This window comes from Camellia sinensis, chromosome 3 (assembly GCF_055761805.1).
Source record: "Camellia sinensis isolate YWXY chromosome 3, ASM5576180v1, whole genome shotgun sequence".
Lineage (NCBI taxonomy): Eukaryota > Viridiplantae > Streptophyta > Magnoliopsida > Ericales > Theaceae > Camellia > Camellia sinensis.
The window spans coordinates 196418096-196490184 of record NC_138963.1 but is presented as its reverse complement, the minus strand read 5'-3'; the positions used below and the strand labels follow the sequence as shown (position 1 = coordinate 196490184).

At 32.9% G+C, this 72089-nt stretch overlaps 2 protein-coding genes, 1 long non-coding RNA gene and 1 other non-coding gene across 5 annotated transcripts; all 4 read left to right on the top strand.

Moving 5' to 3' along the window:
• Nucleotides 1–27308: 27308 nt before the first annotated feature.
• On the top strand, nt 27309–28672 carry LOC145822144 (uncharacterized). Its single transcript, XM_082918742.1, has 4 exons — nt 27309–27892; nt 27982–28081; nt 28158–28618; nt 28663–28672. Exons 1-4 carry the CDS (start codon nt 27336–27338, stop codon nt 28670–28672), a joined length of 1128 nt encoding a protein of 375 aa, XP_082774868.1. The 5' UTR covers nt 27309–27335.
• A 677-nt stretch (nt 28673–29349) lies between these two features.
• LOC145821240 (uncharacterized) lies at nt 29350–30024 on the top strand. Its single transcript, XR_014363267.1, has 3 exons — nt 29350–29601; nt 29682–29888; nt 29968–30024. It is a non-coding gene; the product is annotated as an uncharacterized LOC145821240 (long non-coding RNA).
• Nucleotides 30025–34793: 4769 nt separating this feature from the next.
• LOC114309784 (alpha/beta-Hydrolases superfamily protein) lies at nt 34794–41311 on the top strand. 2 transcript variants are annotated; one of them, XM_028255591.2, is made up of 10 exons: nt 34794–35374; nt 36144–36211; nt 37617–37687; nt 37828–38082; nt 39090–39250; nt 39358–39413; nt 39602–39654; nt 39731–39860; nt 40613–40710; nt 41060–41311. In XM_028255591.2, exons 1-10 carry the CDS (start codon nt 35073–35075, stop codon nt 41129–41131), a joined length of 1266 nt encoding a protein of 421 aa, XP_028111392.2. In that variant the 5' UTR covers nt 34794–35072; the 3' UTR covers nt 41132–41311. The 2 variants fall into 2 exon arrangements, 1 of the variants encoding a protein (XP_028111392.2); XR_014365065.1 differs by having other exon boundaries at nt 34819–35374; nt 39748–39860.
• Nucleotides 41312–49994: 8683 nt separating this feature from the next.
• On the top strand, nt 49995–52165 carry LOC114309762 (uncharacterized). The gene is made up of 3 exons (XR_014363266.1): nt 49995–50538; nt 50653–50708; nt 52085–52165. It is a non-coding gene; the product is annotated as an uncharacterized LOC114309762 (transcript).
• Nucleotides 52166–72089: the final 19924 nt, after the last annotated feature.

Here is a 72089-nt window from a genome sequence, read left to right as displayed (position 1 = left end):
TTTAGCTTGGTTGGAAAAGCTAAAGGGTTTTAGCTCGGCTGGAAAAACTAAAGGATTTAAGCTCGGCTGGAAAGGCTTAAAAACCTTAGCTCGGCTGATAAAACAGGTAATCCCTATCACGCAACACAGATGGAATTAAGGGGCAATTGAGAGGGTAATTTATATGAAAATTGGGCCGAGCTGGGTAATGGGCCGTCATGGGCCGCAATACAAAGGACTGAGTAAAAAGGCTTTAAAGTTAGTCCGGTACAAGAGCCCCGAAGCTAGTCCGGCCCAGAGGAGACTTGAAGTTAGTCCGGTCTAAAGACACTTGGAAGTTAGTCCGGTTTCAGAGTTAGCCCAGTCATGGCGTATTGTGGCTAGAACGGTCAAAACCTACTATTCGGTAGCTCGGTCTGATCACACCATGGTTTGTACATGAGGGAACCGCGATAAGGTGTAGCGAAAGGAAGAACCAAACTAAGGATAGTTCGGCCTACTCTGCGGCTCAGCATAACCATGATTACTTCGGTCATATTGGAGTTCGGCCGTGGTAATAACCATCTCACTTGGTTTAAACAGTGAAGGAGGTGTTGAAGGATAAGCATTATCTTTCAGGAGTATGAATCCTATGAGGACTCTGCATGGAGGAGTAGAAGTCCTACTAGGATTGTGCCACACGAAACCTATAAAAGCTCATAAACATCACCTTTGGAGAGGTAACACACAACTTTGCTTTCTGAATACATAGAGCTTTTGTCTATTTGTCAAGCTTACTGACTTAGGCATCGGAGAGGTTTCCGGCACACACTCGCCGGCCAGCTCACGTTTGTGTTTTCAGGTGATAAAGCGACGACGTACAGAGGAGCGCAGACTTGATCAACAGGATTATACGAGAAGGTTTATTTCTTTCCCGTACAATTGGCGCCGTCTGTGGGAAGAACAGACAGGACAAAACCTCTTGATCAAGCTTTACCTCTTTAGGAACAATGGCACATATTGAAGAATTACCACAGTCTGCCATCGATGGGCAAACACCAGATGGGGGGGCAAGGCGTGAAGGATTACCTTCTATCCCTCCCATGGCGGACTTGGAGCCCCAACGACACAACGCCAGGAGAGATACTAGGGGGAGGCGGACTCACAGCCCCCGTCACTCTCATTTACTATTTAGATACATCTAAGTAAGATACATCTAAAAAATTTTAAAATTTTACTTAAAATTTTAAAAATATTCACTAAAAATAAAAATATATATATAAAATAAAAAACTCAATTTTTAAAAAACTGAATTCAAAAAACTGAAACCAAATACATTGAATATTATTATATTTATATTCTCTATCTCAAGTAAATTATAGTACTCTTCTATTTTAAATGGAATCTCACTTTCATTTTTTAGCTTTATTTAATTCTTTTTTTTTTTTTTTGGTCAATCAATAAAGAATAAATTACAACTTACTAGACTAACATGAGTTTTATTTGGGAAGTGGTTTGACTTTTTAGTTTTTTAATTATTTTTTCTCTGAGGCTAAAATGTTCTTTAGGGTTAGTTTTTTTGACTTTTGTGAGAGAAAAACTGAAATAATTATGATTTAGATATGACATTTTATCTTATTGATTTTTTAACCTATTTTATCTTTTTATGACCAAAAAATTTATAGCTTCTCAAAAAGTCACTTGCCAATAACTCTTGCATTTTACTAAGAACTTAATAATTTGATCTCTCTCACTTGCACATGAGTCTTATTCTTCATTTAATAAAGATAATTATATCAATTAAATCAACTAAGAGATAAAGTAAATCCCAAGTGTGCTTCTTCTAGATCTTAAGTTCAACTCTTATTAGGTGTTATCAATTCATTGGGGCGACGCTTGCGGGGTCTACTTGAGATTTGTTCGATTCATGTGGAGGGGCACTTTGCATAGTCTTGGAATTAGTCGAGATGAGTGTAAACTGACTCAGACACTCAATCATAAATAATAATAATAATAATAATAATAATAATAATAATAATAATAATAATAAGCTATGAAATAAAATACAACTTACAGAGATAAGGTACAATTAACCTCGTACGGAGGTGCATGGAAATTTTTTTATTTTTTGAAATAAAGTGGGTTAAATATAAAAAGTTACTCAAAATTTTGATGAAGTGAGTTCAAACCAATACTCATGGTGGTCTTCTTTTTATTTTTAAAAAAAAGTTTGAGAGGTCACCAAGTAGTGCATATGATCAATTTTTTTTTTTAGAAGTGAAAATTACCATTCAAAATATATATTATCAATATTTTTTTTCAAGGTATTGAAATCCTTACTGGTGCTGCCCTAACCTGGTTGGAAGTAAATAGTCACGTAGCAACCATGTACAGTAATTGTGTAATTACTTTCTATCAATTTTTGAAACAATATTGTAACTTGACAAAAAATAAATAAATTAGGAGTTAATTCTAGTCATCATTTGGCCCAAAAACCCGTCACTTAACCCAAGCTCGCTCAGTCTTTTGGGATTTACCAAGCCCAAGTCCGTACCCGACCCAAATGAGGTTGAGATGGGCCTATCGTTTGAAGCCTAGTTGGCTCGTAAGCCATGTACAAAATAGGGCAAATTACATATACCCCCCTTGAAGTTTAGCAAAATTACAGATATCTCCTGAAGTTTGAGAAATTACAGATACCTCCCTAAAGGTACTATTTGCATAACAAATTATAGGACAAATTGTTATGAAAATATAAACTTCAGAGGGTAATTTGTTATGAAAATATAAACCTCAAGGGGATATCTGTAATTTCTGAAATTTCAGGAGGGTATCTGTAATTTAGTTAAATCTCGAAGGAGGTATATGTAATTTGTCCTAGAAAATATGAAAAATATATATATATATATATATATGTATAGTGGTTAATTTCAGCTGTTAGGTTGTTTCTACCTATTGGTTTGTGATAGGCAGCCCGATGGGTAAGATTTGGGCCAAAAGCTTGACAAAAAAAAAACCACTAGGCTTAGCTTGCAGGCATATAATACTTGTTAGTTAAAATGCCTAGTGTGATTCACTTTTTTCAATTCCAATGCACTAGGCATATAATTAGGCATTTTGGCTCAATTCATATTCACTAGCTACATGTAGCTAGCCTTCAACGCTAGGCAAAATGTGTAACGCCCTCAAAATAACAACATTAAACCCATCAATAAAGATATGCATTGATATGTAAAAGTTCCACATTCTTCCATTTATCAGAGTTCCATTACAAAAGTATTACATGTTAACAACAAAAGCAAATGCCCTATGGGCTTACAGCTTTCCAAGTTAACACTTGGTTACAACAAAAGAGTACTAACTCATTTACACATTAAGCCCTTGGCTTGAATTTACATGTAATACATCAAAAAGTAAAACGACAAAAGTATGTCCGCCTCAAGCCTCCCAAGCTATGTCCTTGGAGGTGGCATGCTACCTGTACCTGAAAATGATATTTCCATATAGGGTGAGCCACAGCCCAGTAGAAATACACTAAACCAACCATGAACAATGACTAAAAGATTAGCAATTGATAGATGGCCAACACTGATACATTCACATAAATCACATATTTATGTCATACGACTTATGAGTCCAAGTTACTTTTCATTTTCCCTTTTTCAACAGATAGGCATATAAGCTCTATCCACATTCTCAATAGATATGTATAAAAACTATATCCCACATTCACAGACAAGCATATAAGCTGTATCCACATTTCACAAAGATAAGCATATGAGCTCTATCTTCACTTCTCTAAACAAGCATATGAGCTGTATCTACGGAGTTCATCCCCTATCTTCTCCCAACACTATCCGGTTTAGAGGTACATCCCCCATCTTCCCCTAAACCGCGGAGTACATCCCCCATCTCCTCCTCTACACATAACGTATACAAACACATTGGTTCTATATACAATCACTCAATACATACAGTTAATGTATGCTATCAACCGTCAAATTCCATGACACATTCCATTGATTAGTTTCCGTTTGCCTAATCATCATGCATTGTCTACAACAATCACGACTATCCTCCACCGATAGCCCAAAGCAGTTATCTCTAAATAGAAAATAAATGCACAATGGATATTCAATCAACATTTCATTTCCTCATTTCTCACAATTAATTATCCCAATTAATCAAACAATGTAATTAGGTCATTATCCATAATTGACATTTCAACCCTTAGGTCCCATTTTCACCAATGATTCAACATTTATTCCATTTCTCTATGCCAAACATGCATCTAGGTTTATTATGAATAAAACCCCAACTTTTGTAAAATAACACAAAAGCCCCAAACTTTCACCAAATTACCAAACCAACCCCAACATCTCAAAATACTAAAATTTAAAGACAAAATCCATAGAGAGGTGTATGATATCCCTACCTCGAAGTTTGAGCCAAAAAGGAGATGAAGACTCGAAGATCAACGTGCTCCAAATCTAAACTTTTTCAGATTAAGTCGAAGCTCTCAACGCCCTCTATCTTTTTAACAAAGGCCCTAGGCTAGATTCACACTCTAGGGAGATCAAATCTTAGAGAGAGTGTAGGTTTAGAGAGAGAGAGTCTCGGATCTAGGGTTTGAAAGAAAAAGAAAGTGAAAAACTGATGTTCAAAAACGCTACTGACCGCTGATATAAAACACGCTCGCTCGAGCGAAGCCTTTGTCGCTCGCTCGAGCGAAGCCTTTGTCGCTCGAGCGACCAGACACAGAAAACTCTCGCTCGAGCCAAGAAGTTCTCGCTCGAGCCGAAAACTCAGAAGTGCGCTCGAGCGAAAGAATGCTCGCTCGAGCTAACAACTCAAACCCTCAGGTCTGCAACCAGAAGCATGCTCGAGCGACAGACTTCTCGCTCGAGCGAAGAACAAACCAGACCGCTCGAGCGAAGAAAACTCGCTCGAGCCAAGAAGTGCAGCTCTCAGGTCCAGAACCAGACGCAATCGCTCGCTCGAGCGAAGCCACTCTGGCTCGATCCACCAGGCACGAACTCAACTCTCGCTCGAGCGACCAACTCCTCGCTCGAGCGAAGGTCCAAAAATCTGGGCAGCAGCACTAGGCTCCCAAACACAACCAACCTGTAACAAACCTGCCCAACACATCCTATAACTCAATATACAAAGTAAAGAGGATGCAAACAAGATAATAAACAACTACCAACATCCACGGACACATGTCCGGATCACTGTACAATAAGGGTAAACCCGGAATCGCTATAAAATGTATTCAATCATTAGGATCATTTCCCTCCATCTTTATTGTTGACGTGGCATTCTAGAAAATTACTAGTATTTAGATAAATAGCTAAAATAAAGAGCATGGTTGGAGTAAAAACATAAAACAGTTGATAAGCAAAATAAAATATATACTTTATAGTAATATTTGGATAGGTAAAATACCTACTACCGTTGAAGATGCTCTTAGTCACTATTTTCAAGATCCGACTAAATACTAATCCTTAATGCTAAGAACTGAAGTGAAATTTCATATAAATATAAAAGTGTTAATTATAATTACCTTAAATTATATGTCGACAAAATGTGCACATGCTTAAAATGCCTAACAGAAAAAAACTTCAACTTGACACAAACAAATGATTATTAAAAATTTGTCATTGTAAGACGTTTTTAAAAATAGTCTAAAAAAATAAAAATAAAAATAAAAATCAATAATAGAAGAAGAGGTTTAACCATCTCCATCTTTTTCTGGGATGATGAAATGATTAAATAAAGTTATGAAGTTTGAATACAGGGCCTGTTTAGTAACGTTTACGTTTTTAGTTTATATTTATAAAAAATTTTATAAATTGGTTTTTGTTTATTTTTAAAAAAACATAAACTACAAACGCGTTTGGTTTAGACAAAATGTTTAAAAAAAATTTAAAATATAAAAAAGAGTGAGAAATGGCAAGTGGTGGTGGGTGGTGGTTGGTGATGAGTGGTGGCGGGGGAAGACGGTGATGGAAAATGATGGCGGGTGGTGGTGGCGGAAGACGGTGGTGGACAATAGTGGCAAATGGTGGGTGATGGTGGCAGAAGACAGTGGTGGAAAGTGGTGACAAGTGACTGGTGGGTGGGTGGGTGATGGTGGTGGCGGAAGATGGTGGTGGAAAGTGATGGCAAGTGGCGGGTGGTAGCGGCGGAAGACGGTGGTGGAAAGCGGTGACAGGTGGGTGGATGGTGGTAGCAGGTGGGTGGTGGTGGCTGGTAGGTGGCGAGTGGTGGGTGGTAGTGAGTGGGTGGTGGTGGTGGTCACGAGTGGTTGGTGGTGGTGGCGGGTGGGTGGTGGGTGACGGGTAGGTAGTGGGTGGTGGCGGCGGGTGGGTGATGGTGATGGTGGTGGTGGTGGCGGCGAGTGGTGGGTGGTGGGTGATGGTGATGGTGGTGGTGGTGGTGGTGGTGGTGGTGGCGGCGGGTGGTGGGTGGGTGGTGGTGGCGGGTGGGTGGTAAGTGAGTGGTGAGTGGTGGGTGGTGGTGGTGAAGGCGGGAAGTGGGTGGTGGTGGTGGCGGGTGGGTGGCAGGTGGGTGGTGGCGGCAAGTGGGTGGCAGGTGAGTAGTGGGTGGTGGTGGCGGGTAGTGGTGACAGGTGGTGGTGGGTGGTGGGTGGTGGGTGGTGGGAGCGGAAGACGGTGGTGGAAAATGGTTGCGAGTGGTACCTAGTGTTGGGTGGTAAAAAAAAAAACTCAAAACTCAAAACAGAAATACATTTTTTGAGTTTATATTTTTTGGCTAAATTTATAAACTGAGACCACTGATTTATAAATTAAAAATTTACCAAACAAGTTTTTATTTGAATTTTTAAAATTTTTATAAATATAAATTGAAAATTGAAAATGTAAGCGTTACCAAACGGCACCTTAAAAATTGTAATAAATAAATCATGTTTAATAAAGTCGTGAAGTTTGAATACTTTAAGCCTCCGTTTGAGAAGTGGGTTAGCTTTTTAGTTTTTTGGCTATTTTAACCTAGGACTAAAAAGTCTGGTTTGGGAAGAACTTTTTGATTTTTTTGACTTTTTTTGTGAGAGAAGAATGTAATGATTATGAATTAGATTTAATATTTTATTTTTTTAACTAAAATAACTTATTTTATTTTTTATAATTATTTTAACCCTTAAGCCACCAAAACAAACTTTCCAATCGTTTATCGGTATGCAATAGTGACGATGAGAATGAGAGCGACTCTACACCCACTAGACACAACACAAGGACAATTAAATTCCTAAAAGTCCAATCTTTAAAAGCATTTTTCAAAATTCTGGAAGGTGATGATGATGATGTGTTATTATGAAAAGTGTTAAATATTTAATTTTCTATGGATTGAATTTCAAAGTCGGGCTGCGCCGGCTCTACGCTACGAAAGGTACGTAGTAGAGACCAAGGACCACTCACTGTTTGGTAGATTTTGAGAACACAATTTCACGATTCCCATGTGATAATTTCACAACACATATATGATTTTATTTATTTATTTATTTTTGGGTCCATAGGGTGGAGAAAGTTTGGATCTATGCTATTAGCGTTTACCATAAGCATACTTGTTGTGGGGGGGGGGGGGGGGGGGGGGGTTCATTCTGTTGGCATTATTTGGTTTGGCTTTTGAGTAAAAGATTTTGAAATTTTTTTTTAGAAATTTTGTTTGATTTGTAATTTATTTCAAAAATTTTTTAAAATTATTTTCTCTCTCCTACACATTAATCAATTATTTTTTCTCTCTCCTCTCTCTTTTTCAATTACTGTTTCTCTCACATATATCTACTGAATTACGACAAAATATCAAATTATCTTAAACTCCAAAACTATTTTTAAAATATACAACCAAACAAACTATAAAAATTTATAAACTCTCTCCCAAAAATATTTTTTGAAAATTTATCTTCCAAAGTCAAACTAAACAAATGTTTGATTTGGTTGCTGGATTTTTTTTTATGTATAATTTTCGAAAAAATTAAAATTAATATAATGAAATTATTAATATATAAAAAATAATTATCATTTTCATATAAATTTACATTTTTTAAGTTGAAAATAATTTTAAAAATATCTGTTTAATATTTATTTTTTATTGAACTAATTTATATTTATAAAAAAATCAAAAAACTAATTCTGAAATTGAAACCAAACAAATAATTTCCGTTTAATTATTTTGTACACAAAATCCTTTGATATAGCATGAGAGTCACACATTTAGTAGGGTTCAACCTCATATAAGAGAAATGTATCCGGTTTTATGATCAAATTATATGCACTTAATATATATATTTATATTTTTTGTCAAGTATTCGTCTAACATCATATCATTAAAATTATATTAAATTAGACATTCAACTAAATATAAAACATGCATTTAACAATTCTAATAACTATAAAATCACCTCTTTTTTTATATTTTTATTTATTTTTTATTTTTTTTTTATTTAGGAGTTAAAGTCTAAACCTCAACTATAACATATAAGAGCATCTCTGATGTTTACTTTATATATATATATATATATATTAAATTTGAGTAAAAGCTTGATCTAATATCGAGTATTTCAACAGAGGACTTTGAATTTTCATCAAATCATCTGCCGACCAGCCAATATAAATTTTTACTGTAAGTTGCAAGGAAGTGGACGTCCGGAGGGACAATTGGCTGGTGGTTCGATGCTATTGCTTACTCTGCATCTTCAATGGCTATCTATAATAATTTGATAAAGATCTCTAACCATCCCAATTTGATAAAAAGCTTAACATATCCTCAATTTAATACTAATTTGATGACAGCGTTGGAGCACTAAAATTGGAGTCATTTCACCAAATTTAAATTTGATAAAAGAAAAGATACAAGGTGTGTTTGGTTTAGTTTTGAAAGATAAATTTTCAAAAAGAAATTGGAGATTGAGTTTAGAAATTTTTTTAGTTTGTTTGGTTGTATATTTTGGAAATAGTTTTGGAATAATTTGATATTTTGTTTTAATTTAGTAGATGTATGTGAAAGAAAAAATGATTGATTGATGTGTAGGAGAGAGAATTTCCAAAATCACTAAACTAAACAAAATTTTGAAAAATTTTCTTCAAAATTACTCTCTCAAAAGCAAACCAAACAAGGCCACAGCATTTGAGACATTCTAAGCCTCCGTTTGGGAAGTGGGTTGGCTTTTTGGCTATTTTAGCCTAGGCTAAAAAGTTTGGTTTGGGAAGGGCTTTTTGGCTTTTTTGACTATTTTAGCCTGGGCTAAAAAGTTTGGTTTGGGAAGGGTTTTTTGACTTTTTTGACTTTTTTTGTGAGAGAAGAATGTAATGATTATGGGTTGGATGTGATATTTTATTTTTTGGGGCTAAAATAGCCTATTTTGTCTTTTGTGGCTAAAATAGCCAAAAAAGTCCTGTTTAGCTCTTGCCAAACGGAGGCTAAGATGTCTTTCAACTATCCTAAATCGATAGTTTCTAAAGTTTGATGATTTTGTTTCTTTTTATTTTGATCAATTTGAAACCCTCATATCTATTTCATATTTGCTCTCAATTTATCATTAGATTCTACACACCAATTAAGTGCTTGAAATATTGATTATGAGAATCAAAACGAGACATAAATATTTGTACTTGTACATACAAATTAGTAAACAACATAAAAGCTTGTAGGGACGAGATGGACCAGGTAGCTATGGCCGTGGGGAAGAGGAAATACGATGACTTGGCAAAAGTCCGCTTTGAGGACTTTGAAAATTAAATGAGAACAAATTAACAATTAATTAAGAGTCATACAAAGGATTAAAAAAAATTAAGATGCCTTCTAGAAGGACCTTGACTAGTAATTGATTAGCTCCACAAGTACAAGTTAGACCATACATCTATCATTAAAGACTTGGAAGAAATGATAAGTTTTAGGAGAAATTACAAGGAAAAACATTAGGTTTGACTTTATTGAACAAATTAAATTCAAATCAAACTTTGACAACTTGCTAACTTTTATTTGCCGTTTATTGGTCAAATTGAATATAATGTATCTTTTATCTATCTTTAAATTCAATTCATAATTGAAGAATTACGCAAATACAAGAAAGACATGCATGCTACCATGTGTTCATATTGCTTTTGAAATAAGTTTTGGAATGCCTCCCATCCTTGTAGGATGATGACAATAGTGAAGGGTAAATTACACTTTTCACTTTTCACTTTTTACCTTTATACTTTAATTTGAATTTTTATTATTTTAATTTAAACAAATTAATTCTCACACTTTTATTTCAGTTTCAATTTAGCTTTTCTGTCAAAATTTTTGCTAATTTTTTTGCATGTCCACATTAAAGAGATTAACAAATATCTTGAATCATTAATTTGAACTTCTGACTTGAATAGAATGACTGAATTAAAACTAAATTTAAAATATATATACTAAATTGTTTAATTTAAAAAAATAAGAATCAAATTAAAATTTAGATCAAATTACAGAAAAGTGCAACATGAGTTGCTAAATTATACTGCGAGTTTTCTTTTCTTTTATTTGGCTTTTCGAGCAGACAAAAAGTAATTCAAAAGATCACATTTTGGCAATTATTTCACCAAATTGAGCAATAACGTTTATAGCCGAAATAATTTATCGCAGATAAAAGAAAGCTAATGAAAAGAGATGTACATTCACGAGAGGTTCAGTTATTATTGGGAAATTCTAGACTTTTTATCAAGGGAAATTGGTCAAGAATAATTTACAAATATTACGAAAATTTTATTAGAATAGACATTTAACTATTAAAACAAACGACAAATAATAATAAATATATCAAATCATCAACTGACACAATTTTTGATCTCTTAGCGAATTGTAGGGAGTTTCGACCTCTTATTAAAATAGATTTCATTTGGCAATTTTTTTTTGTTTATTCAATTGTGACATTTTTTTTTCCCTCTTCATCTATACACATTTCTTTTAGATAAAATTTTAAAAATTTATTTACTTTTTATGGAATTCTAGCTTCATTAAAAAATATATAACTTTTATTTTTAAATGTTTCCAAACTGGACGTAGGGTTAAGACTCTTCTAATCTATAGCCTATGTTGTTGAAGAAGAAGAAAAAAAACAACCCAAACTCCCCCATACTCATATTGCACCATGATAAATAAAATAACAAAATAAATCCCTCCACGTGAAGTGTTTTTTCACGCCCAGCTTATCTTTTAGTAGTAGTTGCTTTTACGCATGATGTGCTTAAAAAAATCGCCAAATGAATATTGGTCTGGTTTTAGAAGTTGGTTATTTTAGTTCGTTATTTAATTTTTTTTTTAATTCAGTTAAAATTATGTTTGAAAAATTAGTTAATTTTTTTTTGATAGTTCATTTCATGGTTATGCGAAAAAAAGTGAAATAATTATAGATTGAATGTAACCTTTTATTTTATTAATTATTTTAATTTATTTTATCTTTTAGTGGTTTATTTTAGTCATCCCACTCCCAAATACCCCATTGTTTTTTAGGGTATTTGCATACAAGTCTTATTTATAAACTTATACTCTATTAATAGAGTATAAAGTTTAACTAAGATTTTTTGGACTTTCAAGTCCCGTTAAATTTTTAATAGTCGGAATTGTCATTCAAATAATAATTGTTCATCATTTATGATTATTTACAGACGAACAAGATGACTTGATATTTATTTTGATTTTCAAAACTTTAAAATTTCAAATTTTAATTTTTTTTAAAAAAAAAACGATGTTTTTTTTAAAAAATAAAAAAAAATTGAATTATTTTTTTGTGCAAAACTAAAAATTTTGTGTCTATAAAAGAATATGATGATAGAATATTGATATGCAAAATTGAAAGGAAAAATAAAAAATAAAACTTTAAAAATAAAAAAATTGATAATGTTTTCGGTTTTATTGAATAGTTGAATCAAACTAATAAGTAGAAGGATAAAAACGTTTAATCTCATATTTATTTTTTTCATTAGTTAGTGAAATAATTATCTGGAACATTATTATATAAAATTGATAATGTTCTTAGTTTTAAAAATTAAAAAAATTAATAATATTCTTAATTTTATTAAATAAGACTTATATTTTATTAAATAAGACTTATTAGTTCAAAATTTTTTAAATAAGACTTAAATTATTATAACATTTGTAAATAAAACTTGTATGTAATTTTCCTTTCAAAAGTTGCGGACCCAAACACAATAAACCCACTGTTCACCCACTTTCCTTATATGGTAGAAAGTAGAAACGTAAAATACATTTTTAAAAAAAAGTCAAAATTATCAAATGACATGTTTGGTTCGAATTGAGCAATGTAAAGGGAAATGCTCCGCTGTAATGCACACCGTGTAACCTTATATAAAATTATGTAATTTTTTATGGATTTATATAAGTAATTATATAAAAATATATAAATTGAATATAAATTTGTGTGAGTTTATTAAAAGTTATGTGATTAAGCGAATTTATGTTGAATTTACGTATTTTTATGAAATCACTTATTTAAATTTATGAAAATTTATGTAATTGTATTTGGAATTGCATATGATGTGCAATGTAAACCAAGATTTTTCCTACCCATTATAATAAGCTAAATATTTCAGTCACTTTCATATCTTTCATTTATTAATTTTTTTTTTTACCTACATAAGAATTTGGGATAGATAAGTGGCTTAATGAACAATATTGTTTGGTTGTGTGTGTGCTTTTTTTCATATTCTTATAAAATAAAAAATAAAAAGTTTTAAAATACTCACAGTTTGTATATATATATTTTTATTTATTAAAATGATAAATTACATTGATCACTCTTTTATTATTTTCATTTTTTTTTTAGATCGGGAAGAAAATCTTCACATTGATCACAATTTCTTATCAGTTTTACATTGATGACTTTTTAGATTTAGAAAAAATATAACAAGCCCTATAAATTTGGTATAGTTACACTTTCCTTTATAAATGAAGTAAATCGTTTGGGAAGGGCTAATTTGGCTATTTTAGTTATAAAAGATAAAATATGCAATTTTAGTCATAAAAAATAAAACATCACATTCAATCCATAATCATTACACTCTTCTCTCACAAAAAAAATTAAAAAAGTCAAAAAGCCCTTCCCAAACTAGACTTTTTAGCCCAGGCTAAAACAGCCAAAAAAACTAAAAAATCAAAAAAACAACCCACTTCCCAAACCAATATAATACAAGCAAAAAGGTTGTTGCCTTTTTGATATTGAAAATCTAAATATAATTTTTTCATACTTTTTGAATTTTTTAACATTTAAAATACACGTCATTCTATGATTAGTCTAAAATATAATTTACATAAATTTAGTTTATTTTTAAATCCTCTCAATCATTTCCAATAATATATTAGTATTATTTCATTAAATTTTGTGATTTTCAAAACTTGCAATGATGTAATTACTATTTTTAGTTTCAATGATTATGGTATGAAATTGTGACAACCCTGATTCATAATTAGCCGTTAATCAGTAATTAAGGATGTGAATCAAGTGGCTAAATGAAATTATATGTTAATTGTGTGATTTGTGAGTTATTTGAATTTCTATTTGTCTGTTGTAGGAATATTTGTCTGAAATTCTATTTTGATATGAAAATTGAAGGCCTTATTAGTATCCGAACATGAAATTGACTAAGTTGATGTATTATTTAGGATTTTTAAAATGCTATAGAAAGTTTAATTATAAATTGATTCGGATCCAAATAATTAGAATAAATTAATTACTAAATTGAATTAGCTTAACTTTAATCACACTTAATTAGTTAAGCTAATCCTATCATATAAATAGAAGACATAAACTTAACCAAACATGATCCTTCAACATTTTGACCAACAAAAATGTAGAGAGAGAGAGAGAGTTAAGCTCAACCTTGAAGGAAGGTGAGTATTGGAAAGAGAATTGAAGAATTGGCTTGTAATCTAAGCTAGAGACTTGGAATTTGGGAAGAACTTAGGATTCTTGCTAATTCAATACTTGAGGTGAGTAATCAATTCCTAAATCTTATGTTTCAGCCATTTATCATGTGAATTCAAGATGAATTTGAGTCTCTGAGTGAAAATTGAACTAGAAGTGAAGAATTTAGAACCAACTCTTGCATGCATGCATAATTCATGGAATTTGAGTTTGAACTTCAACAAATACTTACATGTATGGGCCTATATTTGCATGATAGAGAGAATTCAACATGAATTTACTTATAACACTTCATTTGTTCATGTTTTGAAAGATAAGAGTTCATGTTATTGCATGCATGTACTTCAAAGCTTGATTTTGAAGAATTGAAGAGTATTTGAGCATGAGTTTAAAGAATTGATTTGATTGTGATCTTCGATTTTACGAATTGAGCCTCAATTCATGTTTTTACACAAGTTTCTAAGTGTTTTCTTAAGTTTTGGCTCAGAAGAATGTGTTTTGGTGCAAGGAGATTGAGTTTTGAACTTGGAGAGCAAATCTGGAAATTTTAGAGTTCGCAGGGTTCACTTGAGCGATGAACTCTTCGCTCGAGCGTACTTTGCGAGCTCTCAGAAGTCTTGCAAACAGTATAGTTGGCTCGAGCGACCTACGATTCGCTCGAGTGAACTCACATTTGTTAGGCTCATGACTCGAGTGACCAAAAAGTTAGCTTGAGCGTAAAATGCGAGCTCTCAGTACTTTTACAGACCAAGGGTTCCGCTCGAGCAAACTGTCCTATATTTTGAAATTTTGTCAAGTGTTTTCAAAGCACATAATCGCATCCTCATTCTATCTTAGGCATTCTCAAGCCATGGTTTAAGCCACAATAATGAGGAATGACTTAGAAACACACTAAGAAAGAATATAATAAGTCAAGTGTTTCAGTATGTATCTGTCACATGTTTGTATAGGTCACGCGCCGTTGTTTGTCTGATCTGTTCGATTCCTCTGATTTGATTCTAGAGCTATCTATGAGTACCAGTTCTGTAAAGATATGTTTACTTATATGCATTTTCTAATAATAAGTTGCACTCTGTTTTCTGAAATGATATTTTTTGACTGAATGAATGATTGTCCAATTTCTGAGATATAATCGTGGCATCCTTAGCATCTGTTATCTAATATTTAATATCTGTGATTTGTTACCTAGTACCAGGGATCTATCTGGGTTCCAATCATAAAACTATCTATCAAACCTATATTTGTTACGATTATGCATAATCATTTGTCTAATCTGCTCTATGTATGGGTATCATATGACCATTTGCTCTGTATATGGGTCTTATATGACCATCTGCTCTGTTAGCTAAGGGATATACCATGTATAATTGTTTACAAATCTAAATATATATAAAAATTTATTTCTGATTTGAATTTTGATTTCTGAATCTATTATGGACATCATTCTCCTTTACTCTGATGTTATTCACTGGGTTCCAGCTCATTATTTATATTATATATATAGGTGACCAGGCGCATGATTAGGTTTGAGACTTCTAGTCTAGATTTTATTTGTGTCAGCCAACCAGTCCGCCTCCCGAAGAGGTTCTAGGAGTCTTTTGTGGTCCTGTTTCTGTGGACAATGTTTGTGACCAAGCTAAAAAACACGTTTTAAGCTTTTATTGCTTTTATTTATTTGGATAAGTCTTTGTATTACTCTGTACTCAGGCCTAAGTCCCTTTTTGTTATCTATGTATGTGGTAATGCAAGAATGATGTTATAATATATGTAAATATAAGTTAAATTTTTCGTCTTATATAAATCTGCACAGCTCTATGGACATTATATGTTGATATTTGCTTTTGCTAGCCCCTTATTTTGCTAATATATCTCAGAGATATTTGGTAATCTTAGGATTACTGGCCAGTTACAACGCTAAACTTATAGGGGTAGGTTTGGTCATAACAAAAATCTATATCTATACTTCTATCTATACTATTTCATAAAATATTATTGGTTAATTTTTAAATCATCTTAATCATTGCCAATAATATATTAGTATTATTTCTTTAAATTTTGTGATTTCAAAACCTGCAATGATGTAATTATTATTTTTATTTTCCATGGTTATAATATGAAATCTATATCTATACTTCTGTCCATACTATCACATAAAATTATTATTGGTTAATTTTTAAATCCTCTTAATCATTGGCAATAATATATTAGCATTATTTCCTTAAATTTTGTGATTTCAAAACATGCAATGATATAATTATTATTTTTAATTTCAATGATTATGGTATGAAATCTATATCTATATTTTTAATTCTATCTAAACTATTATATAAAAATATTATTGGGTCAATAAATTAGAAAATTTTAACCTAATTTTTTTCAAATATTTTTTAAATAATAAAATTCAAAAATAAATGTGTCATAAATTCATTGGTTATTTTACTTTAATTATAATTATTGATTTTTTTATTATTATGGTAATATATTTCAAATTTCATAATAACGATCTTTCAAATTGTTAAATGTATATATATATATTTTATGATATTGATATAAAAATAAATCAAAATTTTAAACTATAATAACAATAGAACACTACTTCACCAAATTTAGGCCAAGTTTGGCAACTCAAAAATAATCTATCTTTTTATCTTTTTATTTTTTTTCCATCACATCACCTCTCTACTTTTCTGCACATCTTTTCGTAAAAAGACAAAAACTACACTTATTTAGGTCATCCCAAACAAGTTTATTTATAGTATAATAGTAAATATGAATCCATGCAATACATATTAATTATAACCTATTGTATGAGAGGGTTCAAGAAATGAGTTGGAAAATTCGAAGATCTTCGAAGATCCTTGAAGAACAACTTCGAATTCTCTAGAAGAAATGTGAGAGGCTTAGATTCTTCAATGGTCTCAACTCAAGAACACAAGAGTAAAGGAGATGATGGAGATTAGAGATTGGGTGAAGAAGAAGGTAAAGTAGCTAGAAACAGAATAATGGCAAGGCTCTCCCATGGATCTCCCACTTTTACTCTCAAGGTTGATAATGGAGAAGGGAAATTAGTTCTTTTCCAAGAGTTAACTTTCCAAAATCCATCCCTTGTAAAGCTATGGGTGGGTGCTATTTATAGACACCTCATGATGTAGGATGGAGCCCATGTGTAAAGCACATGGGGAATATTCTCTCTAACCACCTTATCCGAGGAGGTGACCTCTCCGAGGATGAGAAAAACCCCGAAGAGGAGATCAACCCCTCGGCGAACCCTTCTTCTTAACCACACCTAACCAATGATCCCCAATCATCCCAAAGGGTCAGGAGTAGTCCCAGAGGACGTTCTGCAGCATAAGGGTCGGGGTTAGTTCAAGAGAACGCCCTGCCGCAAATATTGCCGAGTCTCGGGGACCCCCTAGATCGTGCCACCTCGACTCGGGTATAGGCTAGTTTAACCGAAGAGTGAATTTATCTCCACTCACCGTCCTCGGGATCGGGTCATTTGTTCGAACTCCATTATGCCCATGGTTCTAGTGCGTAGATCCCGGAAAGTTTCGAGCCCGCAAGTGTTCTGGGACTCATTAACGGAGCGACTTCTAGATTGCGTCTGAATCCCTTCGAAGCCAAGTGCTTCGGATCTCTAGGTTCGTAGATCCGAACCCTTTCGAGTCCGAGTGCCTCGAATCTCTAGGCTTGCTCAATACCCTTTCGAGTCCGGGCCCAAGTAAGTCTTTAAGTTCGTGGATCCGAACCCTTTCGAGGCTTAGAGTGATTCGGCCCGTTTGATGGTGATAAATTCGGGCCCATCATCCTTGGACTATTGGGCCTAATTAATTTAGTGGGCTCAAATTAGCTCCTCTTACACCTATCAATGTTAATTTTTAAATTTTATTATGTAGAGTTCTATTTTTTTATTAAAATTTTACATTTTTTTTATTTATTTATTTTATAAAAAAATCTTACAAAGTTTTTTACTTTTTTAATTTTTTTTTAAAGCTAAGAAATATATTTGGCATAAAACTATTGGTACATCAAGCTACATATCTAATTTTAGGTCTTTTAAATGGAAAGTCCAAAATAAAATTTTATAAGCCACATATCATTTGAAATTTGAAAATTTGTAATATTTCAAACCTCTAAACCTCTAAATGCAATATCATCTGTTAGTACACTAATTAGTATACCAATTGGTATATATAGTATTATTTTATTTAAAATGTGAAATTTAGTTATGATATAGTGATCGTATTTGGTAGTATCTGATATAACGTTCTAAAGCCAATAATTACATGTGTCATGTGACGCCCATCGAATGATAGGAGGTATTATAATATATGATACCAAAATCTGATATTAAAATATGATCACATAATTGATGGGTTGTTACACACACCAAATATAAATCACTAAACCATACCAAATTCTATTAGAATCATGGCAAGTCCAGGTATCGATCCACAGGAACAAAAGTGAAATTAGATTAATTCAATCGCAAAATTCCTAAATTAATTTTGATTAAAAAGATAAGATTGATTTTATAACTAAACAGCAATTAAATGAAATTGAGGAATTATATTGACAATTGAAATTAGGGTTTTAGTTATTAATTTTCGGGAAAAATCCTAGGGCAGAGAATTCACCACTAACCATATGAATGAGACTTAACATTGGCCAACAATTGCGATTCGGTTTGAACTACCCAATATTTCACAACTACAAGTTTGAAATATTGATCAAGAGGGTTGTTGCATTCAACGTACAGGCACGAATCATCCCGAGTAGTACGAGCCGTTTGCTCTAAACTATGGTAGCAATACGACCCGTCTCTCATAGCATGACTCGTCTTATACTTTGAATACAAACACAAAGAAAACAAATGTATGGAAAACATTAAACAATCACAGAGAGTAAAATGCTTGAAGAGGTAATGAAAATCATATATAAGAAACTTCCAAATCATCCATACATCCATTCAAACCAATTCATAATTAAAGCTGAAAAATCTAGAAATCCCCTAGATATTGATTTGTGATTATGTATCAATTTTAAGCAGAATATAACAATCCCAATCAAACAATCAAACAATCAAGACAAAGAGACACAACGATTTTACGTGGAAAAAATCACAATTGGACACCTCCAACTGTGATCAAAAAACCACGGGCAACAGCCACAAAACAATCCACTACGAAGATTTAAAGGAAATACACAGGTATACTCTCAATTACCTAGCGAATCCACGCCTAATTGAACCAACCTCTATGTGCCTCTTCCAACTCGTCTTCACCTCGGAATTGTCTTTACGATGAGCCACCCCGGAATCCACCAAAGCTTCAGGCTCGAATTCTTCAGAATCCACCGAAGAACAACTCTCTCTTTTGTAGAACAAAACACAACCTTTGATGTACTCTCTTTAAACCATGAGTTGAATACTCAATAAAAACATCAAAGAAAACTCACAAAGTATCCCCAGATATAAACCCTAGAACCCAAAAAGAAGATCTGGAGTAGTAATCCTAAAATCTGACCCAACACGCGAATTTATAGAATCTGTCCCGCGATCTCCGCTCGAGCGCCCAACAGCCCGCTCGAGCGGGCTTCAGCAAAATATGCGCGTGATATAACAGAGGTCCGCTCGAGCGCAAAATCACATATCTCAGTACTTTTGCAGGCGACCAAAACTGCTGGAACCAGGGATTCTCCGCTCGAGCGCGGGTATGTCCGCTCGAGCGACCAGGCAATTTTGAATGCATTTTTGCATTTTGCTTCGGGGGCGCTGCCCCTCGACCCCGCCTTGGCGCTGCCCCGGACCCGCCAAGGGGCGCTGCCCCCTGGACCCCCGCGAGCTGACCGGGCAACTCGATCCCCATCTTAATCAGCGAAGTGGCAATCTTGAAAGCTTTATCATCACAAACTTCTCTGAAAGGCTTGATTCTGGTTAGATTCGCATCTAAACACTCATAGTCTCACTGAAATAAAAGTGCGAAAATAAATACAACTGAAAGGAGTTTTGTCAAACCGGGTTGCCAAGAATAAAACCTAACAAAAGCTAATGAGAAATCCTATTACATGGCTAGGGTTTCATCAAAACCCTAGAAAAGACGACTAGCCACTCATGGAGGAGTGGGAAGAGGAAGAAGATGAAGAAGAAACCCCCATGGAAGTGTTCCTCAAGCCTTGGTAGAATATCCCTCTTTAGAACCCTAGCCTCTCTTTCTCTCAATTAATTTTTCGAACCCCAGGTTTGGCTATTTTTTTGTCTTTTATTCTCAGCAAAACAGACCAAAAATTCTGTGCACGCGTCCCTAGGTGGCTGCTTGTGCGCCCATGTAGGCCGCTCGAGCGGTGGTGAGCCGCACGTGCAGTAGTCTGGCTGGCTCGAATTTTTCACTTCTTGCACGGAGAATCTGCTTTCGCGCCCTTTTTTATTGAAGTTTCATATTTCCTGCCAATTTTGTACAAGTGCACGAAACACATCATCTCCACCAAATAAATAAAACTGAAAGACTAAAACTGTAACTTAAATGGCCTCAATATGGTACCTTTCAACCAACATCAATAATATTACTCCTTTTAAAAATCTACATATGAAGTGTGAAAAGTATCCTTAAGGTAAATCATAATAAGTTTCATCATCTAATGTTATTCGTAGTTGAATACCCTATATGGTCTAAATAATTTGGTCCAAAAATAAATAAATAAAAATTAAGTCTAGACTAGAGTTTTTATCAATAGATTAGGCTTTAAACACTAAAATGGTTCAATTAAGGGCATCTCCAATGGTGTATTACTTTTTTTACCAAATTCGAGTAAAAATTTGAGTAAAAACTCTCTTTGATATTGGCTGCTCCAACGGAAGGATTTTGCTTTTCATCAAACCACCGGTTGACCAGGCGGACGACCAGACGGTCAATCTGCCAGTTGACCGACCAATGTAAAATTTTCACAATGAGACAAGGAACAACAACATCAGTGACCAAGATGATAACGGGTCATCCGGAGGGTCGACCTTCCAGTGTAAAATTTTTCTCAAATTTTGCTTTGAGATGGTCATCTGAGAAGACATCAGGGGGACATTTGAGGAGACATCCGGTGGTGAAAATACAACGGTAATGAATAGTGATTTGATGAAAGACACAAAGCATCCTCAGTTTGGTGAAATATTTGGTATTCTCAATTTGATACAAGTTTGATGAAACCATTGGAGCACAAAAAGAGAAACTTTTTCACCAAATTTAAATTTGGTAATGGATTTGGTGTAGCATTAGAGATGGACTAAAAAAATTAAGATTGTGGGCTAACTTATTTACGTTATTTTATATGCAAATATGTTTTATTTATTTAATAGATTAATTTTAAAAGTGACATATAATTCAAACAATGAGAATTGTTTTAGTGGGTATATGCTAAGAAAAATTATTTTGTGGGATAAGTTCATCCGTAAATAGTTGAAGATGCATTAGTATAATTAATTTTTTATAATATGAAAACTAAATATATATGTATATATATATATATTAATTTTAAAATTAAGAAAAGATTAGTCTTAATGGTGGAGTCAAACCAAGAGAATGGCTTTAGGGTGATCTATGTGTTATACTAGCCTAGCTCAAGTTTGAACTTTAATTTTTATTTTTAATGGTTGACTTAATTATAATTGATCTATTTGAGGAGAGATCTTTCATTTATGCTTAACAAGGTGAAAGTCAGTTTGAGGGGTAACTGAAAAATGGACTATTCCCTTTGTTCTCTTTTCTATTTTATTCTATAAATTAGTTTTAATGTTAATTTTTTTATTGAGTTTCACAAAGAAGATAAAGGATAAAAGTTAATTGACACATTTGATGTGCTATAGTATTGAATGAACATAAGATAAGCTACAATTGCAAAATTTCATGACATAATTTATTTATGTTTTACCATAAATACAATTTTTATAATTTCTACTATTTTTTGCCTTTATGTTTTACTATTTATATTATAACACATTTTTTGTTTTAATAGGAGGAACACACCATTGATGACAAGACTAAAATAATAATAATTTTAAATATTATGAAAATAATTAAAATTTATTAGATTTTAAATCTCTTTTTTCTCTACGTTTTAAAATATTTTTAAATACTATTTAATATTAATATTATTTTTAAATTATTTGTGTGATACCGTGCACAGAACGGGTGTAATCCTATTTTTAATATATATATTAAAAAAATTGCAATATCATTTTTATTCAGTATTATGTGAATTAAAATTTTAAAAAAGTTAAATATAATATATCAAATTGTACGGGAAAGAAATAAACCTTCTTGTATAATCCTGTTGATCAAGTCTGCACTCCTCCGTACATCGTCGCTTTATCACCTGAAAACACAAACGCGAGCTAGCCGGCGGGTGTGTGCCGGAAACCTCTCCGATGCCTAAGTCAGTAAGCTTGACAAATAGACAAAAGCTCTGTGAATTCAGAAAACAAAATTGTGTGTTACCTCTCCAAAGGTGATGTTTGTGAGCTTTTATAGGTTTCGTGTGGCACAATCCTAGGAGGACTTCTACTTGTCCATGCAGAGTCCTCCTAGGATTCATACTCCTGAAAGATAATACTTATCCTTCAACACCCCCCTCACTGCTTAAATCAAGTGAAATGGTTTTTACAACGGCTGAACTCCAACATGACCGAAGTAAACATGACTATGCATAGCCGCAGAATAAGCCGAACTAGCTCTTCCTTTTACTGCTCTTACATCGACTTCTCATGCACAACCCATCACTACAAGAAAATGGGGTAAAAAACACGGAAGCATTAGCGACGGCGCTTGTCCCGTCGCAAAAAATGGTTTTTTGCGACGGCAGCATAAACCGTCGCAAATGAAGGATTTGGCGACGGCGTTTTCCCCGTCGGTAATAAAAAATGCGCGGATAGGGAGTAAATGCATTAGTATTAGCGACGGATGTTTTTACCGTCGCCAAAAGAAATGTTTTGAGACGGCATACGTTTGCTGTCGCAAATAGTTTACTTATTGCGACGGCAATTGTCCGTCGCAAAAAAGTCTAATTTAAACGGCGCCGTTTTATGAATAAAATACTTGCCATTTGCGACGGTGTAAAACCTACCGTCGCAAAAAGTGAAATTTTTTTTGCCCCCGCTCTTCCCTATTCATCTTGCCGCTCGATCAAAACATAATCCAAATCCCTAAATGTTTGAAACCAATTTCTTTCCCCCAAATCCCTACGAAGCCGAACGGCGAACGGCGAACGGTGGTGCGGTGCTGCTGCGGCGAGGACGACAGGTATGCTCTCTCTCTCTCTCTCTCTCTCTCTCTCTGTATATATATACACAGATCTGTATCATCTATATATATATTGATAAATCTGTATCATCTATATATATATATATATATTGATAATATATACATTATTAAATCTGTATATATATATATATAAATCTGTATCAATATATATATATATATATATATTGATAAATCTGTATCATCTATATATATATATTGATATATATATAATATATATATATATATAAATATGTAAATTATATATAAATATATATATATACATTATAATTCTAATTACATTGATATTATAAAATCTGTATATTTAAATAAATAATAATAACATTTATGGAAATCTGTTTTCATTATTATATATAAATATATATATACATTATAAAACTAAAATCTGTTTTCATTGTTTTCCAATCATTTTATTTTTTTGAAAATAAATAATAACACTTAATTTGTATATTTAAATAAATAATAATAACATTTATGGAAACACTCATTATTTCCAATCATTTTATTTTTTTGAAAAATAATAAACTTTTAAAAATTCACAACCTATTTTTATATATTTAAAAAAAAAAAATTGTTAACGGGTCTCTTATTTGTGGCCACTTGCTAAAAATGTTGGAAAAGAAAATATACATGACTTATAAAAGTGAATGATGTATAATCATTTTTAGCCTGATTAATCAAATGTTTTAGTAGGGGTGTTTACATACTAGTTTAATTTGTTTATGAGATGATCCAAGTACTAAACCTATCCTTAGAGAAATTTTGGAATCATAAATTCTGAAATTTTAGAAATCGAACCAAAACCAAACTGCAAAATTTGTTCAAATCCAGTTTAGTTCCACGATTGAAGAGTTTCAAAAAACTGCATTGGTATACTTCAAATTTCATAATATAACCCAACAAATTTCTCATATTATATACACTACTTAATCACTAAAGTAATGCAATTCTCAATAATATAAGAAGTGTCCAATAAAAAATAATATGAAAAATTAGGAAAAAAAAAAAACTCAAAGTTTAAGTCTTATAATAAAATAAATCATGAGTTTAATTTTGCTGATACTGTTATTGATGTACCTATAATTTGTTCTGTTTTTCTTCCAGGCAACTGTATCGAAAAGTAGTCTTTTTGATCATTTGATAAACTTTTGGAAATTTAGGCCGGGACTTGATCCAGGAACTTGAAACCTTTATTTTTTGGTGGATTTTAAGTTCCAGTCACCACTCTATCGACAGGTAATGGTTCTGTGCTTAATTTGGTTATACTGTACATCTATCTAGTCTGTGAACTTCATAACCATAGCTAATGCAGTTCTGCTATCATTTCATTATATGTAGTTTTTGCATTTTCTTTCAAGGAGAGCATATCTTAAAATGTTCCCAACATGTAGTGTGCAAGGCATTTAAGTATTTACGTTACCTGGTTGATCTTTGCTAGTGTGTTTGTGGAAGTAATTTGTAGTATGGAAAGTAATTAGGCCTCCATATATATAGATAGAAAAGAAACTTGGACTGGGCTTTCTTATTCTACTTTGTTACATAAGATTATGTATGTGATGTTCAAAATTATAATATACAGAATAATGATCCATTTTTATTAAATAATTTTTGAGACAATATACTTGATTAGTGTGTTTTTGTATAACTCATCTATCAAGTTCATAAATAATGCCGCATAGTATTATGGAATACTAATAATTTGGAGAATTCTACCGTACACATCCATTTATCATATGCATCATTAGTTATGTCATTTTTTTTTTCTTTAGTTATGATGAATTATCTTCGTTAATTATGATATTGTTTTAGTTAAGACTTATAAGATCTTTGGTTGTGCCTCATGTGGTGTTTGGTTATGATTTATTTATTTTTTAAGTTATGACTCAGAAAGTATGAAATTATATCATTTTTTTCTTCAATTAATTGATCTCACGTGTTGTTGTATAAGTATTTCATTTTTTATGTTCTCCTATTAAATCGGTAAATAACTAACTAGGATAAGACTACCTACCTATTTGAGAGAAATTGGATGGATAGGTATCATGGTACATGAATACGTAGGTATTATATTTAGAGTTACTTTGATGAGATATTTTTGTGGATGTGTACAGATTATAGATGAGAGTTGGATCGATTTTCCAAATAGGATGTCGAGCGAATACATTAATGGGATTGATGAATTCCTTGTGTTTGCCTACACCAATAGGGTTAAAGGTTCAATGATCAGTTGTCCGTGTAGGAAGTGTGAGAATCGATACTATTTTGTACGAGAGGGTGTACGGGAGCATCTGATTTTGAATGGTTTTTTTAAAAAATACAAACATTGGATTAATCATGGGAAATCTTACGTATCTCTGCATGGTAATTGAGAGAATGAAACATTAGCTAATTCAGACATTGGGGATGATATGATTGGAATGATACAAGGGGCTATGGGAAATCCACTTGCCGATACAAGTGTTGAGGGTGATGAACCACAGGGGCCTGATCCCTATGCATTTGAACCCTAGCTCGGTCCAAATGCAGAGACTTCAAAGTATTTCAAACTTCTTCAAGATGCACAAAGTGAATTGTATCCGGGTTGTCAGAAGTTCACATCTTTGTCATTCATTGTTCGACTTTTACATTTGAAGGTGCTTAATCAGTGGACAGACAAGTCTGTTGACATGCTGCTTGAGTTATTGAATAAGGCGTTCCCGTTGGGTGTGAAACTCCCGGACTCATATTATAAAGCTCAAAAGGTCACAACAGATTTGGGCTTCACGTATGAGACGTGGGATGCATGTCCCAACAGTTGCATGTTGTTTCGAAACGAGGATGCCAATCTTGATAAATATGTCATATGCAACAGTTGTAGATGGAAATCAAATGGTGATGGTGGTTCAAATGGTCCTAACAAAGGTGGCAAACGAATAGCTGCAAAACAGATGAGGTATTTTCCTTTAAAGCCAAGGTTGCAGAGGTTGTTTATGTCATCCAAGACGGCCAAGTTAATGAGATGGCATGCAGAGGAACGAACTGATGATGGTGTCTTCAGGCATCCTGCTGACTCCCTTGCATGGAAAGATTTTGACCGTCGGAATATTGACTTTAGTAATGATTGCCGAAGTGTAAAGCTTGGCTTAACATCTGATGGTTTTAACCCATTCAGAACGATGAACATAGTTCATAGCACTTGGCCTGTTGTGCTCGTTCCATACAACTTGCCGCCATGGATGTGCATAAAGCAACCATTTCTAATTTTAGCCGTGCTTATTGACGGCCCAAAAGGACCTGGTGACAAGATTGATGTGTACATGCAACCGTTGATTGAGGAGTTGAAAGAACTATGGAATGAGGGTGTGTCAACATTTGATGCATCAACAAATCAAATGTTTCAAATGCATGCAGCTTTACTGTGGACAATTAGTGATTTTCCTGCATACGCAAACTTGTCAGGATGGAGCACTAAAGGCGAATATGCATGTCCTTGTTGCAATAAGGAAACTACATCGTGTTGGTTGAAGCATAGTAGGAAACAATCATACTTGGGTCATCGCAGATTTTTACCTACTGGCCATAAATTCCGGAAAGATAAAGTATCATTTGATGGTACTCGGGAAGTCCGACTCAAACCCAAATTGTTGTTTGGAACTGAGATGTTGCTACAATTAGAATCTGAGGGTATTTTAACCCAATACAAGAGGGATGACCTTAAGGAGAGGCATAGGAGACAGGTAGAGAAGGAGAAAGCTGGACATCGCACCCACAGTTGGAAGAAAAAGAGTATCATTTATGAATTGCCATATTGGGAGCACAATCTAATAAGACACAACCTCGATGTGATGCATATAGAGAAGAATGTTTGTGACAATGTGTTGTGGACAATATTAGGGGTTGCAGGAAAATCGAAGGATGGCGTTAATGCTCGGCGTGATTTACAAGATATGAATATTAAAAAACCCCTACATTTGCAGTTAAGAGGGTCGAATAAAGCCTATTTACCAGCAGCACAATTCACGATGACCAAGGATGAAAAAGATTTGTTCTTGAAAGTGTTGAAGGAAGTAAGAGTTCCCAACGGGTATTCATCCAATATATCACGTCGTGTGCGCTCACATGATAGAAGTATTGGGGGTCTTAAGAGCCACGATAGTCATATTCTGATGCAACAACTTATTCCATTGGCTATTCGAAGATCGTTACCGAAGAATGTAATTGAACCCTTGATTGAATTGAGCAATTTCTTTAGACAATTGTGTTCAAAAGTGAATCGTGCGACGAATTTGCAATATATTCAAGATCGTATCGCTATAACACTTTGTCATCTAGAGAAAATATTTCCTCCGAGTTTTTTTGATATAATGGAGCACTTGCCTATACATCTAGCTGATGAAGCCTTATTGGGTGGAGCGATTCAGTTTCGATGGATGTATCCAATTGAGAGGTATCTTCTTACTTTGAAGCAATACGTGCATAATAGAGCTCATCTTGAAGGATCAATTGCCAAAGGATATCTTATGGAAGAATGCATGAATTTTTGTGCACAATATCTCAATGATGTGGAAACCAAATCTAGTCGACCCGTGAGGAACTATAGTGGTGCTGATAATTTGGGTCATGCTATTGGTGAAAACACAAGCTTTTATCTTGATAATACTTCTTGGGTACAAGCTCATCGGTACATCTTATTCAATACAAGCGCGGTTCAACCATTCATAAAGTAGGTTAAGTCACTGACTTAATATTTTATTATGTTTTATTGAATTTTCTACAAAATTTTTTGTATTGCTAAAATTTCAATCTACACAGCGAACACCTTGAAGTACTTAAGCTCAAAATGCCTCGTGTTGACGATCATCAGCTTTGGCGTGAACATTTTGAAACTTTTCACATTTGGTTCAAGGAACATGTATGTATTTAACTCTATAGATTCTAGTTACTTAAGTCGAACTACATTTTAAATTTTACATTTTCGTGTAAAATAGGTCCAAACTTTGCGAAGGACTACTGATGTCATATTTTCTGAAGAGATTATTCTATTGGCAAATGGTCCTCATAACTTGGCAAGGAGGTTTAACGGGTATATACTGAATGGGTTTCGGTATCGAGTAAAGGCCATGGATGATCGTCGAGCCACACAAAATTGTGGTGTAGCTTTGAAGGTAGATACCATAAGTTATGCTAGTCGAAAAGACAAGAATCCTCGTGTGGGGTCTGTGTACTATTATGGACAATTGACAGATATTGTTGAGATTCGATATTCCAATGAGAAGAAACATGTGTTGTTTAAGTGTGATTGGATTGACAACATTCACGGAAAGAAAGAAGATGTCTTCAATTTCACGTTGGTGAACTTCAATCATTTGTTGTACCGAGATGATCGAATTACCAATGAACCTTTCATCTTGGTGTCCCAAGCAGAGCAAGTTTGGTATGTTGCAGACCCGTTACAACCGGACTGGCAAGTCATGGTGAAGATGTCTCAAAGAGGTTTATTTAATATGAGTTCGACTGATCCACAAATCGAGCCATACATGAGCCAACAATTGGAAGAAAATATAATGCTTCGTGATGAAGAAGTTGGTTGGGTGAGGGAAGCCGCAGAAGGGGAAACAGTTGATGTTCAAATAGGCTGATAGTGGTGGAAACATTAGTAATTCAATTAAGGCCAAGGTTGTAGTTAATCATCAATTTCTTAATTTACTTTGTCTTTGTAATTGTATTAGTTCAATTAATGTCATATTATAGTTGACGACAAACCATTGTCTATGTTTCTAATGTCAATTAATGTTATATTGCTTGCAGATTATTATGGGAAGGAAGAGGAAGCCTGATCATCCCCGGCGCATGATGTCTGATGTGCTACATAACAGGACATCAGTAGCACCACCATCAGAGGAGGCATCACATTGGCCACTATCGGAGGGGCCTTTAGTGGCACCACAGCAGCTACCATGTACTCAGCCTCCACGCCTACCATCGGTGCGTCCACCATCAGTGCCACCACAGCAGCTATCATCATCAGCTTGTGAGCTATCCGCAGGTATATAAATTTGCTTTGATTTGTATGAAAATTATTTAAACATACATTTATTTATGCTCATTATATATAACTTGTTTATTCTCATTGTATTTTGCAGACCCTTCGACTTCTTCACAGCCCACTTCAGGTTTATTTGATATGATTTGTATTCACATTATTTAAATTTGCATTTGTTTATTACCATTGCATATTGTTTATTGTTATTGTATCTCACAGGTCATGTTAGTTCTTCATCAACCTCGACTAGGCGTGGTAGAGGATGTGCCAAGGGCATTAAAGAGTGGCGTACTGGTAAAAAGCTAGACATACAATTTGATGGAAATTACTGCCCAATAGGGGATAACGTGCCTGATGATATTATTGATGCTATCTGGAAGGATGTGAAGGTAAAAGTATATTTTTGTCCACAAATTCGAATTCCAAAATTGTGTTATTATTATTTAAACTTTGAAATTGTGTTTCATAGGACAATTTGAATATATGTCCAGAGGAGTACAAGCCAATCTGCATGAAAAACTGCAACAGCATATGGAAGGATCACAAGAACAAGCTTAAGGCTAAGTATTTCAAGCCTAGAAGTTCTGATCCTAATCTGAAGGATGATGTTCCTATGCACATTGTGCCAAGCCAGTGGGAAGAACTTGTGGAGTATTGGCGTACTTCCGATGCTGAGGTATACAAATAAGTTATATTTATGATATGTAAACATACAAATCATATTTATATACTCACATTTGTCGAACCTGTTATAGAAAATCGCAAGTAGGAACGCTAAAAATCGGCGAGCTCACGGCATAGCTTATACCACATGGCGTACTACTTTCTCTCAGATACGGCATGAGGTTTACATTTTATTGTTTTATTTTTGTATATAAATAAACATTGTATATTTAACGCCCCAAAATCACCAAACGGCGTCGGTTTAGCACGAAACTTGACACACACGACCGCCTCGGCACGAGAGACTTGTGGGAGAAGACGGGGCTCGAATCGGGTTCCCGGTTTGGGAGTTAGAGCCGGATTTCACTTTAGGCAAACTAGTTCCTTAAGAAACTTGAATTCGAGGAGTTAACGTCCCAAAATCACCAAACGACGTCGGTTTAGCACGAAACTTGGCACACACGACCGCCTAGGCACGAGAGACTTGTGGGAGAAGACGGGGCTCGAATCGGGTTCCCGGTTTGGGAGTTAGAGCCGGATTTCACTTTAGGCAAACTAGTTCCTTAAGAAACTTGAATTCGAGGAGTTAACGCCCCAAAATCACCAAACGGCGTCGGTTTAGCACGAAACTTGGCACACATGACCGCCTAGCCACGAGAGACTTGTGGGAGAAGACGGGGCTCGAATCGGGTTCCCGGTTTGAGAGTTTGAGCCGGATTTCACTTTAGGCAAACTAGTTTCTTAAGAAACTTGAATTCGAGGAGTTAACACCCCAAAATCACCAAACGGCATCGGTTTAGCACGAAACTTGGCACACACGACCGCCTAGCCACAAGAGACTTGTGGGAGAAGACGGGGCTCGAATCGGGTTCTCGGTTTGGGAGTTAGAGCCGGGTTTCACTTTAGGCAAGCTAGTTTCTTAAGAAACTTGAATTCGAGGAGTTAAAGCCCCAAAATCACCAAACGGCGTCGGTTTAGCACGAAACTTGGCACACACGACCGCCTAGGCACGAGAGACTTATGGGAGAAGACGGGGCTCGAATCGGGTTCCGGTTTGGGAGTTAGAGCCGGGTTTCACTTTAGGCAAACTAGTTCCTTAAGAAACTTGAATTCGAGGAGTTAACGCCCCAAAATCACCAAACGGCGTTGGTTTAGCACGAAACTTGGCACACACGACCGCCTGGGCACGAGAGACTTGTGGGAGAAGACGAGGCTCGAATCGGGTTCCCGGTTTGGGAGTTTGAGCCGGATTTCACTTTAGGCAAACTAGTTCCTTAAGAAACTTGAATTCGAGGAGTTAACGCCCCAAAATCACCAAACGGCGTCGGTGTAGCACGAAACTTGGCACACACAACCGCCTAGGCACGAGAGACTTGTGGGAGAAGACGGGGCTCGAATCGGGTTCCCGGTTTAGGAGTTTGAGCCGAATTTCACTTTAGGCAAACTAGTTCTTTAAGAAACTTGAATTCGAGGAGTTAACGCCCCAAAATCACCAAACGGCGTCGGTTTAGCACGAAACTTGGCACACACGACCGCCTAGGCACGAGAGACTTATGGGAGAAGACGGGGCTCGAATCGGGTTCCCGGTTTGGGAGTTTGAGCCGGATTTCACTAAACTATCTTTCTAATTATATGGTAGTTAATTTTTTTATATTTTTCTGTAATTAAAATATTACCACCATTATATTGTTATTAATTATTTTTATTTTGTTTTTTTCAGATATTTCCTGAGTAGCAATTTGCTTCGCGTGAAATGTGGGCGCGTAAAGATTATGACCAACTTCTGTTTTTGTAACTCACGAATGAATCAAGACGAAAACTTTTGATTTTGATTTTGATTTATGTTATTTAAATTTGTGACCAACATTATGTATGTATTATGTGACCAACATTAGGAATTTTTATCATTTGCCAACTTTTGTTTATGTATGGATTTATATTATTATGTCATTTTTTGATTTTTTTTAAGCTATTTTTCATTTGCCAACATTAGTTATTTTATTTATGTATTTATATTATTATATCATTTGCCAACATTACAGGTTATTTTTATATTTTAAATAATTGTAAAACAGGGATTTTTTTTTTTTGTAATTTTTTTTGAGACGGCAGAACACCCCGTCGCAAAAAAAAAAAAAAAAAAAGTTGTGCCAGGCTTTTTTGCGACGGCAGCCATACCGTCGCAAAAGGTGTGGAATTTATTTGAGAAACAAGGCTTTAGCGACGGTGAAATTGCCGTCGCCAATAGTCATAAACGCCACATTTTTTGCGACGGAATTTTGCCGTCGGCAAAATCTCATTAGCGACGGAAAGCTTGTGCCGTCGCAAAAAAGCCCAGATCTTCATCCACTATTGGCGACAGATATTTGCCGTCGCAAAAAGGAAATATTCCCGTCGCAAAAACAATTTGCCGTCGCTAAAGGTCTTTTGCAACCCCCCTTGTTGCGACCTCCACTTGCCGTCGCAAAAAAAAAATTTACCGTCGTAAATAGCTTTTGAGACGGCGTTTGGATTATTTGCGATGGCGTTTTGCCGTCGCAAAAAATAATTTTTTTTGTAGTGCATGGTGTGGTCAGACCGAACTAACATGTCATGACCGGTGTAACTCCAAGACCGGTCTAACTCCAAAGTACCGTTAGACCGATCTAACTTCGATCTTCTGTTGGACCGGATTAGCTTCACAGCTTTAGGACCGGACTAACCTCAGAATATCCACACGACCGGAATAACTTACATGGCCATTTTACTCGGCCTTTTACCCAGCTCGGCCCAATTTTTACATAAATTACCCTCTCACAAATTATAAAACTCAATGTATTTTTTTTAAATCTCAAAATGATTAGTGTAATTTATCCTTATTAAAAAGTAAATTTATTTTTAAAAAAATATGTTTTGTAAAAGATTAAAATAAAAAACAATAAATAAATAAAAAAATGGAGGAGATTATAAAATGTAGAAAAGTGATTATGTACCGTTTGTCTCATTCTCGACCAAAAGAATAAGTCCAACGACGAAAAGCAGCCAAGTTTGAGCCGGTCTATTCACAAAAAACACTACCGATGGACAGCATCCTCAGACTTCCCAAATTGATTGGGCCTCGCATAATCCGAGTGCTACCAACCACGATGTCGGGTCGAGCTCAAGATAGTTACTATGAGCTCTTTTCTTTGATTGGTTCCACTTAATTCAGTCAAATGAGAGACTTGGTCTTTGGGTAATTTAATTGGTATTTGTTTTATTTAATTCTGACGTGAAATTTTAAATATATAAACATAATAAAATGAATGAACAAAGGGTAATAATATTACACAAATTTTCCCATGAAATGGCATAACTTTTTGTGGACATTTGAATTTTTTCATTTTGTTGTGATGGACATTTTCAAATGACGCATAGTGTCATCTTAATAATCATAATTTTTTTTAGAAAAATTATCCATCAGTGATAATTAAAAAAATTATTTTTTAAAAAATATAAATATTAATAATTAAAATTATAAATCTGCTCACTAATATGTAATAATTTTTGAAAACTCACCCTGAATGATAATTTTTTTAATTTTCTTCCTTGTTATATATCTTGCTCCGATAAGAAAACAAAAAAGAGAAGAGATTTTCTTCTCTTAGACTATTCTATTCCACTTCTAAGCATCCGCAACCAGTATATTATTTAATACATTTGTGCGGAAATATATTTTTATATAATTAAATTTATTAAATATTATAATTTTAAAATACTATTTTTGATTTTTTTTATCTATCTATTTCTCGTTTTAAATATTTTTAACTCTCATCAATTAATAATCATTGTTTATAACATATTATCTATGAGTTAATCATTGTCTCTCATATACCATATTATTTTTGATTCATTTGTATTATTTTTTCATATCTTTAACTCTCATGAATTAATAATTGTTGTCTATATCATATTATCTATGAATCAATCATTATCTCTGATGCATCATATTATTTTTGAATCATTTGTATTATTTTTTCGTAACAATGAAAAATTACTTCAGTTATATCTCACTCCCCTTCATTATCCTATTCGTCCCATGACAAAATAAAGTGCAATTTTGTGTACTAAACTTATAATAATATGTTATGTGTAATCTATGATGGACATTTGATTCCAAACCCAAAAAATAAATGGTCACATAATTTCAAATATTCATTGACAAATCCTTCCGATGAAATTTTTATATATAAATTATAGTGCAATTTTTTTCATTTTTATTGTAGTCAAATTGTACAAATGTAGGTAGAAGGCAAAGTCTTTACAAAATCAGATCAAAAAGTAAAGCCCACGCATAGTTTACATGTACCAGACCTCGTTCTAGTCTTTCCCCCTCCTCGTAATTATGAGAAAAATGAAGGGGTTTCTATTTTCAGTTTCTATTGTAAGATAACAACTATTGTATTCGGCCAATTAAATTCATCTCACGACTTGACAACATCTCCAACCCAACATTAAATGTTGGATTAAATTTAAAGTTGATAAAAAGTTCACCTTTTAATATTTCAATTTAACATTAAAAATTTTATCAAATTTAAAATTTTTCTAATCTTTTATCAAATTAAAAATAAATATACCTTTTATCAAATTTTTATTCATAAGCGTTAAAATACCAAGGTTTTGATGAAATTTAAATTTTTTTATTAAAACACATAATATTAAAAATGATAATGCTACGTAGCTCAAATTTTGTGGCTCAAAAGCGGCTCAAATTGCCAAAACGATGTCGTTTTGAGTACAGAATAACATAAAAATGGTCAAAACGACGTCGTTTTGAGTACAGAATAACATAAAAATGGTCAAAACGACGTCGTTTTGACCATTTGAACCACTTTTGAGCCACAAAATTTGAGCTACGAGACATTTTCCTATTAAAAAAATCTTTACTCAAATTTAATGAAAAATAAATAAATGCTCTGACAAGTAGAACATACATAGAGACAGAGTATACAATGCCATCGTATTCGTACCGATCGGTCCCGTTTCTTAACCAACCTCCACGCCGAAATTCAACAATGGCATAACTACAAAACCCGCCCACCCAGAAACTCACACCCCACACACAAACCCCTCCATTTGACCGGCGACCAAAGTCTCCATCGCTTTCTCTCTCTCTCTCTCTCTCTCTCTCTCTCTCTCTCTCTCTCTATATATATATATATATATATGATTATATACAATGGCATCAACAGTGGATTTGCAGAAGAGTTGTGAAACTGTTGAAGAAGTGAATAAGAAGAAGAAGAATAGAGGATTATTGGATATGGAATCAGATAAGATTAGGAACCGAAAAGTGAGCGTTAAGAAGAAGAAGAGGAGTTCGTTTATGCCGAAATTCGGATGTTTCAGATCGGAGGATTACGGTGTTCCGACCGTCGAGAGATCGGACGGTGACGGAAATTTCGATATGGAGTCGACTTCTGTCGGAGTTAATCGGTCGCCGACTCACCTTCTTGTTATGGTTAATGGAATCATTGGCAGGTTAGTTCGTCTTGTGATTAGATTTTTGATCATGACTGAGAATAACTTTAATGCGAGTTCTGGAATACTAATAGTGCCTTGGGAATACTGACGAAGATGTGTTTGGATTATAAACTTATCTTATTAGTTACTCCTTTATTCTCGTGATACACACGAACATATGAGAGTAACTGCTAAGCTTTTGACTGTCTTTGTACACATGTATTGGCGACCTCACCCAAGTTCATTTTTATTCTTATTTTTATTTTTATTTTTTTGAAATTTTTTGATACCCCTCCTGAATTTTTTTAGAAACTATTGATGATATATTGAATTGTTAATCATCAATTTTTTTAAAAGCTTAAAAAGTTAAAGAGATAATTATGCTATCCAAATCCTCATATGTAGGCACGCTAAGTATCATAATTATCGGATAAACTGTGAGATTCGAACACAAGATCTATCAGCTACTCTATGAAACAATCTGTGTTACATTTCATCAAAGTCAACTCAATGACACAACTCTGTCCATGAATTTAAGAAAATTGTAGTTAGCCAATCAGTAATTCAATTTGAGAATCGGACTATTGAGCTTACTGCTTTTTGCTTTTTATTTTAAATTTTGGTTATGTAAGATACTGTAGTTTAGCCACGTTTAAAACAATTATCTCGATGGCTTGCTCTGTCACCGAACCTCTTGGATTACTCTGTAGCTTGAATTTGGTAAAACCAAGCTGCTATTATATGGATATTTTATTTATTTTTTGTTATTGTTATTCCATGTGTGCAGTTCTCAAAATTGGAGATATGCTGCAAAACAGTTCTTGAAGAGGTATCCTCAAGATGTTCTTGTTCATTGTGAGTTTTATGATCCATCCACCTCCTTTCTTCCTCTGTCTATCTTTTTTACATTGGGTTGCACTTTATTTATCTCTGTCTTTATTTCTAAAAACTAGTTTCATGTTTTCGTCAACATTGTTTAATATTTTATTATTTCTACTTTGTTCCTCTCATCTTTCTTGAAGTATCAATAGTTGATTACTTGGTGGTGTGAGTTTGGTTTTCCTTGTTTCTTCTTTTATACTTTTGGAATTTGTTTTACAAAAAGAAGGATGTGAGGAAAATTGCACAATATGATAATTTCTTTTGGGGGCCAATTGGTGTTCCTCATGTTTAAGGAACGACTATGCTTTGCAAATAAATACTTGAAGCTAATTTCTTGACTGCATCAACTGGTCCCACCCAAAAAATGTGATCCTTTTGACCTTACTAAGATGCTGAAAATCTCCAAGTATTGTGTTCAATGACTTTAAGGAATGCAATATTAATGCAACCATAATAATATGAGGATTTGTTTTTTTCAAAAATGAATTACTTTAAAGAACAGAGGATTTTTGTGGCCAACCACACAGGCATTGTCGTACTTTTGAGGACTTAACCCACTAACTAAGAAGTAGAAAGAAAATGGAACCTTGATGTTTCTTAGCAATAAGTTGACAGAAACCTTTCTAATACTTCCGCAACCATGTTATTGCCACTCCATCATGCTCTTAAACTAGGCCCAGAGTGCGTCATCGGATAAAAGAAAGATTACAAGTCTGGAAGAACATCCACTACAGCTGTCAAAAAATAAGAACATTGGATCTTGGCCAAAACTCCTTCAGATATAACTGCATTTGCTTTCCATATTTTGTAGATCCCCTAAGCCATCTGAGAAAATTGTTGTAGTGTAAAACCCTAGAAGAGAAACTAAGACTTTCTATTCTTTGTATCAAATCATGACACCTGGCAATCTGGTTTCAGTAGCATTACCAATTGTAAGACCTCATATACTGGCCTAGAAATAGTTGTTGCTCAACTTTCCTTACACGTGCTATAGTTATAGATTTGTGGTTATGTTAACAAGTATACATTTTTCTATCATCACCAATCAAATAACACTGATCATTATGCCAGGTCAACATGGATGTTTTAGATCACTGAAACATGATCCATGGAGGATCAGATAATTGAGAAGAGTTTGATCTCATTACAACTTACAAGTCCATTTTCTTGTTCCTTCTTTGTTTTTCTGTAAGAAAGGATTCACTTTTCCTGTTATTTCTACCTTTTGCACAGATGCTTGAAGAGCATGTTCCTTGTATCTGTGCTAAAGTGCATCTGGTTTATCGTATCAGAGTTCTTTGCACACTTTTGATACTCATTTGTGTCAATACCTTCTGTTACTAACGTGAATTGCATTTAACTAATGCTTTATGTCCAGGCAGCGAATGTAACTATTCAACGTTGACATTTGATGGTGTTGATGTAATGGGAAACAGATTAGCGGAGGAGGTGTGTAATAGATCCATCTTCAAGTACTCTACTTTTTGCTTCCATTTATGCATACTGTTAATTAGAGATTCATGTCAGATGTGGTTTCCATCGTTTGTTTAATTTGTAGTTCATTTTGTAAAATTTATTGCTTCTTTCAGGTGATATCTGTTATAAGACGGTATCCAGGCCTTCAAAAGATATCTTTTCTAAGTCACTCACTAGGTGGCCTTGTATCAAGATATGCTATTGCTAAGCTATATGAGGAATCTTCTCAAGAAAATGGAGAATATAGGACTGATGAATCTAAAGATCCATTCCCAGAAGATAAATTTAAAGGAAAAATTGCTGGACTGGAACCCATGAATTTTATAACCTCTGCAACGCCGCATCTTGGTTCAGGGGGGCATAAACAGGTTATTGATTTAGACTCTGCATGTCACATTCTTTTTTTTTTTTTCACATTATGTTTTCCCTTTCAGAAAGGAAAATGTTATACAATTAATCTTCTGGACACATCAGTGGGTCTAATTTTTTGGTCTGAATATCAATAATCGTTCAGAAATTGTGAGGGTCTTGAACTCAAAACTGTTTGTGGGCAGAAATGGAAAATTTCCCTTTTTTTTAGTGCAAAATATCTCGTACAAGAGATGCTTTGCATGGTAGAGACAACTCATCTTTCAAGAAACTTCATGAGAATAAGCCCCACGTAGTTCTTCATTAAACATTTCTAATCTTTCTGCAGAATGCTTTTACTGTCCAAAATTGATATGAATTTTTTGGAAAATTTTGTAAACATTTTACCTTCACATTTTTTTCCTTTTTATTTTGACGACATTAAACTTCTAAAATGGATTAATTAAAGTAAGATAGTAAATAATTACATCTAGAAAAAAAGGATATGGATTAAGCGATTAGGTGGCTATGATTTTCTCTCATTTTTGATGAATTCTTCAGGACATAGAACAGAGTGATACCTCATTTTGATCCTATAATTAACAGAAACAAATGGTTATGGCCTCCATTTCAATCTGTAATACTGAAGCTCTGTTTATGCCAGTGGACAAGATATGCTGAGTGCTGAGACCTTTGGTAGTGAAGGCCTCTTTTGGTCCCACGTCTCTGTACCAAATAGAGATTTTAATCAAGGCCTAAGCCTTATTTATATCATCATTGTTCTTCATTTATGTTGATCATTTTTTGTTGAGCACTAGTTTTTGCCTCTCTAATTTCTTTCTTCATCTTTAGCATCTTGTTTTTACTAATTTTACTTATTCAAAGTACTTTTGAATGCTAAAGAAGGTTATGTCATGTCACTAGGGGTTTCTGAATATATCACAAAGATCATGGGCTTATATAAAATGCTGGCATGCTCTATGTTTTTATGGTCCTTGTATCCTTAAATGAGTTTTATGGTTTTCAGACTCCTGCATTTTGTGGCTTTTATTCCCTGGAGAAAGCAGCCGCTCATGCATCATCATTGCTTGGAAGAACAGGGAAACATTTATTCTTGAGAGATGGTGATAATGAAAAACCTCCTATTTTACTTCAGATGGCCAACGACACAGATGATCTTCCATTTATGTGAGCCCTCGTGAATTTAATAGATTCTGATCAGAAGTCAAACAAATGTTTCTTTGTGACTGCAAATGATATAGAACCTATCTTGACTCCTTGTCTTGTCTCTGCAGATCTGCTCTACGGTCCTTTAGGCGTCGTGTTGCCTACGCTAATGCACGATATGATTGTATCCTGCCATACTACATTCATTTGTTTATTATTATTTACTTTTTTATGTAGGAAAATATTTGGAGATAAAATGTCAGGACATTTAAACATATGCTCAAGCAATACATGAAAAACTAGTTAGGCTGTTCCAATTTTCTTCTTTTTGAAATCCTCTAATTTATGTGAAGAACTTAACACTTCTCTTAGATCTTGTTGGATGGAGTACATCATCACTGCGGCGTCGAAGTGAGCTCCCAAAGGTAATTCTTAATCTTTATGGAGCTTTAGAATTGTGTTTCCAAATTTTCTTACTTTTTTTTCTTTCTTTTTTTTCAGCGTCAAAATCTGTCAAGAATTTACAAATACCCGCATGTCGTAAATGTGGAGTTAGCAAAACCTATGAATACTCAAGAAGAAATGTCTTTAGAGGGCCAAGTCAATGTATGCAAGACCATTGATATGGAAGGTTAGTTACCAAATTTTTGTCATTGTTATTCATGTTCTACAGCACTAATCTTACAAGATTCAAGAACCATTACTTCCCATTAAAAAGCCAAGTTAAAAATTAAAATAGAAAGGGTTTTTCCTTCATTTTGAATGTAGATTTCGCTCGTATATTTAGTTTTTCTGGAATTGTGAAAGAGAGTAAAAAGTTACTGGCAATATTGTGAATCCCGCTCAACACCATGTTGTACCAGCTGGTGCATACCATTTTAACAGGAAACTGGAATAATGGAGACTCAACACAGTTCCAGTTAATTTTCTGGTTTGTACCGGATTATTTTAGGTGTACCGGGCTAGCTCAATTTCCCGGCATATAGACTGTTCTAGCATATACCAGTTAGTGAAAAGAATGAAAGAACTGAAAATGAATTTCAGCGTGAAACAAGGTTGAGCTTCGAACTAGCATGTCTTGGTTTAGTCAAAACTGGAAAAAAAACAGACACACACACAAGCCTGATTTGTTATAGCAAGTGGAAAGAAAATGGAAAAGAGAAATTGAAGAGGTAATACTTGAAGTTCTAGAACAGTTATTTGGTGAAGAACTTTATACAAGTAAATGAAATTTTCATTATGCTCTTGAGGATTTGAAGTTTAATATGATTTCATTACCATCATTTCAGATTGTCCAATTATTCTGAACTCTATATGTAAGTAAAATATTTATTCTTGATTATTCCCTAATTTTCACTCTTTCCTCATTGCGTCCAATTGTAGAGGCAATGATCAGGGGTCTCACAAAAATGAGCTGGGAAAGGGTTGATATTGACTTCAGTGGAACTAAACAAAGACTTTTGGCGCACAGTACTATTCAGGCAAGTTTCTTCTTTCTCTTTAATTTAACTACAGAATCAAGGAAAAACATAATAACCTCAATGAGTAAAATGCGGTTTGGAGGTCAACCTCTTGAAATGGATTGGAACTCTCTAGTTTGAATTCTCCTCCAGATAAAAGAGGGTCAGCATAATCAGATTTCAGTCCATTTGGCAAAATAGGAGAGAAGTAAACAAAGAAATGATAGCAGTATTCTCTTCTTCTTGTTTGGATAGTATAAGCGTGAGATAAAAGAGAGAGAAAGTAGTTTATCATCTCTTCTTGTTTGGGAAAGATAGCAGTATCAACATTTCTAATGAGTGACCTTTTTCTTTTGTTCTGCTCGTGCAGGTAAAAACTTACCGTGTGAATTCCGCCGGAGCTGATGTGATACAACATACGATCGACAATTTTCTGTTATAGGTGTCACCAAATTACATTTATTTATGCATCGATTTATTTATTTATTTTTTTTCAGTTTCTTCCATATGGAGATAATGTAAATATGCGCAAGCAATACTTGAGCATTTCGTTCATTTTAGAACTCTAATTTTTAAAATTTCAGAAACAGTGGAGGGAGTAATTTTCCCTGTCTTAGAGTTATATGTAACTTTCGGCCTAACATGTTATTTTAGTAATTTTTTTATTTTTTGACAAAAATATAAGGTAAAAAAATTATATTTGGAATGACTTGTTGACTTTTTACAGAAAAATGCACAAAAAGTAGAGAGAAAAAAGAATATTTGACTTTTTTTTTTTTGATATAAATTGTTGATTTTTTGATCTTTTTAATGATTTTTTGATTTTTAAATTAAAAATATTGAGTTAAAAGTGCCAAGGTATAGTTTGAATTATAGTGCATTTGCGAAATATTTGATTGGTGGTGGTGCGCTTATGATTTCAGTTCGTGGATATTATTTTAGTGTAATTGGTATACTGGATGGTGTCCCGATTACTTTGACAACATGTGTGGAACCTAAATGTGGGCTCTACGTGTTGGCTCATTTTTTGTTAATGTAATCGAAATATTGTCATTCCATAAATACTTGGGGGGATTTTATTTATACCAAAAAAATATTAAGTACGTTTAGTTTTTCAATACATTTTATTAAATTATTTAGAGTTATAATTTACTTTCAGTATATTCTACGTGTTTTTTCACAAATTATTTTTAAGATACACCCAAATAATAAACAAATCAAAAATTTTAAATTACAATACTTTGAAAAACCCTTTCAAAAACCTTTAATATATGCATCAATATTTTGACACAGGATAACATGAGAGATAAATAATATATTCCACCAAACCACCTAATTCTGAATTATACTGGATAATTGAACTTCGTAGCATGGATTCTTCGTTCTCATGCTTGCATATCATTGGATTGCCAGAACCACTCAAAGGCGAAACAGCCACAACCATTTTCCTTGATAAGTAAGGGTCTGCCATGTCATCATCATCGTCGAGCAGTTGTTCAAGTTCATCCCTTACCTGGAAATTATCATTCTTTTTAGACGACAGAGAGTGGATTAGTTGAAAATTTTAGGAAATATTAATGGGTTGGCTCAAATTTTTTGTCTAGGATCTCGTGTCATTACCTGGACAAAGGAAAACTCACCAGAAGATTAAATTTTATTAATGAAAACTTGTAGTTTCAGTAGAAGATGAAGAATAGGTAAAAGTAATTTGAATATATTATGAAAAAATGAAAAAAAAAAAAATCAATTTAAAATATTGTCATTATTAATTTATTAATAAATTTATATTAAAATATAATAAAAATAAAAATTTTAAAATTTTAATTAAAAATATTGAACTATTATTTGGCTACATTTCAATCACCAAAATAGTGAAATATTTACCTCCTAGATCACCTGCATACTTAGCCCAACTTGTGGCTTGGCAATAAACAGTCTGGTTGTGACAATAAAAGGCCAGCCTGGCTGCACTGTGCAAGCCCAGTTTGTACAAGTTTTCCGAAAATTAGAGAAAATATATCGTGAAATGATGAAAAAATAATTACAATAGGTACAGAAAGATGTAAAATAGTAACAAAAGAGGACTGTTATTAGCACCTATTTAATTTCTTTGGATCCTCTAATTCATACTTTTTTTTTATTATAATTATACTTTAAAGTAAAATTATATTAAAGGACAATTTTTTAATAGAACACACGTCCACCAAACAAAGACAACTCTACAATATTGTACATTCACCTCTCCTACCTAAACGTATTCATCACTCACTCAAACCCAACGTATTTCTCTTCATCAACGTTCCTTTTTATCACTATTCTTAAACACAACGTTTCTCTACATCACCATCATAAATCTAATATATTTCTTTTCATAACCATCATAAATCCTAAACACAGTGTTAAAAAAATTGTTTATATTCGGCACACAGTGCTAAAAATATTATTTATAATTGGCAACACAATACTGAACAAATAATTTATGTTTGACAATACAATATTAACAAAATTATTTATGTTCGACAACACAATACTGAATCAACCCACTAAACCAACTAATATCGTAATTCTAACCCCCCTCCCGAAAAGAAAATAAAAAGAAAGAAACAAATAAAAGGAAATAGTTCATTTTTAAAGAAGAAAAATTTGGGATACGTCACTTTTATGCTGCGTTTGGTTAGGAGATTTAGAGAGAGATTTGGAAAGGGAAAGGAAAAAGGTGTGTAAAATTAAGTGAAATATATGCATATTTTATTCACATTTCACCTACCTTTTCTATTTTCCTTTTCAAATTTCTCCCCAAATTCTTTAACCAAACACAATATTAGAGATTGAAAAATGACGAATTGAAATTTGGATAGGAAGAGGCAGAAGAAGAAAATAATAGAATGCCTTAGGGATGGGATGGGATACTCATAAATAAAAAATAAATAAATGAAGGATGGAATAGGATGGGATGGGGTTGGTTATGGGTGGGGGGAGAAGAGAGAGAGAGAAAGAGGTCGATCGGTGAGGACTTGTCAGTGATCAAGCTTCTTTGCGGTGGTTGAGTTCTCGAATGCATCATGTAATTTGAGAGTCAATTTCATAATTCTTAAAATTAAATAACTAAAATGCTAATATACATGCATGTATATGTATATTTGGGTATGTTTGCGGTGTGGTGTGAGATGGTGAGGAATGGACGGTCTTTAACCATGATGGAGAGGATGTATAAAATTAGATAGATAGATATATTGATGTGATGATATTATAAATTTGGTATTAAAAGAAATCTTATTAAAATTTAAGATTTAGGATGGAGATTCAAAGAGTTAAAGTATTTGTTAATAACAATCCTCTTACAAAATTATGAAAATATTGTGAAATTATCAAAATATCCTTCCATAACCTACTTCTTTTGACATGACTTTCTTTATTTATTGTTGTGTTTGGTTAGAAAATTTGAAAAAACAAATTAAAAAAAATAAAAAAGTAAAATATAAAAAATATATATATATTATATTTCATATAATTTTATATAACTAGTGTATGTACGTGCCTAAAGGCACGGTGTAAATAATATTGAGATCGAAATATATTTGTAATTTATATACGTATCATATTAAAACATTACAACAAAAAGCAATTTTGGCGACCAAAAATGTAAATTTCGTCGCTGAAAGTAGGACAATTGGCGACTAAAATTGAATTAGTAGCCAAAAGTGAAAACAATTTAGTAGCCAAATGTGTACTTATTGGCGACTAAAAATCAGATTAGTCGCTGATTACATGGGTTTTAGCGACTAAAACAATTTTAGTAGCCAAAGGTGAAGGTTTTTGGCGACTAAAAAAGATTGCTAGCCAAAAGTATAGGCTTTGGCGACTAAAAAATGGTTTGGTCGCCGATTGTAGGCGTTTTACCGACAAAAAAAAATGTTGTAGCCAAATGTAAAGGTTTTTGGCTACTAAAAAATTTTCAGTAGCTAAAAGTGGATAATTGGCGACTAAAATTGAGTTTAGTCGGCAAAAGTGGCGTTTTTGGCGACCAAAAATTAGTTTAGTCGCCGAAAGTGGTTATTTTTAGACGAAAATTAATTTTTTTTGCGACTAAATTATTGGTAGTAGCCAAAACTAAGGTTTTTGGCGACTAAAAAAAACTTTAGTCGCCAAAAGTGGCTCCCTTTTTTTTAATAATTAATTTATTTTTTACATAAATTAATATTGAATAAAAATAATTATATTTATATATATAGCTTTAAATTAATACGGGTCAATATACTATATAAATAATATTTATTGCATATATATTCATGTGATCTTGTGGTGGTATAGTGGAGGGAGTGTGTTGGTAAAGGTGTACAAAGTAGAAGGTCTGTGCTTCGAATCTTAGAAAAAGCAAAAAAGTTGGTCATTTATTTTTTTTTCACGGAAGCACCTTTTGTGACTGAAATTATTAGTCGCCAAAAGTCTTTATTTTGGCGACTAAATGGATTAGTCGGCGATTCAGTGAGTATTGGCGACTAAAGGATTAGTCGCTAAATGTATGATTTTGAAAAGTGTAAATCACTATTGGCGACTAAAATGTTGGTCGCGAAAGAGCTGCTTTTTGGCAACTAAAAAAGTTTTAGTCGCCAATACCTTTGCCAACCATCTATACGCGACAAAACCAGCGACTAAAAAAATTAGTCAGGGAAAGTAAAAAGTCGGCTTTTGGCGACTAAAAACGGACTTTTGGCGACTAAAAATTTAGACGCCAAAGGTGCTTTTTCTTGTAGTGAAACATGTGGAGTTGGTAACATTTTTTCTTCTTAACGAACTTTTAATAATTTTGCTTATACCATAGCCTCTACAAAATTCAATTAAAAATAACAACTCTCCCTAGTCTTAATGCAAATTAAGGAATAAACATATAAAATTTATAATGTTCATTAAAATTAAAATGGTAAACTAATGTTCTGCAATTATAATAAAATAAAATTAACCAAACAATACACACCAATTCATGAGTAGTGAAAACTAAATGACATAATGTGGAAACAAAATTAGAACAAAAATAAATAAATAAATAAAAATAAAAAATACACATACAACAGAATTAGGTCAAATTTTTATTTTTGATAGTTATTTTGATGTTAAAAAACAAATTCACTCTAGTTTTTGGATGTATGTATGGTCGACCATACTATTAAGAGAGTAGTTTTTGGATGTAGAAATGGTAGAGACTATTAAGAAAAAAAATTTATGCTCTATACTAAATAATTTTGTCGACCATACATACATTGTATGGAAATAAAATTTGTAGATATTGAATCAAATCTGTCGAGCATAACTAAATTATGAAAACAAAATAATTTTGTTCTAAATGATGAAAACAATTTTGTTCAATGATAAAAATATAAAAGTTTCTGAGTTAAGCTCTCAATTTGGGCCCATGAAAGTGGTGGCCCTTTAAACATCATGGAAGCAAGCCATATGACATAATTGTATGTGCATAACAACTAATTATTTGAGATGTTCCTTGAAGGTATCAACACAAAAATACACCCATAGCAGCTCACTTCAGTCACGGTATTAACTGGAAAGGTGTAATTTGATTTGTAGGGTTTACTACTAGTTTCAATTTGATAAAATATGACATAATTGTATATGCATAATAATCAATTATTTGAGATGTTCCTTCAAGGTAACAACACAAAATTACACCCATAGCAGCTCACTTCAGTCCTGGTATTAACTGGAAAGGCGTAATTTGATTCGTAAGGTTTATCACTGGTTTGAATTTGATAAAATAAGCTAGTTAATTTCATCATGTTTATCGTTAAGAAATGAAGAGTCTATTATAAAATTATGCTTATCATTTATTTATTTTTAAAACAAATATGATAAAAATCATATAATTACAAACCTTTGCTACTCTGATAAGTTATTAGTGGGTCAGTGGATAATGAAAAAGTTCAAAGCATGCAATTTAACATGAAGTTAGAGGGCCACTATGAAGAGGTTCCCTGATTATTTTCTTTACTGTTTAAGTGGGGAGGGCTGGAAATGCGTGAAATGGTAATGTAAAATGTGACTTTTCATGGGTATCCAAAAATCTCCACATAATTGCTCCACTTCTAAGTTGATGCTCACTTAGCAAGAATTACATTTGGATTAGGCTAATAACACAGACACAAACAGACTTACTTGGAATTCACACTTCGGAAGGACTGTTGATGAGCAAACTGCCAAATTTATCCATCACAGATGCAAATAGAAGACAACAAAATGAAATTGTTATTTGAAGTTCATTCCACCGGATCAAAAGGACAACATTTAAACTTACACACTCATGTGGCAAAATAAAAAAGAGGCTATTTGCTGCCTTACCAGTATATTTGGATCAATCTGAGCACCAACTATATCCCTTTTAGAGGATCGATCACCTTCGCTAGCAGATCCCTTTGTGAACAAAATATTGCCTGAATCAGTAATGAACAAAAAATTACAACTTATTGCCTGAATCAGTAATGAACAAAATAAGGAACAACAGTAATTCCGGCAAGAAATTAGCTCAAATACCTCCAACTGAGAAACCACAATTATTTCCCAAAATCAACGGGGCAAAATAGAAAAGAAAAAAAAAATGATGTCAGTTTAAATTCATAATGATTATGCAAAGTAACAGAAAATCAGATAAGAATATAAGCTAAACATTGGTTCAATTGTAGAGATTTAGTCATTGCCAGGACTAGTAGTATATTAATCATTTCGAGAAATTCAATTGATGCCTATCACGCTATTCTACCTCACTTTTGGCCACTAATCTTTACAGCGAGCATTTTTTATTTTTTTTTTGTACAATGATCATCTTCATCTAGGGTGGGAAATTGATAATTAATCACTGCATAACACGATGGTTGAATTCAAAGTGAATAAAGATTTTTCTTTTTGTTGTTTTTTAAACACATTTTCAACAACTGGATGGTGGACCAAAGTTCAAATTTTCCAGAACTAAATTAGACTCGTGAAAATGGAAAAACACACTACCTGTTCTCACTCAATTTCCAAAAGTACTACATACCCTTTTGCCTCAATACAGGCAATTCATGGAAACGACTTGCAGTTACTTCTAAATTTCTAACCAATTGAATCAAGGTTGCACAGCCATATAATCAAACAAAAACACAATATAATTTTTTTTTTAAAAAAAAATCTCAAAAAAGAAATGACATTTCAATAAATGAAGATTACTCGTTTAGGAAAAACCTAAAAAAATAAAAATAAATAAAAAGAAGAAAGAGATTCCAAACAAAACAGTATAAGATAGTTTACCAACAATTAATCACAAAGCAAGAAAATTTCCATATATATCTCAGGAAATTTGAAAGAACCAACTATAAATACAAAAAGTCTTACTTCGTCGTTACAAAATTCCCCAAAATTTCTTTGTCCTCGATTCTCTTTCACACGAAGACTGGTTTCTTTGTCGCCTTAATTTCCCGCGACTTCAATTTTTGAATCATCAGCAAAATTCGCAGCTACTTATTCGCGTTCCAAAACCCTCCTACGAAAATCCAAAATCAAATTCGTTCTCTGCATCAGAATTCACCATTCATCTTAATAAGTTCACGTTAAATCTCGAGCCGAATCCATCGTATACCACATTCGAACCATCAAAACCCTCATTTTTCCAGATTTCCCCCCTTCGAAATCAGTCGAGTAAAAGCCCTAATTTTCACCAGATTTCGGGAATTGTATCAAAAAATATCTCAGATAATGACTGCCTCGTTAGATCCATAGGATTGATTATTTATATATAATATAATGACTGCCTCGTTAGATCCGTTACAAATACGCTAGAATTTCTACAACTTCATTTCCTTGGCATCCTAAGCGATCTTGCTGTTGGAAGGCAACGACTTCTTTATGATCCGACTGATGTTGGCGATAGGTAGGTAGCGGTCCTGATTGCGAACGTCAGAGTGAGGGAAAGTGGTAACGGAGAGCTCCAATCGGGGTTGCGAATCGGAGAGGTCCAAGGCAGCGAGTGGGAGGGTTGCGAATTCAAGCCACTGAGAGAGGAGGGGGGAGAAGGAGAGAGGTAGCGTGCAACAGAGAGGGAGAGAGAAAAAGATGGAATGGGTAGAGACGTGGGTAAGTGGGAGAGGGAGAGAGCACCGAGTGTTTGTGCGGGAATCAAACAAATCTCAACCATTGATATTTATTAAAATGGATCTAAATCATAGGATCAAAATGTATCTCACATACATTTTAAGACATTTTCAAAAATGCTCTTAGCTTATTATATAGATTTCTTTTATTTATCAACTGCGATTGAGAGCCCGAATCGAGCTCCCCCGAATGCCCCGAAACGACGAAAAGACGTCGTTTCGTCGTTTTTTTTTTTTTTTTTGCAATTAGAAGTTCAGAAGAAGACAAAAGAAAGAAGGAGAGAAGAAGAAAGAGAGGGGAGGCAGAGGCGGGAGGAGGAAGCGGGGGCGGGGGGACAGAGGCAGATGCAGAGGGCAAAATGCAGGGGGAAGAGGCAGGGGGCGGGCGGAGGCGGCGATGGAGGTGGGCCTGTGACGGTCGGACAGAGGCGACGGTCGGCGAAGGGCGACGGTGGAGGCGGGGCTCGACGATCGGGCAGAGGCGACGGCCGGCAGAGGCGGCGAAGCAGAGGCAGGGGGCGGCCGGCTGCGAGCCTCCTCTCTCTCTCTCTCGGGGCATTCGGGGCACAAATTTTTTCGAGGCACAAATCTTTTCTCTTTATTTATTTATAAACCTCTTCCTAAATTTCTCAATCAAGATTACTGATTTTCAAATCTCCAACATCACTATTACTGATACTGAATCATTACGTAACAAAGAGTTTGCGTGGAAGGTCAAACATTTCTCCAAATTTTCTCATGCCACGGTATTCGTGAATGAATTTGGAGGGTTTCCAAATTTGAGTCTACTAACCTCAACAGTGCCATAGTCTAGAATTTATGTACCTACCCTAAAATAATACTACTACTGTAACATCAACAACAACACTGTATATATACGTACATGCAACAGAAAGAGAGAAGATTTTTGGCGTGTTTAATAAGTCGAAAATCAAAAAGAATGCATAGACCCCATCCAAATCCAAGCACACAAGACAAGAGAGAGAGAGAGAGACACACACACATACACACACCTGTGGATGATGGACAAAATGATTGAAAATGAAACAAGAGCAAAACCCATAACCTAATCAACCACACGTCTCCATCCTCCGCTGTTAAGAGTGTCTGCGTGTGAGTATATGTCTGAAAATCTACGTTCTGTGTTTTTTTTTTTTCTTTTTCTTTTTTTTTTTTTGGGCCGATTTTGGAGATGCTGATTTTGTTCCATTTCTTGTATTTCTTGTGGTATATATCTAGCAAAGTGAACAGTGTGGGTTTTGTCTGTGTTTTGCCTTTTGAGTTGGTATGTACAGTAATTGTAAAGCTGTATATATCAATCCTTGGTTTTTTGTTGGCTCTACAAACGAGGCCCGAGAGGCATATCCTTTTCTGGGTCACTGTTATCTTTCTTTCTCTTCAAAACCCTACTACCAATCTTTTTGCCTTCCTCCACTTCTATATATATTGCTATTTAACTCAATTATTGAAGGTCTCTTAGTTAGCACACTCTGTGGATGACCCTTTTTCATCTGACTCTCTCTCTCTCTCTCTCTCTCTCTCCCTCAAAAGGGACCATCATATATCTCATATTTTCTTTCTGGTTTTTTTCTATCTGAGAATTCAGAAATGGGTGGCATTCAAAATTGTGCATGTTGCCTCAGAAATCGACAGCTAATCATTCCCTTGATCTTCCTATTGATTTCCAACTTTTCCAACTACAGATTCATGGTTGAAGGTAAGTGGGTGTGTGTGGGTTCATCATCAATTTTTCTACACATTGGACAATATTTATGCGCAAATATACAGATAATTAATTTTAATTTTCCTTCCTCGCAATCATGTACTGCAGGTAGAGCAATTTCCAACCTGGTTGGCTCCGTTTCAAAGCTGACACACTATCCTCCGGTATGGTGCCTTATCTTTTCACTTCTCTGTTTAAAGTAAAAAATTCAGTAAGTTTGGTGCAACTTCTTGCAATTGCAATTTGATAATAAAAAAGCAAAAACAAATAACACTTTTTCCTCAATTTTTTAATAATTAATCTGTTTTTAAATTATAAGTGTGGAAGGCAGAAATATTCTGCATAAGGAATGCAAGATAAGATGCTCCTTCTTGTACTCTGTAAAAAGAAACCAACTAGTCGGTGATTACTCTCGATCAGGAATGGTTGGGAGGATCCTCCAACGATCTAAGTCAGAAATATGATTGGTCATATAATGTTTGGTTAGGGAAAAAGATTTTCTTCTCCCCTCTATTACTATTCTTCCTTTTATAGTATTATTGTCCTGGTCTTAGTCGGTGGATTAACATCTTCATCTAAGAGCTCTGGTTATTACCAGACTATGGTCGGACAAGTGGTCAGGTTGCTTTGATCCTTTGCCGTTATTATGAATGAATTCAAAGGTATTCTTTCATTTTGCATAACTCCTTTTACAAAGTGATTTTGCTCAAGTTTTGGTCACGTGACACTATCCCTTCTTTTGACGGACCTATCAATGATTTGAGTTTTTCTCTTGATTTGGTTGCTTAGCTGGACTTTGGCTTTGAGCCAATATCTTTGGACTTTAGGTCAATATTTTTACCCCTCCATAATAATAAGGTCAAGTTTGACATATTATAAAAAAATTAAAAAGTTATTTAAAAAGTTAATACTATTTATTAAAAGTTAACAATTGCGGCTGCACAACTTTCAATCTTAATTTTTCTCTATAAATTAATTTTTATAATTTTTTATTACACATTTTTTCATAAAAAGTCAAAAAGTTAACCTAAACATCTATATTTTCTTCTTTAATTTTTTAGTCTAAAAAGATAAAAAGTACACTTATTTAGGACACCCCAAACAACTACTAAGTAAAACTTATATCAAACACTTAAAACTACACCATTCTCTCAAAAAAGATAAAATTTTCGAACTATGATTTGAAAATCAACTTTCGAACCAAAAATGAATCATAAGTTTTTGTTTAGAAATTGATTTCTGAACGACATATTTTTGTTTAAAAATTAATATTCGAATGAAATAAATGTAGGCAAGGAAATAAGGTGTGAAAATAGAAACTCTCTGGAGTCCTCAAAATAAGATAAAATAACTATAAACAGTTGTTAACTTGGTATAAACTGCACCATTATTGTATATTATTTTGCAACTTAGGCTTCAAGCTTGAAAAATAGAAGCAGTATCTTTGGAGTAATTAATAACACAAGTCTCGTGCACTGAATTATTCTTTGTATGTCTTTGTTGATATATACATTTAATTATTTATGTATATGTGTATAAGGGGAGGGAGGTGGAGGAGGTGGTGGTGATAGCAGTAGCGGTGGCGGCAAGGAGAAGGTTGATAGGGTCGAGGCCGCCAAGATGTGAGAGGAGGTGCAGCTCTTGTGGGCATTGTGAGGCAATTCAAGTCCCAATTGCCCCAAAACTCAAAAAAAACCGTGTTGCATCATCAAGAGCTGATGACATTTCCAACTACAAGCCCATTTGTTGGATGTGTAAATGTGGTGACTTCATTTTCAATCCATAATTTTATTTATAAATTAAAAAAAAATGTAGTTCTCAAGTTTGTGCGTAAAGATTGAGTTTTTCTATTTTGTTATTTCTGTTTTTTGTGGATATGTCATATGCAAATTAATTTATGTATCCTTTCAAAAGTACATATATAGAGGGTGTTTGGGAAGTGAATTTTTTTTGTAGATTTTTTTAGTTGTAGAATATAATTGGAGAATTTTTTTTTTTGTGTTTGAAAAGATAGTTGGATTTTTTGTGTTTGGATGTAATGTTTGTAAGAGAAAAGGTGAAATGATTATAAGATTTGATGTTATATTTTTTTTAGATTTATTTTTTTTGGTTTTATAAAACATTTATCTTGTAGTGAAAAAAATAAAAATAAAAATCTAAAAATAAGTTCCCAAACACCCCCATAGGTTTGTTGAATTTTATAAATATATATTGAATATTAGAATGACATTGACAAAACATAGTATTTACCATTATATTCTGCCTCCGTTTGGAAAGTGAGTTGACTTTTTGATTTTTTTGACTATTTTAACTTGGGCTAAAAGAGAAAAGTTAGGAATCATGAAATTATTTTCATGAAAATGATTATGAAAAATTTATGATTCTTGGATTATCTTGATTAATGTGTTGTACTTTATCCTAAGTGTAATCTAAAAGTTACAAAATTTTCATGATTATTTTCATGAAAGATTTTTCATGATACTTAGCATTGCTGGGGCTAAAAAGCTTGGTTTGGGAAGGATTTTATGGCTTTTTGACTTTTTTGACTTTTTTTGTGAGAGAAGAATGTAATAATTATGGGTTGAATGTGATATTTTGTTTGTTGTAACTAAAATAGTCAAAAAAAAACTTTTGCCAAACGGAGTCGATGTCATATTTCCTCCTTTGCTCACCATTTATTCTAAAACTTTTGTAGTATGGCGTTTTGTTGTTTTTTTTTCTTATTTTTTTTTTCAGAAAAACACAAAATTGTTTAATGAATTATTTTAGCTAATTTTTTTTGAGAAAACATTAAAAAAAAACATTTATTTTGGAAAATTATGTTTGCGCAAAATAAAAATAATATGAAATCTAGAGTGGTTTTAAAATTTTCATTATTGTTATTAAAATAAAAACACAAACTGATGTTCATTAAACGTGTATAACTTTTCAAAAAATTATCAGATAGCCTTTGATACGTTGGCTTTATTTGAGAAGTGGGTGGAACTTTTTAACTTTTCAATTTTTAGCATTTTGGGTTGATTTTTGATTTTTATATAAAAAAAAATTGATTTTAATTTAAATATAATATTTTATTTTATTAAATTTTAATTTTTTTGGAGTTAATTTAATTAAAAAAAAAAAATTTACTTGCCGAACGAGGACATTGTTTATGTGATGTCAATAAATAAGCAACTTTAAAATACATTAGTGAGTCATTTCTTTTCTATACGTAACAAAGTTAGATTAACATTTATTTATCCGAATTCCACGATGTTTGTAATAAAAATAAAAAAATATTTGATAATTTAAAATTTTGTAACTCAAATAGTTTAAATTTGTCAAAACAACGTCGTTTTACGTTTATTTACACTCAAAATGACGTCGTTTGGAGTGATTTAAGTCATTTGAGTTAAAATTTTTTGAACTACCTAACATTATTGATAAAAATATTAGGTGCATTATAGCTTGTTTTGACAAGTTAATAAAAAGTAATTTTTTTTTGATTTTTTAAGTTATATTGTCCTTCTATTTTTTTTTGATATATTTTTTAAAAAAATGAAAAAAATAATTATAACTTATTTCTCAAAACAATATATATATATAATATCACATGATACTTCATGTCATGACCCAGAAATTTCAGTTAGGGCAAATTACATATACACCTCTCGAGGTTTGGCTAAATTACAGATACCCCCTGAGGTTTCGAAAATTACATCCCGCCCCCTGAGGTTTGTATTTTCATAACAATTTGCTCCCTGAGGTTTATATTTCATAACAAATTACCCCCTAATTTCTTATGCAAATATAGCATTCAGGAGGGAATTCGTAATTTCTCAAACTTCAGGGGCATCTGTAATTTAGCCAAACCTTGAGGGGTGTATATGTAATTTGCCCTTTCAGTATTATATTTCTTGTTACAGTATTATTAATCGACTCAACTTATACCGGGGATGGTGAAGGAGGCAGAAGTGATTGTCTTTGTTACTATTGCTGACCGAATATTTCGTTGTGAGGTACTTCAGTTTTGTTTGTCCAAAAAAAAAAAAAAAAAAAAAAGATTGGATCCTAAGCCTCCGTTTAGGAAGTTGGTTTTCAGGTTTTTTGGATTAAAATAGTCACAAAAAACAAAATAGGATTTTTAGCCCAATAAGATAAAACATCACATTCAACCTATAATCATTTTTTTTTTCAAAAAAAATAAAAAAAAGCTAAAAAAGCCAAAAGGTCTTTTCAAATCTAGTTTTTTAGTCACAGATTAAAATAGTCAAATAAAATAAAAAAATAAAAAAGCCAACTCACTTTTCAAACGAACTCTAAATTGTATATAGACAAGTGAAAATTGAACAAAATAATTGTAAAAAATGAAGAGCAATGCCAGGTATCGTGAAATTTTTTTTATGAAAATGATCATGAAAGATTTATGACATTTGAATTACATTTAAAATAAAACACCATACACTAATTAAGGTAATTCAAGAATTATAAATCTTTTATAATTATTTTCATAAATTTTTTTTCATAATCCCTAACTTTTCTAAAAAATGAATATCCACTCCTTTAAATTAACAGTTAATTAAGACTCGAGGTTGTTGCAGTCGGTAATTATCATGTAGTTATTAATTTTGTGCTGCTACCCTCATTGAAAGTCACGTTGAAAATGTGCGCATTAATAATTATTGCAAGAGCCGCAAGTAATTTTTAAATTAAGGTCTTGTTTGACGGATTTTAAAAAAAGATAAAAAAGTTAAAAAGTCAACTATTTTATTTAAGGTCAAGTTTGACATATTGTAAAAAAGTTAAAAAAAGTCAAAAAATCATTCAAAAAGTTAAAAAGTTAATACTATTCACTAAAAGTCAACAATTACGGCTGCACAACTCCCAATTCTAAATTTTTTCTACAGATTAATTTTTACAATTTTTTATTATACATTTTTTCATAAAAAGTTAAAAAGTTAACCCAAACATTCATATTTTCTTCCTCAATTTTTTACTCCAAAAAGACAAAAAGTGCAGTTATTTAGGACACCCCAAACAACCCAAGTCTCATCATTTTATTTAAGTCACATCACTTTTTTATTATATCATTTCAAATCCAATCTATATTTCATAAAAAGTCAAAAAGTGTACTTATTTAGAACATTTCAAACTACCCCTAAGGTAATATCTGAGAAAATTATTATTATTTTAATATTAGTTTATTTTTTTATCTTTTTATTTTTTTAGGCCACATCAATTAATATTTTTTCTCTATTTTTTTAAACATCTTTTTATAAAAAATCAAAAAATATATTTAGGCCAAGTTTGGGAAGACTAAAAAAGTGTACTTTTTGTCTTTTTGGACTAAAAAATTGAGGTTGAAAATATGGATGTTTGGGTTAACTTTTTGACTTTTTATTGAAAAATGTGTAATAAAAATTGTAAAAATTGATTTGTAGGGAAAATTTTGAATTGGGAGTTGTGCAGCCGTAATTGTTGACTTTTGGTGAATAGTGTTAACTTTTTAACTTTTTGAGTAACTTTTTGACTTTTTAACTTATTTTAAAGTCCCCAAACTTGGCCTTATTTAGAACATTCCAAACCACTCCTGATAAGTGTTTGGAGTAAACTAAAAAAGTGTACTTTTTTTTATCTGTATATACTTATTTGAGTCACATCAATCAATATCTATCAATATCTCATCTTTACTTTTCTAACCACTTTTTCTATTTTTATACATATTTTTTTTTATAAAAAGTCAAAAAATACACTTTATTTCAAAGATTTCAAACCATCCCTTGCTTTTTTTAATGAAAATTAATTTAAAATTTTCAAACAAATTGAAAACTACTTTTGTTGGTAATTTTTACCCATCTTTAATATAGACAAAAAAATGGTGCATTTTAATTATTTTTACCCACCTTTAAACCATTTGTTATGGTGCAGTAATTATATGGGTAAAAATGGTGCAGTTTAATTAGTAATTTCGTATATTAGTTTTTTAGTTAAAATAATTAATAAAGACAAAATAAATTAAGATAATTAATAAGATAAAATATCACATTTAAGTCATAATTATTTTATTTTTTTTTCTCACAATTTTAAATCAATTAAAAATAAACAATCTTCTTAAATATAATTATTTTAACTAAATTAAAAATTAAATAACTAATTAAAATAGTTAAAATTTCAAATCAGGACTTTTGCTTTTTATTATTTTTAGAAAGAATAATGACTTGGACTCATTTTTTTTTCCACTCCCTTATCCCATTTTCACTTGATTGGCTACTTTTTTTTTTTATTTTTTATTCCTTCTAATCTAATCACCACCTGCCACGTGTCTGTGAGCGGGGGTTGTGTGGTAAGAGTGGCGATTGGAGGAGGTCACAATCATCACCTTTTTAGAAAAATGCTATAAACCCTCAAAATCTATCAAATTTTTTTTCAAATCTCATATAAATATGAGACTTATACAAAAGTATGTGGGTAGGTCTTATATTTATGCAAGGGATTTGATAAATTATTTAGAATTTTTAACCATATTGAATATTGAACAGTGGTTGGATCCGCTATTAAGGGCTAGTTTGACATGTACTAAATAAGTCAAAAAGTCAAAAAGTCACTATCTTATTTAAGTCACATCATCTTATTTAAATCACATCACCTCTCTAACACATCACATCAAACCCAACCCAAACCCAACTCAAACCCACCAATAAATCAAAAAGTGTACTTTTTTAGGACATCCCAAACCAACCCTAAATTCGAGTATATGACGGGAAATGTGACCACATTCGGAAAAGTCTCTGTAATTAATATATGACAGAGAAAGAGAGAGAGAGAGAAGCAGGTGGATACCAGAGCGGAGCAGTTCTGATTTCGTATCTAACAAGATTTGCGTGTGCAATCAGAATCCACTCCTCGAATCTATAAACCAACAAACACCACACCAATCTATAAATTATTTTGTTATCGTGGTGGAGCATTGTTTTACATCAGTTATTATTTTGGTCAGATTTGTTAGAGAATTAAACAACAATGATTCATCCCACTAAAAATATCACCACTAATAGCACTAATGTATTAAAAAAATAAAAAAAAATAAAAAAAAATACAACTCAAAGACCAAAACATCACATCATTAATAGCGGGACCACTGCCACCTAATTAGTGGGAGCACTAATTAGTGCTCCCAAGCATTTTTCAGGATTAAATTAGATACAACTGTTAATAAAGAGATGATTAAAGAAAAGATTATTAATATAAAAATTATTAATGAAAAAATTAAATAAAAATATATTTATTTTTGATAATAATGTAAGAAATGATTGGTGATAGAATTGATAAATTATTTTTATATACAATAAAAAAAACATATTTCTATATTAAAAAAAATCTAAAATAATTCTAAAAAAAATTTAGACATAACAGCAATTGAAAAAAAACAGTTCTCTTTCAATCTCGTGGGACTCCGGGGTTTTCTAGTAACTCATCAAAAAAGTCAATTTTTAACTTTTTTATTCAAAATAATATTTTTTGTCAAAAAAATCATTAAAAAAATTAAAAAATAAAAAAATTAATTTTTTACTAATTTCTCAAAATACCACTCATCTCTCAATCACAGGTCATTACCAGCTATGCTAGTCTCATTGCATGGTGGGATTGTGAATCTTATTGGATTATTAATCCGGTGATTAATTTCTTAGCCAAACATGCTTTTAATGGTACCACGTCAATCTTAATCCAATCCTACTACTCATGTTGGAAAACAAACGTGACTTTAGAGTATTTGAGATAGGCTAAGGTTTCGTTTGAACAATAGATTGATTTTTTAATTTTTTGATTATTTTAATTTAAGATTAAAAAATTTAGTTTGGGATAAGTTTTTGTTGACTTTTTTAATTTTGTGAGAAAAAAATAAAAATAATTATGATTTAAATGTGAAATTTTATATTATAAACTTTTTAGTTTATTTTGTCTTTTTATGGTTATTTTAGTTTTTTAACTCCAAAATTTTACATGTCAAACGAGGGTTAAAATAATCAATTTATGATTAAAATAGTCAATAAAATAAAATACTTTATTATATCACTCTCTTTATTTTTTTAGGGTAAACTATCAATAAGTCATAATTTCCATCAAGTCTTATTGAAAATAAATCTTAATAAAATCGTCGTTAAAAATACTTTTTTGTAACGATTTTTTTGTATATGTTACTAAAAATTGACAATTAGTATTTTTTTATTACGATTTTTATAAATTGTTGCTAAAATTTACAATTACTAAAGTTTTTCTGTGATGAATTTTTTAAAGGATGTAGCTTGCCTTTAGTCCAAGATCGGACTGGACAGTGCTGTTCGGCCCGTGAGGGCCCATCACGGGTCCCATTTTGATAATTTGAATCATTCAATGTGTAGAAATCGTTGAGTACTATATGCTTGGAAAAATCACGTTAATCGGATATCAATAGTTATGTGATCAAATCAGTTTTGTATAAAAAAAATGGACGGTGAACAAATTAACGGTTGACAAAAAATTGATCCAGTGAGGTAGCTATAGATATCCGATCAATGTGATTTTTTACAAGCACATAGTACTCGACGAGTTTCTACACATTGAACGGTCCGGATTATCAAAACGGGACTCGTGGTGGGCCCCCATGGGCCAAACAGCACCGTCTAGTCTAATCTCGGACTGGAGGCTCGGACTGGAGGCAAGCTGCTCCTTTTTTTAAACTGTCACTAAAAGTTAAAACTTATAATTAGTGACATTTTTTGTGATAAATTTTTTAAACGATCACTGAAAATTAACAATTAGTGACGTTTTTTTAACGGTGCTTGATGAAACACGTCATTAATGATTACATGTAGAGGTGAGCAACGAATATTTTGATCCGCCGCATTTTTGACGGATGCGTGATGTGTGATGACGAGCGGAAGGTTGCAGATTGATTTTTTTCAATTCGCCTAGTTTTGGACAAGTGGCAAATTTGAGGTTCCTTTAGCTGCAACCAAACCGTCACCGCGAGCACCCCTAGTAATTTGTAACACTTTGTATTTTTAATTTGTTTAAATATTCTGTTTGAGTTTTCAATTGAAAAGGAATTTAAATATTCTGTTGTATTTTCAATTTGAAAATATTTTTATTAAATGACAAGTGTTGATATTTGGTATTTTTGTGTGAAAAATATAAGGTTTAATTTTGTCATTTTTTTAAAAATCAAATTAAATAGTTTTGATAATGTATGATTTTCTTATATGTATTTATTATTGGTATTTGACAATTTACTTGATAATCTTTTAGTTATGTTGAGTTGAATTGTTATTCAAAAAAAAAATGTTGATAAGTTGTATTATATTTAAAATTTCTAAAAGTTTAAACCATCAAATCGATTCACATCAATCCGCCAATCCGCATTATCTGCATCCGTCAATCCGGCAGACAAATGCGGATTGATTTTTTTCAATCTGACAATCTGATAGACGGATAGCGGATTGGAGGTTTTCTGGCCACAACCGAACCGGAACCCCCCTAATCACATGACTTATTGAACAATAAGTTCATCTGTTAGAACCTACACGTAAATCCCCTATTTTTTTATACGTTGTTTCGTAAAAAGTCAAATAACTAATTAAAATAACTTATTCTCAAATATGGCCTTATATCTTAAAGGGTTGGTTTGGGAAGTTAGTTATTTTAACCTGACTAAAAAAAGTTGTGTTTTAGATGATAATTGATTTTTTATTGTTGTTTTAATGATGGTAAGGCCTCGTTTGGGAATCCTCCATTTTAGTCAAAAAGTCAAAAAGTTACTAAATTAGTCAAAAAGCCAACAACCTATACCAAAAAGTCAAAGATTCTCTTTTCTCTCTACTTTTTGCACATCTTTTCGTAAAAAGCCAAAAAATTATCCCAAACATACTAGTTTTTTTTAGCTCATATTTTAGCCAAATAGCCAAAAAGCTACTAAATTAGCCTGTTCCCAAACGAGGCCTAAGAGAAACATAAAATAATTATGATTTGGATATAATATTTTTGTATTATTGACTATTTTAATTTATTTTATCTTTATTAATTGTTGGAAAAACTACATACAAGCGGGAGAATGAAAAATAAATTACCAACACATAAGGGAGTGCAAGTAACACTTACACTTGCACCTCTATAGTATTTCATTTACACCCCACTACAGACACCTACATCCTATGTATTAGTATACTTCCTTCTCTCACTTACATATAGTTTCCCATTGATTATTTTACGTTTCAACCCAGGGCCAAAATCTTAACCAAAAAATATTGGATTTCGCACTTTCAATTAACATGTGAATTTGTTTCAAAATCATGCCACAATTTTTCATGAAAAAATTGCCAACTAATGGGACACTAAAAATAATATTTGCATTTTCATGATAGTTGTATAATTTTTTTTTTTGGTTTTTGTGTGTGTCAGAGTTGTATCATAAAATATTTCATTTATAATGTAATTATTTTTTTTAATATTTCAGTTATTTGTAATTTTTTTCATTTTTCAAACAACTACTCCATAGTATGGCCTTATTTGGATGATTTTTTTTTTAAAATTAAAATTTGATAATCAAAAAATAAAAATTAAAAGTATCCATTCCTCAACTTTTAATAATTACTTTTTTTCGGCTTATTTAATCAATTTATGCATAATAAACTATTAAGCAAAAACTACACCAAACAATTTGATACAAATTCTTAAATTAAAATAAGTTATAATCAACTTATAAAAGCTACAACAAACTGCCCCACTACATCATTGTTGTATTGCCCACATAACACACTAATTTTAAATTTAAATTCTACAATTTATATTTATGGTAAAATTATGAATCATTATAAAGGAAAACTAAATAATGTTAACAAGTGTCCATCTACTACTGTTTAAACAAATATTGTTGCGTGTCAAATACACTTGTTAGCAAAACCTACAATGACCCTGTTTCGTTAGGGTTTATTTCTATCTTATTTTAGCTTTTAGCTTAATTTAAATTATTTTGATATGTTTGGTTTAGCTTAACAATACAACTTATAGTTTTTTGTAAGTCAAAAATCAACTTATTGGGGAGGATAAGCTTAATTTATAAGTAAAAAATCAACTTATGTTCACAGTTATAAGGTATAAGCTATAATCGCTTTCCCATAACTTTACCAAACGGGGCCAATAAATGTTGTAATGCTATTTTTTGTGTATTAATAATATTGTGCTTATAACTTTTTATATTATATTATATTTACCATTTTATTTGTCAATATAATGGATCTCATAATTAATATATATCTCTAAAGTTTATTTTGGGAAGTAAGTTTTTTTTGAAAAAACATAAAAAAAAAAATAGGGAAATTATGTGACCCAAAAAAATTTTAAAAACTGACTTTTAACCTAGATGTCAAAATAGGCCTAATACCTTGTTAAGTTAACACACCAAATTAAATCCAAAAAAAAAAAAAACCACCAAGAAGAAGAAGAAAAAGATGTTTATGGTACCATTACTCTTGGTTTATTTGGTGGTATTGGATCCAATTTTTAAATTGCATGACTCATATTCTATTTTAAATGGCGTTTGGAAAGTGATTATTTTCGTTGATTTGTTTAATTTTTTTTGAAAAGACTTGCAGAATAATAGAGAGAGCGTTTTGATTGGATATTTTGATTTTTTTTTTTGTCTATTTTAGCCAAAAAGCTAACATCCCAAACGGATAATTTTCAAAAAAATAATCTAATAAATATTGGCATCGTTTGGAAACTTTGCTATTTTAGTTTACTTTTGACTATTTTATGAAATGAAAAAAATTGTTTGGGATGATTTGTGATTTTTTGTAGTTGAATAAATGGTTATAAGAGAAAAAATGATTGATTGGTGTGTAGAATGTGATATTTTATCTTATTAATTATTTTATTTTATTTTTGTTTTTATTGGCTAGTATCTTAAAAAAATTTACTAAAACTTATATCATATGCCTGATATAAGTGTGAGACACATAGCATGTGAATCTCACACCCATATGAGACATTAGTAAAAATTTTAATAAATCTTTTGAGATCTGTAACTTTAAAACCAAATACTCAAATGTTGCTTTGGGGTTTGCTTATTTTTTGGTTTTTTTTTTCCACTTATTTTCATTTTTATTGAATTTTTTTTAAAAAAAATTTAAGCTTCTAAATTCAGCTTGATAAGAAGAATTGAAAAATTATAATTTTTTAAAAAAAAGTCCAGAAAAGAAAAAAAAAGAGTAAATAATAGTGGATTTTTTGGGCATATATTGGCTTTTTTATTTTTTTTATTTTTTTTTTCAAAAAAAAGTATATATTTCATATTCATCTCCACAAGATGGATAATAAAACTAAAAAATAATTAATAATATTTTTTTTAAAAAAAAAGCTATTAAAAAAATTCAAAAAAAAAGAGTTTTTTTTTTTTTTTTTTTTTTTTTTTTTTTTTTTTTTTTTCTTTAAAGTTGCCAAAAGAGTAGATATGGGGTGACCCAGCAATTAATGATAATGAAATTATAATGAATGATTTAAAGGGAAGTTGTTGGGTCTGTTATGTTAAGTGTTGTCTACTGCTATCTCTACAGTCAATCTGATGGGTTATTTTATAGTAACTTTGTCACTCACCCATCACAGTCCCACCTCTCAGAGTTTTCGATTTCTGATCTCCAGCCTTTGCGGTTGTACAATGTATTTCAACAATTGTTAAAAAAAAAAAAATGTATTTCAACAATTGTAAAAAAAAAAAAAAAAAAGACAAATTACTTACACCTCTCTTCAAATTTAATGAAATTATAAATTTTTTTTTAAGATTTTAAAAATTACATTATGTCTCATCGCAATTAACGTTGTTAATAGATATCATAAATTAATTAAAATGCCCTTTTAACAAATAAGGACAAATTGCCTACACTCATTTGAAGTTTAGCTAAATTAGAGTTTCCTTTATGAGATTTAGCTAAATTACAGATTCCCTCTGAGGTTTAACTAAATTATCATTTTTAAATAAGTTATGAAATGCAAAATTAAAATGAAAAAACACTTATTACACTATAAAAAAATTAAGATTTTAGAGACCAAAATTTATGGACAAAATTATTTTTAGGAGACCAAATATTTTTGTTGTGAAAATGTCGTCATTATATTTTTAGAAATGAAAATTAAATATTAGTGATTAATTATTATATTTTTTGTATCAAATTTTTTGTCTCAAAAAATAAACTGTCCAAGAGAGTGGGTGAATTGGGTTATTATATATTTTTTTACAATATTAAAAAATAATAAATACAAAATTCAAAACAATGATTATCAATATAAAAGTAAGAGAGATAGGGAGAGAAAATCAAACACTGAGATTTATAGTGATTTGGCACGCCGGGCTTACGTCCATTCCCTAAGGAACCTCTTTGAGAATTTCTTCACTATCAAGATGAATTAATACACTACCAAAACTTCACAAAGTTTGTGCATTTTACACAGGTCTTACTTTTATCTATTGAGCATTATTCAATAATAAATGCCTTACTTTTACAAAAATCTCTCACAAAATAATGAATAAAAATAAGAGGTACTTTAACTCTCTTTTACAATAATTTTCTCATAAAGAGTATAAATGAAAGTGTAAGAACAAGGACTACTCTTAGATCTGAAAGTGAAAGAGCAGAATACAATAATCTCAAAATTTTGGAGCGCGCACACACACACACACACACACACACACATATATATATTTTTCTCTTTAAGCTCTCTAATTTTTCTCCACACACAACATTTCTATTTATACAAAAAAATCTACCCATTGGAGAGACAGAAGCTCATTCGGATTATGAGAAGTCAGCACAAATCTCTATCATTATGGATTCCTTGAAGTCAAAAGCCATATGAAAATTGTGTCTACTTTGCAACTTTTTCTTTTTCTTTTTGCAAGCAAATTCAAATTAACTTACAACTTTTTCTTTTTTATTTTGCAGGCAAAACATCTTCAAGGACTTTGTTTACAATAAAAAATTAAATAAGTTTTCTCCTGCAATCATTATAGTATATCAATTTCAAGATTTTGACTATATATATATATATATATTTGATGCACCGCACCGCCACAAGCTATTTATAAATCTTTAATATATTCAAAAGATGTTCCGTATAAATCAACTATTTTTATAATCGATACATTCAAATATGATCGTAAAGTAAATTTGAATTTAGTGCAATATATATCAAAATGATATAATACAAATTTACTCAAAAGAGACAATTACATCAAATTTGTCAAAGAATGAATAGTGATTAAAACATGAATAGTAAAATTTTTAAAATATTTTTATTTAAAAAATATTTATAACAAATGTATTATAAAATATTTATATTTTAAACAGATAATATTTTATGTCAAATGTGTATATTATTTGCATTTTCTCAATTAATATATTAGACATCATCAAAATTAAACAACATGATTAACAATCTTCCCCTTTTTGATGATGGCAATACATGAATGGATTTGACACAATTGAAACCAACAAAATATTTGATAATTTTGCCACATAAGATATTTGATACATGCATAACAATTCACAGTATACATGCACAACAATTCTCAGCAATTCAATTCATATTTTTCTCCCCCTTTGACATCATCAAAAAAAAAATATGGAGATGGAAAGGTGGTAGAGAGAAAAAAAAATGGCAGTGATCAAAACAAAAATTAGACAAACACATGTGAGAAAATAATTTGATATGCAAAAAAAAAATTATAATAATGGTGCTTATGTCTTGTCGTGATTTTTGTGGGGATTTTGGAGCATCTCTAGCGCACAAAATGTTGACAAAGAAAAATTTGAGCAGATATGCATCGAATATTGGATCGGTGGAGTGTATAAAAAGTGACAAGAATGATAGGCAGAGATACGAAATTGTCAAGTGTTGGGAGAGGAAATTTTGTTTTACCTTCTTGTGTAATCATGTCATTCCTTACCTTAGCCATCAATGGTTTGAACATGCATGAGGCGCCTGTAATGCAGGCAAATGAGAGGTTACAAATGGTGCAGTCACAGACTATTTCTGTAAATGAGAGTCTTAGTGTTGGTGGTAATCGGAATGATATCGATGCTATTAATAACACTATGACTCTTGGTACATAGGCAATGACTACGGTTTCCAATATGGCTCGACAACTACAAGTAAGAATACAAGAAAATCAGCAATGGAGAGACGATATGTGCTTGCTAAAACAACAACTAGCTAAGATTCGTCAGGAGAAGAGAGAACTGGAAAGGAAAAATGCACAGTTGGAGAATGCGGTGCAATATTATGTAATGGTTATAATGCCAAGACTCACAGAAGTCGAAAATAGAGGGAGACATGTAAATGAGGCTCATGAAAAATTGTTGACAGAAGTTGTAGACGTGCCTGAACGTCCCGGGCTCCGCGCGCGAAGGGGGTGCGAAATCCGTTTTGTTCATTAGGCTTACTACAGTTCGGACTCAAATGTCACGGTTCTGAATCTAATCTCGCAAAGTGCAATGCAAGACCGATAAATACCAAAGAGTCCAAATCCGGCAAATCGTTTTGGAAAACTGATTTTTATAAAGAAGTGCCAAACATGGACTGCTTTGCCAGATCCAGAGTCGCCACCTAAATGTTTTATTTTTAGAGAAATTTAGGAAACCCTGACTCGTTGCCTAAGGCCACGTGTTCGTCATCACCAAAGTTGCCTCAGCTCGGGAAGTTAGGTACGAGAGGGGAAGGTCATGCAAGAGCACCCCTGCTCTCCCGATCAAAGATCGGCCTTTATTAACATGATATCTTGTTTTTGAAAATACATGCGTTCTTATTCCGGTTTTATTAGCTAACCTTACTACGTGATGTGCACAGCATACAAGTATAAACTAGACCGCCTAAGTTGGAACAAAACATCTCATGTTTGTTTGAAAATGGTTTGAAGGTGCTACTCGCAAGTAGGCTAAGACGTGGATTTGCCACCCTCAAGTGGGCTTAGAAAACATGATTTTGCCACCCTCAAGTGGGCTTAAAACTTGCATTTTGATGAATTGTTCCAATTCAAGTAATCCAACCTTCACCCACAGGCATTCAGGCAGTTATATCACATAAGCAAATAGCCTCATGGCAAGCATGCTATCATGGCAACACTCACACTTATGCAAGGATGCTAAAGCATAAACACTTACAGTGTACTTCGAGCCAAAACAATAGCTAGTTAGTAATCAATTCATGATCCTAGCTATGTTAAGATAGCTAATGCAACGCATGCAAAATGCAACTAGAAATAGGCTCGGCTATTCTAAGGTGGCATATGAGATGCAACTTGATAATCATGTATTCAAATCGGTATTGAAATACAATGCAGTTTGTATGATGCGCCGAGCCTGGTGCATGCAAGATAGATGAATGTATGCAAACATGCGAAGCATAAGGATGCTAATTGAAATATGCCCTAAAACTAACCACTGAAAGCAGATAAGTAAAAGGGAGAAAGACGTGGGGTTAGAAGACATGCATCACACACACGCACATTTATTATAAAATTCGCCCTCTCGATGGAGGGTCCGAATGAATAAGCTAAGCTAAGCTAGCAACTAATCTAATAATCTAATTAGACTAATTATTACACAACCAAATTGAATAATTAGCTACAACTAATTATTACATCACTTTAACTAATTAACAAATTAATTAAGTTACAAACAACAAATGCTAATTAACAAGTAAACATTTAAACTAAGCTGCTCCAGCTCTATTTGAAGGAGAAAAGGATGCATGCTTGGACTCGATTTTTTGCCTTGAAACACCTGCCGGTTGCTCTCTTGAGGCTCTGTTTGCAGGGTGTCTTCAAGAACTTGCTGCTGGATCTCACCAAAACAGTGCTAAGGAGTGCACTAGTGGCCTGCCGGCCATGAATGGTTGTTGCCGACCAAGAGTGCACACTGCTGGCCACAAATGAAGATCTGCCGGCCAACAATAAGGGGGGTGCCGGCTACTGGTGTGCTGTGACACCAAGCTGCAGCAGAGCACAAAATAGAGAAAATGGAGGGTCTCCCAAGGGTATGTATGTACTATGCCCCTCCATATCACCTCAAAACATCAAGGGAGAGGCATAATTGGATCCAAGATCATCAATCGAGCATCGCAATGCGTGATAGCCAAAGATTTGATTTGTACAAACTTAATAAATGTATGACAAACAAGACACTAAGACCACAGCTTTATCATGAGTGATCAAAGGCAATGGAGACCAAAGGAAGATTGGCTCATTTTATCACTTAAAGTATGAAATGAGCTAATCCACTTTGTGTTCAAACACAACACCGGGTTGAATGCAATGCAATGCAACATAAACATGTAAACAACATGCAAGAATCATGCAATGTGACAAGCGTGCGACAACATGCAATGCTACAAGCATGCAACAACAACACAATGGAACAAGCATGCAACAACATGCTATATACCAAGCATGCAACAACATGCAAAAATGGACTTAAACTAAAATAGACAGATCTCAATCATGCCCAGATCAGTGGCCAAAACACCAAAACCAAGGCACCAAAAGGCAAAGTATACATGCACACATATTGGTCCATAAGCTAGGCAAGAAGAACACAAATCTCAAACAAGAGCAAGGGGTGACAAACATGAGAGCATGGCAATAAAGTAAGCTCTGAAATCATGTGAGGAATGATGCTAAACCACCCAAACAAGACAAGCATAGCATGCAAGAAAGCTTAAAGCTTGAAACAAGCAAAGGGACTCAAACCATGGCCATGCAAAGTAAGACCCAAAGGGCCAAGGGCAACCAAAAAAGCCCCAAGGTAGGTTAATACAAGACCAAAAGCATGCTTGAACCTAGCCAACACAAGCTAGAACAAAAGACCAAAGGCATGAAGCATGCAAGGCTAATAAAGGGGTGTTACACTACACCTATTACAACCAAACATGGCATGACTTAACCAATGAAAATTAGAGTTATGGCATGTCAAAATAAGCCCCAAAATCCACTGAGATGGCATCCCAAAAGCCTAAGTATGATGGCATGCACAATGATCCATTCTTGAAGCACAAAACCCCAACTCTTCAAAGCATTGAAAGAGTGACAAGCACAAGTGTATGACCATGAAATATGCTCTGAAATCATATAACAAATGATGCCAAATCATGAAGATAGTCCAAGCAATGCATGTTAATGGACTCAATACACAAAGCTAGTGAGCAAGATTGAACCATGGCTATACAAAGCAATGCATGCATGGCCAAAACAGCATGAATCAGACCTTAAACATGGTAAAACATGAACAAAATATTCTTAGAGTCGAGCCAAAAGCATGCTAGAATGATGATCAAAAGCATGATATACATTACGCTAGTGAATGGAAATGCACTACAAGTGCATGGAGCATGCAAGAGGCCATCAAAGCAAATTTAGACAGAGTCATGACATGCTAAATAATGACCAAAAACATGCTGAATTGGAGCCCATACATGCTTAACAAACACGTTACTTCATGAGGCATATAAGGCTAGTTTGCAAGAATTACACTACAAGTGTATAAAGCATGCATAAGGTGACCAAACTAGCCACGGACAGAGTTAAGGTAGGTCCTAAAAGTCACAAAAAAGTGCCTGAACTAAGCCTCAAGATGGTAGAAACACATGATCATTTGATAGGCCAATAAGACATGCAAACAAGAGAAGAGGAGGGGGACAACCCCCCACCCATTTGGGACCTCAAAATAGGGTTTTTACCACTAAAAATTCTCTGGATTTCAGTAGTTAAAAGGCCACAAAAAATTATTTTGAAAGGCCTTGAAAGATGGCTCAAAAGCTATACAAGCTAAGGAACAAAATGGAGAGACAACCACTTAGCCAAACAAGGCTTAAACCAACATTTTTAGGACTAAAAAATAGAATTTTCTTTAGTTCAAAGCCAAGCCAAAAATAGTTTACAAAAGTGGTAAAACAAGCATGCAAAGCAAAGGTTTAAATGAGCAAGTGTTTGCCCTTGAAGAACCTTGAAGGACAGCAGCAAAACCAGCCAAAATCTGAGCCAAACAACCTTCAATCAGCCCAAAAATAGGTTCTGAGGGACCTCAAGCCAATGGTTGTCAAGTTTGATCAAGGATGTGTGTGCAAAAGAGAAGTGTATCTACACTTGCAAGCTCTTATGCACAAAGGTTCTTCAGATGGAGAAATGTAAAGAGAGAGGTGTAGAGAGAGAGGCTCCCAAAACTCTTCCAAAATGTTCTAAAATGTTCTAACCCTTCAAAAAAATAGATAAGGCCTCCATATATAGCAAAAAGAGAGGTTTGGGTCGAAAATATCTCAGGAGAGACAACTGGAGCAAGCTGGAGCAAAATATCTGTTCAAAACTGATCTTTTCATCAATGGCCGGCACCTTCACCATTATTGGCCGGCAGCACACTATTGTTGGCCGGCAGGGGTCATTCTTGGACGGCATTGCCCATTCATGGCCGGCACACCCCCATAGAGGCTGGCAGCAAAAATCAGTCCTAGTCCCTGAATTGAAGCAAGCCTAACTCCTTAATCTAGATGCCTTTTCAGATCATTCTCATGTGAAAATTGAAGCCTCGGAAGTTAGCTTTCCAATGGTGGCTGCCTTGCATCAAAATTCCAACTGTGCAAAAAGTTATGCCTGTTTTGGTGAAGCCGCGCAGTTTCAGTCCTACCCGGGTTCATGCCGAACTTCTCCCAAACTAGTTTTCTTCCCTCTTCTCTTCTTTTCCCCAACTCCAAACCCCTAAAAAAGGTATTTTGAAAGATTCTTCAAAAGAGTTCATCTCTCCTTCATTCATTTCCACTTTGTCCTTACTCGATTTACCGAAAAGCGCAACATTTAACAAAATGCGAGCGTCGGAACATTGTAGAATCATCTTTTCAAAAATATTTTGAAATAGAGGGTTTTAAGGTCTAAAAACCATTCAAAATAGTTTTAGCTCAAAAAAGGGGTGTAGGGTTGGGATTTGACTCTCTCATTACCAAAGAAATTGACCCTTTGCACTGCACACCTTTCACCACCAAGTAAACCATCAGTAGCGCCCAAGTGTTAAGGTCGGTCAAAAATGGGGTGTCTACAGAAGTTAAACGCAAAAAATCTATGAAGCCTTCTAAAAACTTACATGTAGTCGAGTACTATTTTTTCCTTTTGAAATAAAATTGCAAGCATTTCTCTGCTTTTTTTTATTAAAAAAAAAAATTGTGGGTGAAGATAAAAATATATATATATATACTCCCCCTAAAATTATGCATAGAATATACAAACACCCTCTTAAGATTACTTGCATTTTTATGTTTTATTTTTATTTCATTGATGTAATCTCAAAAGATCACATAATACGAACCTCCCTCTAAATTAATGCACAAAAGAAAATTACACAAATTGTAAAAAAGCAGATTACCAATTTATAATATCAAAGGCAATTAAGATCTGGCCAAAAACAACTACACCAAGTGCACTAGCATAAAAGAGAAAATACAAATAAAAACAATTTATTCAGATAAGGTAGAAGCAAATATTATTAAATTCAAGAGAGTTTGGAGCACATACAACTATATAAAAAATATAACACAGTGCAAAAATAATTTTAACATGTTGATCTGGGATAAGATGTTGGTGGATGTAAAATTTTGTCGACGACGAGGAAGATCGGTGACAAGGGTGAAGAACAGTGATGATGATGTAGATCAGCGTTGATGGAGATGATTAAAAAAACAGTGAAGATTAATAGATTGGAGATAGATCTTGGTAGATTAGTGATGAATTTATGTAGATTCGGAATGGATTTTGGTTAGATCAGTGAGGGATTTGGGTTGATGATGATGGTGATGAACGGAAATAATGGAGAAGATTGGGGATGAATTTTGTGCAGATTTGAGGTGGTTTTGTGTAGATTGGATGCGGATGTATGTAGATCGAAGATATTTGTGATGAAGTTTATGGATGATGTTGTGGATGATGGAGCTGGTGGTGGACGATGGTGAGGATGATGATGTTTGAAGATGAAAGGAAAAAAGAGAGAGCAAGAGAGAGAGAGAGAGAGAGATAGAGAATATATAAAATATTTTTTTATTTTAATATTATTTTGATTTTAATTTTAATATTAATTTTATTTTTAAGAAATAAACATCATATAGGAGTATTCATCATACAAAGTTTAGTTCTAATTAACAAAATTGTTCTTCATTAAGTGGCTTGGTAAATATATCAGTTAATTGATAATTTGTAGGCACAAATTTGAGCTCAATGTCACTTTTGAGTACATGATTTCTTAGAAAATGATGCCTTATTTCAATGTGTTTAATGTGTGAGTGCCGAATAAGATTTTTTGAAAGGTTAATGGCACTTGTGTTGTCACATTTTATAGGAATATGATCATAACAAAATTTAAAATCTTGAAGTTATTGTTTTATCCAAAGCAATTGTGCACAACACCCAGTGGCGGCAATGTATTCTGCTTCAGCAGTTGACAGAGCCACTGAGTTTTGTTTTTTGCAAAACCAAGAAATGATTGAGTGTCCAAGAATGTGTCAAGTAC

Excerpts from the sequence above, each read along its gene's own strand:
- LOC145822144 (XM_082918742.1), top strand. The coding sequence starts at position 27,336 with ATGCAACAACTTATTCCATTGGCTATTCGAAGATCGTTACCGAAGAAT. Across the intron at positions 27,893-27,981 it reads GCGGTTCAACCATTCATAAA|CGAACACCTTGAAGTACTTA; the intron begins GTAGGTTAAGTC and ends CAATCTACACAG. Across the intron at positions 28,082-28,157 it reads ACATTTGGTTCAAGGAACAT|GTCCAAACTTTGCGAAGGAC; the intron begins GTATGTATTTAA and ends CGTGTAAAATAG.
- LOC114309784 (XM_028255591.2), top strand. The coding sequence starts at position 35,073 with ATGGCATCAACAGTGGATTTGCAGAAGAGTTGTGAAACTGTTGAAGAA. Across the intron at positions 37,688-37,827 it reads GAAACAGATTAGCGGAGGAG|GTGATATCTGTTATAAGACG; the intron begins GTGTGTAATAGA and ends TGCTTCTTTCAG. Across the intron at positions 39,414-39,601 it reads CGCTAATGCACGATATGATT|ATCTTGTTGGATGGAGTACA; the intron begins GTATCCTGCCAT and ends CACTTCTCTTAG.